The sequence below is a fragment of the Humulus lupulus genome, chromosome 4 (genome assembly GCF_963169125.1).
Source record: "Humulus lupulus chromosome 4, drHumLupu1.1, whole genome shotgun sequence".
Taxonomy (NCBI): Eukaryota; Viridiplantae; Streptophyta; class Magnoliopsida; order Rosales; family Cannabaceae; genus Humulus; species Humulus lupulus.
In genome coordinates, this window is record NC_084796.1 from 175369154 (window position 1) to 175440873 (window position 71720).

Here is a 71720-nt window from a genome sequence, read left to right on the forward strand (position 1 = left end):
GGACTAGTTCCCTCCCCGTATGCGCCTAGCATAGTGGAGAATGATCAGAGATTTACCTTGGTGTGCGGAGGATGATTCGATCCCCGCTTCCAGCTCCGCCTCAAGCTCCTCATCTTCTTTCACCTCCTCGATGACTTTGATGGCAAGAACACTCTCTGCACACTCCTCGTGAAGACGCTGCTAGTATTGCTAAAGTACCTTGGCCGCCATGAAGTCCGTGTGTATCTTTGCTTCTATCTGAGATCTCTTCGAGCCTCAAATTGGGGTAAGAAACACTGGATTTACACTAAGCCCTACCTACAGCATCCCACACTGTTGAAGACAGGCATCGGTGATGAGACGGGGTAGCTCTAGCTCTTTGTTGGGGAGGGAGACCATCGCCCAAAGCCTCTGATCGAAGGAGTCCATGAACGGGGTACGATGGTACAAACTTGTTTGGGAAAATATGTACGGATATCAGTTACGAACTAGGTGCCATCGGGCTAACTTACGAGGGTTCAATACTTACCGACGGTGGTGAAGTCCAGGAGTAAGGTGGGATTAGTCCTCGTTGGGAAGTCGTCCACCCAAAAGAACTGATCTTTGTAAGCCCAAGCATGGTTCTCGTTGCTGCACGGAGCTTTATAACTTTTTCCTAGAATTGTATGTTTCATCAAGGTGTAGTATCCCCCTTTCTTCCCTTTCGTTGAGCATTACCGAAAACTATAGATATACTGTATTTCGGCAGGGGAAGGAGTAGGCCAGTCCTTGGTTTTGTATAAGACTTAAAGTCTGGCTAATACCCCATAACACTTTGGAGATATTTGGAACGGGGCTATGCCGATGTATTTGAGGAGGTCGACAAAGTATTAGTGCAGCGACATGGCTGCACCCACCTGAAGATGCGAGGCGCTCCAAGGCCCGAGCCCGTGAATGCTTTCTTGCTCCCTCTCATCCTCCCGAGCTAGGCGCACTAGTATCTTAATGTCATCTACCCCGCTGTTGGCGAGTATTTTATTTAAGGCACCCCGATGCCAAAGTTTGGTCAGAAGGTCCTCTACTTCGAATCTGATGGCAGGATACGGGGTATCTAATAGCATCGGACTAGCATTGGCCTCTTCCTCTGAGAGGCCTCACCGCCATTGTCTCTGAATCCTCCTGAATGGTAAGAGCCTGGCTACTGCCAGCCACGTGTTTCCCCTTCTTGGAACGTTGTTCTACCTCCAAGGCCATCTGGAGGATTTCGTTGTCGAAGGCGTAGAATCCTTGTTGGTGGAGTTGATGAAGCTCCTCGGACATCTAAAAACAAACACCAAGCAGTTAGCGCCTTGATCCAAAGGAAGTTGGGCTAAAATGAGAGCCCCTAAGACAACTACTCAGTGATGAAAAAATTAGACTAATGGCTCTGGGGTGTCATCGGAGTCAAGTACTTGACACTGGAGACACCACCGGAAAAGATGAACACCATCAGAGATGATGAATATTAATGATGAACATCCAGATTCCAGCCGAGGACACAGACTAAGGAAAAACGCCCATAACACTACAAAGCAGTTAATGGGACATTTAGGCCATTTATGATCGCAAATAAGGCAAAAAAAACCTCATAAAGGCTAAAAAAACAACTCCTAAGCATGCATCCTAAACTCTTAAATACGCATGAAAACAGAAAATCACAATTTGGGGATACTTACTCGAAATGAAGCGTCAAATTGTGCTGAACCGAGTGCGAACTTTAAAGAAAAATTGGTCGTTCACCCAGAAGTACGAAGCCTCACGCCAGTCATCCAGAGTGGCAGAAGGAGCTGGAGAAGAGGCAATGCCGGAAAAGGGTCTAAGAGAAGTTAAGATAGTTTGACGAGTTTGAAGGCACAAAAAAATTGAAATGAGTTAAAGTAACGTTGAGAATTTGATTCTCGACCTTTTATAGACCCGGTGCTTGGAGGCAAAGTAAGTTCACCCCAACCATTGGATTATCTAGGACCTAGGTACTCAAGGACGATCCAAGGGCCTAAAATTGGAGCAGTGCGGATCATGATCATTAACATTGGAAAAGGGAAATCTCGAGTGTAAACTGAAAAGATGCCTAGGGTACGGAAAAGATGTTTCAGGCTATGGAATTGACCTTGCATTAATTGCAAGAATTGATGGGCCCAGCAATGGGATTACAGCACGTGACAGGAAATCTCGTAGTGACATCAGCGGAAGTCCAACCGTTTCCTATCCAAGGACCTTTTGAAGCCTTCATCAGTTTTAAGTCTCCACTGTCCGAGGACAAGTAGAGACTTGGGGGGCAAATGTTGTCTATGTTTTCACCCAAGGACACGTGATCACCTGAATAAGGCATGTGCCTCTTTGCTATGAGGCAGCGCCCAAAGGATATGTCCTCAAGAGGTCAGTCCCACATTTGGAGGTCATTCTCCTCGGATAGTGAGAGGGTGTCGACATCTCTCCTGGGCCATATCCCGAGAGCTATGAATGTCTTCCCAAGGTTATATCCCGAGGATGCTTGGTAGTCCACGATTTTTCTTGCCCTCAGTTATATTCCAGGCCGAGGACCTAGTCCTCGAGATCTTAAGGATAAGCCATGTGTGAGCCAATGCAGATTAGCTGCCTTAGAGGAAGACTTGACAACCTTTTTTGGGGTGATCCACCTACAATTTTTTCAATGGTACGACTCGACAACTCGCACTCCCACTACGTCGCCTGACACGGAAGTACATACAGCATGCCCTGACAGCCCTAGGGGTATGTTCCCCGTAAAGTGGTTACCTTTCTACAGTGGGCCCCACAAATCTCGCTTGGGTCGTGGTCTCTATACAATGCAACCCAATCATTAAAGTGTATTAATCCCCCAAGAATGGGAAGAATGTTTATTTATTACTTTTGATTAACATTAATGACCCCAACCTCTATAAATAGAGCTGAGAGTCTCATTGCAAAGGGTTCGATTTTCTAGAGAGAAAACTCCTTGTACTCAGAGCAATCTAAACGCTGCTTGAGAATACACCATTGGAGCTTGCAATCACAATCTTACAATCCTCTTAATACCAGAGACTCGTGGACTAGGGTTTTTTTATAACCTAAACCACGTAAAAATCCTTGTTGTTGAACATCGAATTGGTCAACGACACGAAGTCAGATAAATGATATAAAATGGAAGAAATCAAGATGGAAAAATAAATGACAAACAATTTATAGTGGTTTGGCCCCAATCAAATGGTAATGACCTACGTCTACTTAGTGTTCTTATTGATGTAGGATCCCAACACTGTGATCAATGAACTATGGGTTCTTGAGTTTCACAAGCTTCGGGATGATTACAATTTCGGTGAATAATAACACTATAATTTTCTCTCCAAATTCTCCTAGTCCAAAAGTCCCTTCTCTTGAGCCTTTTGATTCGTATTTATAGGCTCAAGAAGGTTACATGGGCCAATGGGCCTTAATTACAATTACAACTCGCGTATCTAGATAATAAGAGAAAATACAATTAATGCACAATTACAAAAATGCACATCTGAAGGAAATAAATGAATATATGCGACCAGGCTGGTCCCACATAAGTATGATGCTTGATAAACCAATAGTCTTTTGGTCGATGGCCGGGCAAGATACACTTACTTAAAAACAACCACATGCCTCCCACGTGTAGACCAATCCTGCCATGTCATCAGGTAGTCTGTTTTTGGGTAAACATTTGCCCCCCCTCCTCCCCCAAGTTTATTTTACTGCGACCAGCATAAAACAAACTTAAACAACAGACCTTCTGTATGTCCTGTCCAATCTGTCAAAGCCATTAATTCCTTCTCGAAAAAAGGCAACCAATCATGTCATTGTAGTTTCCCAAAAAGTAGTTTGACGGCTATCACAGTTTTCCATGCCTCGAAAAATCACCCCCATCATTACCTCAATAACTGTGCTTCGACCAATATAAACAACTCCTAAAATTCACTTTTCACTTTTTACTTTTTACTTTTCATTTCTCCTCAAGAAAATTGAAGAACATAGCCTAAGGAACCCAGAAAACTCAGACGATTTTGGCGATCCATGGAGTTTCTGTCCAGCTACTCGACTCAACGTCTCAGAAATTTTCACCAATTTTTATCCAAGTAAGTCTCTTGAACTTCTTTGTCATTGAGATGCCATGCATTTTTTAGTTTTCTGGTTTGTTTTGGATTTGAAGTTCCTGAATGTTCTTGAAAAAAACGATTTGGGGCAGTTGGGCATGTAGGTATGAACATGATAGAATAAGGGAAAAAAACACTACATGAGGCTTAGGAATCGGTTTGGGAGTTAGGATCATAGATTTAGGGCGTAAAATCGAAGTAAAAATTCGATTTTTAAGTACTTAGAAAAAAGTAGGTTTTTCCCGCCCTTTCTCAAAGTCGAAATTTTTTTCCACTATTGCTTTTTAATCTATTTTCCAAATTGATCGCGTACAATTTAGTGTTTACGTTAGAATGTTTTTGGTCATATAAAAGCTTAAATTTTATACACGATCAACGTTATTCCAACTTTTCCACTTTCTTGGTCTATTGGCCGTAGATTCTTATCTCCCCTTCTCTGTTCGCAAATCTTCATGCACGACCCGTGGGAAGGTGAGAGGCCGATTGACGATGACTTGCTCGTGTAGCTACTCGAAGATCAAGAACAGCCGTCGCTACTAATCTCATAAATTCCCTTTTCTTATAACCTTTCAAATATACCTTCGACCATCCCAGCTAACATGGGTCGCGTAAAATCCATCGCACAAAAAATAAAGAAAATAGCCAAGCCTTCTAATAATCAGCCTGCTCCTCCAAGCTGAAACTCCTTCGTCTAGCCCTCAACCTGAAAACACTTCCCAACCAGGAATCCAAACAAAAGCACGACTTCGAGACGTCCTTCGACTAGAAGTCAAATGGTACATAGCACCCCCTAGTAACATTACAGCTAGGATGGTAGGGAATTATCTCAAGAAGTACGAACTTCCTGGGATGACCCTAATCAAGCCTTCGATCGACTAGCGGGCAAACCTGCCTGGGGGCGCCTACAGCGCCTGGTCGAGGTATCACATTGAGGCAGGGGTAACTTTGCCTCTTCATCCATTTTTCCAGGGGGTGGCCAACTATTTCGAGGTCGCTCCCTTCCAAATCACCCCAAGCGGATATAAAGTGCTCTCTACTCTCTATATTCTATACTGCCACAAGAAGTGGCATGTTCCTATGCCACACAAGATTAATTATTTGTTCGATCTCAAGTCCAACCCCAATCACAATAACACGGGGTTCTTCCACTTCTACCACCAGGAATCTGCTCACACCTTCCTGAGTGACATTACCCATAAATCCAACGTGGGAAAGTACTTCCAGGAGTACTTCTTAACACCAGACCTAGTCGCCAACAATCTAGCCTTCACTGAAGGAGGTAAATTACTTATTCACTGGTCGTTCAATTTCCTTTAGCTTTTCTGCACATTCCTTAGAACCTTGGTGTCATTCAGGTCCATGGCATCGACCAACTCCCTCCCCAGATATGGAGATACGAGCAGCATCCTTGGCTAGCATGACAAATATTGAAAAAAGTGTCAAAGAGTTGGTCACGGAGACCAATCTCAGGCTGGTTGGCCTTCTGGAACCTCACCAGGATGTGAGGGAGTCAACTGCGGGAAGTGCTACTTGGGGAGAAATTCCCGAGCAGCATCAAGATGTGTCACAACCCCCGAGGAGGGTAACGGGAGTGACCATCAGGGAACCCTCCAGCACCCCATGAGTAGCTTCTGCTCCTGCTCAAAAAGGAACAGGCAACCAGAAGGTCTCTGAGCATCCCGAGCCTATTCTTGAGTCTTCGGATGAGAGCAGTACTGACTTCTCACTCTTAAACAGTTTGCCCATTCCCTGTCATTTATTTGACGGGGACAACAATTTTAAATACACACCTAATTTAAATTCAAACCTCTTCAAGGCAGAGAGTGAGTGTAGCAGTAGTACAATAAGTAATGTAGCGACCAATAGTTGTAGCTCGAGTATTTTACTTGTAATTTCTTTGATATTATTTCCTTTATTTAGTAGGTATCTCCATCTATATTGTCTGACTGTTCGCCTCTATATTGCAGTCATGCCGACTGAAGATCTATTCGACTTGTATAGTGAACCTAACCTTGTTGCTCCTGCGAGCAAGAAAAAGGAGAGCAGGCAACATCGTGGAGAAAGCAGCAGTAACCATCCAACAAAAAAGGCTTGAACCAGGGATCCTCCAGCACCAGTTCCTTCCAGGGAAACAACACCTCCTCTAGCTCCCATCGACCAGTCATCTCCTCCAGCCCCCGTCGACCAGAGACGTCCTCCAGCGCCTGTCAACCCAACTCCTCCACCTCCCGCTGACCAGACACCTCCTGATCAGCAAGAGAGGCTTTGACGAACATGGTTCTCAGTTCGGCAAAATATAGGCTGACAAAGCTATCGAAGCACCGACGCAGCCGAGAGGCCATCAACAATACTGACTCCATGGAAGTCGATCAGATCTTTAACCGTGCGTTGAATCAAGTGCTCAGCGTAAGTTTCCATTTTATGCTGAGCTTTATTTGTTTATCTTGTCACTTTATTCCCACTAACAGTTTTACCATTTTCCTGATCGCAAGGAGTTCTAACCATGAGCGCGGGCTAGCGCCGCTCGGGGGCCCTGACTGCTCAATACGAGAAGAGGCTTGGCGAGCAACTCAAAGCGTCAGAGGATAAACATGCTGAGGAGCTTAAGATGGCTGAGGCGAAATACACCGAGTGGCTCGAGGTAGCCGAGAAGAAAAGTGCTCAACTGCTCGAACAGAAGACCAAGCTGGCCAAAGAGCTGAAACAGCACCAGGCTGCCCTGACCAAAGCCATTGAAACTAAAGAGAAGTACAAGGAGGCTTCTTTGCTTAATTTCAAGGAAGCCTCTAAGCTTCAAGATGATCTGGTCATCAGCAAAAAGGAGACTAAGGGGTTAGAGGAACGCATCAAAGAGCTCGAGGAGACAAATGCCAAGAACCTAGAGAGATACAAGGGAGCCACTTTTAAATGCTTCTATATGTTCTAGAAGCATAACTACGGGGCAGACTTCAACTATCTATCATAGCGTATGAGGCAGTCTGAGATAAACAGGTGTCTAGCTCGCCTTGAAGAGGAGGAGAGAGGGAAAGTTCCAGCATCCCCCGAAATCTCTTTGGCTACGGGCATCGATGGCGTAGACGAGGAAATTGGGGCCTCCGTCGACCAGCAAATTCCTCAAGATCCTCCTGCTTCATAATTTTTTTTATTTAAATTTGTAACTTGGTACACATGGACCTCAGTTCGTAGTGTCAAGACAATATATTTTTTGCTACATGAGTAGCTTTTTCTTTTGAACAGAGAATTACATCCGAGCAGTAACTGCTCGCGATGTAAAATAATTTACTTTTAATATTTAGATATTATAATACTTGCAATATATTACAACATCTTGTTCGCATGACCAAACTTAGCATAGCACTTTGGTTTGATTTAACAAAATTTTGAAAAATACTCTAAGTATCGTAGCATGCTTTCACTTATTTTGCTCGTGTGTTTACATATACTTGTCGATATACTTTGCTTACTAGGTACCTTATATGCCCCCCAAGTGATTGAGGAGCTTTAGGTGCTCAGTCACTTGCCTTGACCAAGACTTGTTCAAACATTACTGCTCGTAATAAAGATTTATAAAAAATGATAATATAGAAAAACAACACATGTAATGAGAAAATACTTGTAATAAATACAATAATTGGCAAGATTGACTAGCTGAGCACAATCCTTTTTATTTCTCGTAATAAATGGACAATCGTGTCTGTACAAGTGATCAAAAATTTGATCTTACACTTATAAGCGATTAGCCATATGGCTGACTAACCCTTGTTCATAAACTTGTAAAAAGTGAAATTAATACAAGCCAATTCTATAAAAAGAACTGTTTATTTATAATACTTGCGCAAGTGTTCTCCATTCCAATAGCGAGGAATGAGATCTCCATTTAAGCGAGCAAGTTTGTAGGTGCCTGGTTGAAGGACTTCTTCGATTTGGTATGACCCTTCCCAGTTAGGTCCGAGCACTCCAGCAACTTGATCGCGGGTGTTGAGGAAAACTCTTCTAAGTACCAAATCTCCCACATTAAATTTTCTTTCAACCTTTCGGTATCCCAGAGTGGAAGTGGGAGGACATTACCATGGATTTTGTGGGAGGTCTACCCTGGACGGTAGGACTTCATGACTCGGTGTGGGTGATAGTGGACAGATACACAAAATCAGCTCATTTTCTGCCAGTGAAGTCAACGTACACAGTGGAACAGTATGTAGAGTTGTATGTGAGTGAGATAGTTCGTCTCCATGGGGTTCCTAAGTCCATTGTATCTGATCGAGACCCTATCTTTACCTCTAAGTGTTGGGGAGTTCTGCAGAAAGCCATGGGGACTCAGTTGAAGTTTAGCACAGCCTTTCATCCTCAGAATAATGGGCAGTTTGGAAGGACGATTCAGGTGTTGGAAGTTATGCTTAAGGCGTGTGTGATGGACATCGAGGGATCTTGGAGTAAGTATCTCCCATTGATTGAATTTTTGTATAGCAATAGTGTAATGCCCTAGATAGCCAAGACCGCTCACTGTGTGTTTATAAAGGTGCAAGACTTGCTAATCAAGTCATTTAATTTGAAATGTGTTACTGAAACTACAATTGAGCTAGGGTTAAAAGATTTTGGTCTCAAAAGCTTCATTACTTATAAACAAACATTTTTCCTTACATGGGATCCCAAAAGTAGTAAAGTTAAAAGACAGTCTACAAAAATTCGGGATTAAAATACAGTTATTAGCCACTCTAAGGAAAAACAGACAATTAAGCTTTTCTCGTCCCGATCCACTCCTCGGCCGTGGCGGCCGATCAGCTGATTATGTACATTCAGCCCCGCAGCTCTCCATCTCAGGATTGGTCCAACTTGCCCTTGCCTTTACCTGCACCACGTAGCACCCGTGAGCCAAGGCCCAGCAAGAAAACACAATAGCAGAGCATAATCATTAAGCAAACAACCAGATAACTCACACAGTATAAACATATACTCAACAGTTCAGACATTCATGTTGTTCAAGTATTCAGCATACCAAGTACGTCATCTCATATCATTAATCAATTCACATATTATAACTAGGGTTAGCGCCCTTAGGCCGCACCCTCTATATATCCCACTGACTCCGGCCCGCTTAAACTGAGCTCTGTGAATATTAAGCTATCCTCAGCTACCAGTGGCCGAGTCGCGTCCTGTGTGCAAGTATTATTTACGACACCCTTAGGTCGTTGATCACATGTCCCATGGCATAATACCATCTATGGCATCATACAGATATAGGGAGCTCTTAGTCCCATCACAAACACATAATCGGGTGCAGTTTTCTTACCTTTAGATTTCGCTAGCTTTGTTCAATTTGATCCTCAAGCACGATCCTATCTGAGCCCTAGCGTACACCTAGTCACAGCCATAGATCAGAATCATCACCAAACCTCAAATCCAAAACCTAGCCTCGGGACCAATCTCGAGCCCTCGGGAAGCCCTAATTCCACCAAACGGGGTGGTGGAATCAAACCCCAAACCCCTAGGCAAAAACCCTTAAAAATAACCCAAAAATCCCTTTCTGGAAACAGGGTAGTGCTACAACGCCCTAAGGAGAGTGCTATAGCACTACAAGCGGAGCCAAAAGGCTCTAGAACTTCAGAGCCTAGCGCTGTAGCACCCAGTGACTAGCATTACAGCGCTAGTCACAGCACAGCCCAACACAGATTTTCTCCTTCGAATTTTCCCGAGCCAAATCTTTCCAAACCTCAACCAAACTTCAAAAAAAGCCTCCCAACATCCTTAACTCATCCCATAAGTCCCAACCACAAGAAATTCAATCACATGCACCCCAAAACACAAAATTCACCATGGCTAATCCTAGAGCTCAAAACTCAACAGAAATTACAGAACTTGAACCAGAGTTTCTTACCTTTGATGGATGAGCTCAACCTAGGTTATCTTCCACACTTTCTTAGCCTTCACCTTCTCAAAGCTTCAGCCTCAATTCCCTAGAATTCCCAATAAAACACAGCTCAAAATCCATGTTTACATTAGAACCAGAAACTGAAAAGTAACCTTACACCTTACCTCAAGTGGATGGACTACTCTTGTTAATTCCTCAAACCAAACCAAGGAACCTAACCTCAAGCTCCTGCCTAGACTCTCCCTGAGTTTCAGCTCCAAATTCCTTCAAGAGATAAGGAAGAAACCTAAATCGAATGGGAGAAGAAATGACCCATGTTTTCCTTATTTCCTTTTCTTCTTCTTTTCTTTCAGCTTCCTTTAGATTCTAGACTTTCCACTAAGGCATAAAGCAACTTAACTCTTATCCCTTATAAGCCAAATGACCATAATACCCTCCCATTAAATTTTAAGCCCTTAATCCTTCTAAGGGCATTCTGGTCATTTATTCCCAATTCCCGCTAATTCCTCAAGTGTCTCTAATATTTACCGCTTACTTCCCAACACCTAACTAACCACCAACTATATTCCTCAATATCAAAATAAAATCCAATTTATTCCCTAAATTCCCAGAAATACCCTCAGGCTCGCCTCGAGCTTGGTATAATTTCCCCGCCGTAACTTTTTCGCTAAACCGCTCACTAAGATCACCTCGAGTCACAGATTACAAATATATCCACATAATAATGTGGTCTCAATAATTTATCACAAATATATACAGTTATGCCCTCAATGGGCCTAAATTACGAATATGTCCTTCTAACCTAGTCAGGGCCTACATGCATACTAGTACACATAGTGTAACACCCCAATTTGCTAATAAGGTTTATGACCTTGATTAGCGTGCCAAGAGGGCAATAAGTGAATTAACATGTTAATATATGAATTTGAATGAATATGTGATTAGAATGCATGTTTAGGTGGTATAAATATGCATGTGGGCCCCGTTTGTATGTTAGGGGTAAAATGGTAATTTTAGGCCACTGAGGGCATAAATGTGATAATTGTATTATATGATTAGTACCATGTGTGAGTGGTGATATTATTGCGATGCACGTGCCGAGACGGTCCTAGGGAGCTAATTAGTTTAAAAGTCACAACGGGATTAAATACCCGGCTCGGGAGGAGCCTAGGGGTATTTTGGGAATTTTGTACCTTGAGTTTGTGAGTTAATGGTTAATGGTAATTGAGTAACTTGAGTGACCATTGGTGACCATTAAGAGTAACAGATTTTAGATAAGAAAGATGGTAGATTTGTAAGAAAGGTGAATGGCAAGAATGCCCTTGAGGTTTAGTTAGGAAAGGATTTTGATGGAGGGATAAAATAGTCTATTAGCAAAGGTTTAGATAGCTTCAGCTGGGGAAAAGGGGATTCACGTTCAACACTTAGTCATATTATTGCTTTTGCTGGAAATTGGAAGAAGAAACTAGAAGGAAAGGAAAGGAAGAAGGGAGCTGAAATTTGAAAGACCTAGGAGGAGAGTTAAGTGGTTTAAGGCAATTAAAGTGGATCATAACCAAGATTGTTCAGAGGTAAGAGTTTAATCCCTGTTTTGTTTAAGTTTCAAGTTTGATTTTTAGAAAGTAAGCATGAAATTGAAAGAGAGTTGTGGCTGGATTTGTATGGGAATTCAGCTTGGTAATCAAGAGGAGTTGGTTTGAAGCTGGGTTTGGAGAGGGCTCAAAGTCGAATTCTTGATTGAGGTAAGGGTTCTAAGTATTTTTTAATTTTCGTTTCTGGTGTGGTTTAAGAATATTGAAGCATGGTTTAAGTTTTTCAAGCCTTGGTTTAAGTTTTTGGCTTACTGGTTTAAGTTTCTGAAATTTGAAACCAAAGGGTGGATTTTGGGTGTGATTGTATGTTTGACCTTGTTGCTGATGTTTATAGGTTGTTAGATGGTTCATTTGAGGTTTCAAAATGGTTTTGGGGTTTAGGTATGTGTTTGGGTTGGATTGGAGGTGCTTTGGCTTGGAGAAAATGTAGGGGAAAACTCAGAAATCTGGGTTCGCGAAGGGGCGCCGCGGCCCTGTTCTTTGGTGTCGCGGCGCAAGGCTGCATCAGGCAGTAGAGGAGTTTCTGGGCGCCGCAGCCCTCCTTGTTGGGCGCCGCGGCGCTAGGCCATTTCTAGGCAGGGGGATTTTGCAATTTTGGGCATTTGCCCCGGGGGCTCAGGGGATGTTTCCGTTGCATTGTTTAGGGAAATTGGAGGTCCCGAGAGTATGGGATTGGTCCCGGGAAGTGGTTTTGGATTGGTTAGTATTAAAGAGTGTTTTATATGTGTTGTGACTAGGTTTTCGGAGAGGCTCGGGATAGAGGACCGTGCTCGTGACTTTGGTGCATTGAGAAGCTCGGGACACAGGTAAGAAAACCGTAGTACCCGTAGAGCAGGGCATGGACCCATAGTATTGTTGCAGGGCACGACCCTAGATTGTATTACATGTTAGGGTGTAGCCTTGATTGAATTGTTATATGATTGAATGTTGTTTGAGTTAAGCTATATGTGGTTATAGTTGAATGAACGGCAAAGGAGCAGAGAACGGCAGTGGGGCTGAGAGTAACATTTGGCACGCGGAGTGCATACCACCAGGGTGAGACCCCAATGGATACATGGGATATCCTTACGGTGAGGACCGAGATCCCAGGCTTTGGTAATGCTTCTGGGACGGCATGGTCGTATATGTGTGTTAGTCTGATGGACTATCTGTTTATCTGTGAATTATCTGTTATAATGGTTATATAATATGCATATGTTGTGTGCTGTGTGAGTTTTCTTGCTGGGCTTCGGCTCACAGGTGCTCTGTGTTGCAGGTAAGGGCAAGGAAAAAGTCAACCAGCCATGAGTACGGAGAGCGTGGGGCGGCGCGTACATGTTTGGCCTGCCCGACTGCTTTGGTTGGGGGCATTTTGAGAAATGGCTGTATTAAATTGTGTTTTTGATAGTTAGTCATCTGTAAACCTATTTTGAGTTGTAAATATTTTATAAACCTTATTTTGGGATCCCAAATGTTAGACTCTTGGAATTTTCAATGAAATAGAGTACTTTTAAAGATTACAGCCTTGACTTTTTGTTTAATCACACTTTTGTTCTAAAAACCTCGTTTAGAGAGTTAATAGCACATTTTAAACTCACTTAGTAACGGCTCTAAGGTAGTAGGGCGTTACACATAGTCATGCATCATAGATGTTCAAATAATCATATAACATGCTTTTGATCACTTAATTCACATATAATCCAGTTATTCCCTCCTGACACACTAATCAAGGCCCTTAAGCCTTATTAGTGAATTTGTGTCGTTACAAACAGTTATCAGTCCACAATTGGAATGGCTCCTTATGAGTTGCTACATGGAAGGAAGTGTAGGTCGCCCATTCATTGGGACGAGATGGGTGAGAGAAAGTATTTGGAGCTAGACATGGTTCAGAAGACAAGTGAAGCTATTGAGAAGATCCGAGCCAGGATGCTTACTTCATAGAGTAGACAAAAAAACTATGCTGATCCTAAGCGTAGAGACGTGGAGTTTCAGGTTGAGGACCACGTGTTTCTGTGAGTTTCACCATTGTGAGGGGTAAGGAGATTTGGAGTAAAGGGCAAGCTGAGCCCTCGGTTTGTTGGACCATTTGAGATTTTAGAAAGGATTGGATAGGTGGCTTACAGGTTGGCCTTGCCACCGTCATTGTCAGGAGTTTACGATGTATTCCATGTCTCTATGTTGCGGAATTATGTCTCAGATTCGACGCATGTATTGAAGTATGAGGACTTAGAGTTACAGACAGATTTGTCCTATGAGGAGCGACCGGTTCAGATTTTGGACCGGAAGGATAAAGTTCTACGGAATAAGACGATTCCATTAGTTAAAGTGTTGTGGAGAAATAGCAAGGTCGAGGGAGTGACCTGGGAGCTTGAGACGGTGATGCGGGATCATTATCCCGAGCTATTCAGGTAAATTTCGAGGATGAAATTCTTAGTAGGAGGGGATAGTTGTAACGACTCAAAATCACTAATATGGCTTAAGAGCCTTGATTAGTGTGCCGGAAGTAGGGCTGTGCAAAAAATTTTACAACCCGAATAAACCGCCCAAACCAACCCGAAAAAACCGCCAAAAAACGCAACCCGAATAAACCGACCAAAATTTAAACCGCCCAATTGTTACATTGAGCGAGTTGAAAATAATTATCAACCCGCCCAATATAACCCAACCCGGCCAATTAAGAATTTATTATTTTTAATATATTCAAATAAATATATAAATTAATTAAGTTTTGTTTTAATTTTTTTACTATAAATTTAAAATATTGTTATAAGCTTAAAAATATAAACTTCACACTATTAGTACTAGTATTTAAAAGAAAAAAAATTACAAAAATGTTAAAAAAAAATACCACTTTTGTTTGGGCGGGTTGACCCGACCAACCCGCCCAACCCGACCAACCTGCCAAAAAAAAAATACCATTTCGGTTTGGGCGGGTTAACCCGACCAACCCGCCCAAATGATTGGTCGGGTTAAAATTTTTTTTTCTTAATTGGGCAAGTTACGGGTCACTTTTGCTAACCCGATTATGACATTGGACGGGTAAAAATGCCTTGTAACCCGACCAACCCGCCCAATGCTCAGCCCTAGCCGGGAGGGCATAATTGGTTTATGTGTGACCTTATTAACTTAATACATGATTACATGATAAGCATGATAGTGTGTTTATATGAATGTAAATGTGATTATATGCTATAATTGTGAGAACCACATTATTATGTGGGTAAATCTGCAGTATGCGACTTGAGACGATCCTAGGGAGCTAGTTAGCGGGAAAGTCACAACGGGGCTTAATACTTGACTTTGGGCAAGTCAAGGGGTATTTCAGGTATTGGAAGATTATTTAGGTTATCGGGTTATGGAAATAAATAATTGGAGATATATTTGAGGTTAGGAAGCTTAGGTGGGAATACTGGAGAATTTTTCCATCGAGGACGTTTTCGGCACCCCGAGCCTCGGAATTAACTTAATTGTCTAAGGATAGGCTAAAGAAACTCTAGAAAACAGTAGAACACAAGTTAAATCGACCCTTCCCTCTTTCTCCCTGTCTCTCCCAAAGAACACTACAAAAAACTTAAGGAAAACTCAGCTGGAATTTAGTAGATTGAGCTGGAGTCTTGGAGGATTAACTCATGGAAGCTAGGGACTCAAACTAGAGATTAAGGTAAGCTAAAATCTTTATGCATGGTGGTTAAATTCTGTGTTTATGGCTGAGTTTTGAGGTGTTATGGGTTTTGACATTGAAGAATTGAATTGAAGCATGGAACCTAGGAGTTAGCTTAGGAATCTTTTAGAGAACTGGTTCATCAAAGAAGGTAAGCTCGAATTTATGGTTTAATGGCTGAACTTTAATGTTTTCTTGATTGGTTTTGATGTTTTTAAGCTTTTAAGTTTCAGAGATTGAAGTGAGATTTTGGTGAGTTTCTAGGCTAAGTTTTTGGTGGGTTGTGTTGCCGGAATTGTGTTAAAAGCTTTGTGATAATTGAGTTGAGGAATTGGGATAGTTTTGGATGGTTTTGAGTGAGGTTTGAGAGTCAAAAATGGAGGTTTTTCTGGGTTCGAAGGGGTCGGGCCGCGACATAGTTCTTGGTGAGTCGCGACCCTCTGAAGCTGATGGATGTGGGAGATGGAGGGCGGGCCGCGACATGGTCTAGGTAGGGCCGCGGCCCGTGTCTGGTTTTGAGCCTAGATGGGCTCTATTTGGGGGCTATGCCGCGGCATGGGAGGCTTGAGCGCGCGTCCCTTAAGGGAATTTAGGATTTTGGCATTTTAAACATGGGAATTTAACCTAGGGTGCTCGGGATCGAATCTACTATCGTGCTTGGTGGATTTCGATGTTCCGGAGACTAGAACCTTATTTAGAAACCGTTTACAATTATTAATGGTATCCCTTATCTTGTTTGTGACTAGGTATAAGCTAGGGGCTTGGAAAACGGATCGTGCTCAAGAGGCATCTCGCGTAACCAGTAATTTTGGAAACTAAAGGTAAGAAAACTGCACCCGGTTGTGGATTTATAATGGGACTAAGGGTTCCCTATTTTGTATGCTTTGTGAAGGATGGTATTATGCCATGTAAATAGTAAACAAACGGCCTAAGAGTGCCGAAGTTTACACTAGCACACAGGGCGCGGCTCGGCCACTGGTAGCTAAGGACAACTTATTATGCACTGAGCTCGGTTTAAGCAGGCCGGAGTCAATGGGATAAACAGAGGGTGCGACCTAAGGTGTCGACCCTCATTACCATGTGATTTGATTGTTATTATTGATTGGTGGATTGTTATGTTGTATAGCTGGGTGTTGATTAGCTAAATCTTTGGTTGAATCTTCATGCTTTGTGATTATTGTGGTATGTTAAGTGTATAAACATGCTTAAGGGGTTATCCAAATGTTATTGTTGCTTGTTATATGATATGATATGTTTTCTTGCTGGGCCTTGGCTCACGGGTGCTTCGTGGTGCAGGTAAAGGCAAGGGCAAGCTTGATCAGCCCTGATTTGGAGAACTCTGAGAGCAGAATGTACATGATCAGCTACTCAGCCGCCACGGTTGAGAGGGAGACAAGAACAGGAGAACCAGAAACGTTTGTTTTGCCCTTAGAGTGGCTAATGGTTGTTTGAACTCTGGAAATTTTGTAAACTGACTTTTGAACGCTGTTCCTTTTTGAGATCCCATGTGTAAAAATGTTTAGTTATATGAAATGTACCCTTTTGAGACCAAAACTTTTTAACCCTAGTTCATTAGTTGTTTCTGTATCACATTTTTCACTAAATGACTTGATTAGCAAGTCATGTACCTTTATAAGTACACAATGTAGCGGACTTGACTATCTAGGACGTTACAATATAAAATATAAATCATGATTCTTTAAAATCTAAACCACGGATCCTTAAAATTTAAACCCCTAATCTTTAAAATTTAAACTACAAAGCTTAAAATTTAAACCATAAGACTTAAAATTTAAACCACGACTCTTTAAAATTTAAACCACGACTCTTTAAAATGTAAACCACAAGGCTTAAAAGTTCAACCACGCGATTAAAATCTAAACCGCGACCATATAAAATATAAACCATGATCCTTTAAAATCTAAACCACGACTTCTTAAAATTTAAATCACTAGTCTTTAAAATTTAAACTACAAGACTTAAAATTTAAACCACAAGATTTAAAATTTAAATCACGACCCTTTAAAATTTAAACCACAAGGCTTAAAATTTATACTACTAGGCTTAACAAAATAAAATGTATAGATTTTTAGCTATTAATTTAACTATGTATTTGTTGTGTTTATTTGTTATTAAATATTATTCAAAACTATTAGCTAATAATAAAATGAGTTGGATATAATGATTATATGGCTTCTTATACAATCTTAAGGGGCATGTGTTTGACTTTTGGCATCTACAATTGATTCAATTATTTTATAGCATGTCTCGACACCTATAATAGGAACATTCATTATAAATCTAGGTATAAAAGTAAGATGACTACTTAATGAGTAAAAATTAAAATGGTTATCTAAAAATGAGCACTAATCTAATTTCTTCTATTTTATAAATAGACAATTTCATTTGTTCCAAGAATGAGTACAACATAAGCTAGCTGGTATTTTTTAATTAAATTTTACAAAGTAAAAATTAATTGTAATGTATTGTTGACACATGACTTGGGTTGCTTAAAAAGTATTTTTCTTAGAATTATCTTCTAATTTTAGTTATTATTATAAAAAAAACAAAATAAGATATTGTTAATTTCTAATCCCAAAAAGCACAAAGATACGCAGTGGTCCCACATCATACTCACAGGTGGCAAAATACTATTGGCTGAGTCATATAATTACAGTGGTACGAGAAGTAGAGAATCGAGATTAGCAGAGAGACAGACAAGATCTTGTTGACCGGACCTTGTCATGGTTTCTGGTATGAGAAAAATAGTCCCTCTCTTCTTTTTGACATGAAATCTCCATTTTCTCTCAGTTCCATCCATTTCTTCCATTCCAGTTTTTTCTTCACACAAATTCACTGAGGTCCATATCAAGAATTGTGTCTCTTCATATCGTAGCTATGGAAAATTACACCATTTGAAGGTACAGACCTTGCTCGAGTGGGTCTCTCTCCATAGGGGTTGGAGTGTTAGGAGAGCTCAAATTCATAATACCCAGAAGCGAGAATTCTGAGAATGAAACAGTTACATAAGCAATCGAGCGTGAATCACAGACGGGATGAGGAGATCGCGACAACAGGGACGACATCTCCATACTCGCCCAAAACCCTAAAACACCCCAGATCGCTACCCAGATCGATCAATTACCTCTTCAAAGAACAGAGGCTGCTCTTTATCCTTGTGGGTATTTTGATTGGGTCCACATTCTTCATTCTCCAGCCGACCTTGTCTCGCATTGGACCCTCCGACTCCAATTCCGGGATAGCCCAATCTGTTCAGGGCGGTGTGGGAATGACCCATGATCAGGTTTCAGTTACATCGTTTTTCGGTAGCGGTCAAAGTGGGGGGCCGGGGAAGGTGGGTGGTCGGGTTCCGGTAGCACTCAGGCAACGGAGGTTGAGGATTGTGGTGACTGGTGGAGCTGGTTTCGTGGGGAGCCACCTTGTTGATAATCTCATTGATCGAGGAAATGATGTGATTGTGATCGATAATTTCTTTACCGGGAGGAAGCAGAATGTGGTGCACCATTTTGGGAATGCTCGGTTCGAGCTTATTCGTCATGATGTGGTTGAGCCTATACTCTTGGAGGTGGATCAGATCTATCATTTGGCTTGCCCAGCATCACCAGTCCATTATAAGTACAATCCTGTTAAGACAATCATATCCTTTCAGAGCCATTTTATTTGTTTAATAAGTATGATTTTTGTGATCGCTGATTTGTTTTAGTATATGTTTATCTTGATTCAGTATTGATTGAATTTGTCTTTGCGTCTTTTTAATATTTGTTTTCTGATTTACGATTTGGCATTTTGGGATTTTTTCTTTCTGATAATCCTTAATTTTGATTATTGATTACAAGACTAATGTGATGGGTACCCTAAACATGCTTGGTCTTGCAAAGAGGATTGGGGCCAGGTTTCTGCTCACAAGTACAAGTGAGGTTTATGGTGATCCACTTGAGCATCCACAGAAAGAGACTTATTGGGGAAATGTAAATCCAATAGGTAAGGTGTCAACTAAAGGATTATGTGTGATTGTAATACATTAATGTCGCAAAATGTGTCAATTGATTATCTATTTATGGACTTGAAAATGAATAGGTGAGAGAAGCTGCTATGATGAAGGAAAGCGGACTGCAGAAACCTTGGCAATGGATTACCATCGAGGTGCAGATGTTGAGGTACCAAATTTTGATGTTAAGCCTTGATGAGCTATTAGGAATTGGAAGCAATTAGAAATTATAAATGTTCTTATTAATAACACTGGGTCATTAAAACTCAGTTTTTTAAATTGTTTTTTTCACAGCTACAGTTTACGCATACTAATTTCTCCTTACAAGTTATGAACTTTGCATGTACATCAATAACATCTAAAGAATGAGATGGAGATAAAAGTTGGAACTTTTCATACTGTTATTGACATATGGTAACACAGGAAACTGAATGTTAGATAAAAGTGTAAGAGAATTTTTATAATTAGACTACACAAGTGAGGTAGCTCAAATGATCAGACACATGGTTGCTCCCACAAGGTCTGAGGTATACTTTATTGGTATTCTTGGTAAATTTTAGATCAGAAATATGTATTATAATGATGTAAATTAGATTGAGTTAGACTGTTAGAGAAGCTAACTCAATAATATGAAATGATAAAATGGTTTGGAACTACTTTTACACCCCAAACTATTTACACTAATGCTTTCAGAAGTTTCACAATGCTTCTGTCTTTTAGTAAGTACTTTAGAAGTTCATAAAATTAGCCAATTTTAATACTTTTCTTGACGACCTTCCCAATCTACTTGATTTGAAGGGTCTACCTTATGCAGAAGTTATAATTGACGTAGTTGAATGTAAGATAGGGTTGAGTTATGTATTAGATATCACATGAGACTTATTATGAGGCTTTCTGTTTACAGGTGCGCATTGCTCGCATCTTTAATACTTATGGGCCTCGTATGTGTTTAGATGATGGGCGAGTTGTGAGCAATTTTGTTGCGCAGGTTGGTTATGTTACACTACTCATTTTTCATGCGTTGGGAAGTTGACTAGATTTTATTTTTTAACATTGGCATATTTTGCTGATTATAGTAGCTTTCTTTTGCAGGCTATCCGCAAAGAACCATTGACTGTTTATGGGGATGGTAAACAAACACGAAGCTTCCAATATGTCTCCGACTTGGTATTGTAGAACATTTACCTTCTTTACTTTCTTAATGGCAGTATCTATTTCTTCAATACTTTACTGAACACTATCATTTCATAATGATTCTTTATCATGTAAGATTTTATATTTGTCATATGGCTAGTATGAGAGTTTTTTTTATCTCATATGAACCAATAAAAGTCTCTAGTTGAATACTTTGGCATGAATTTCTGAAGAGCGGTACTGAATGCTTCAGCAGATAGAATTTTAAGAATAATTAAAATGTTTGTTTATCTCTGTTGTGTGTCACAAATTGCTGAAGTAACTAGCTTTTTTATGAGATGATTACAAGTAGCTAGTCAATTTATTTTCAGATGGGATGGCTTATATGGAGTCTGTTGGACTCTAGTAATAATGACGCAGGCACTTATTTGGAACATGTTTTTTCCCATTCATTTCCTAACATAAGAAGCTGATAATTTGAACTGATTAAGGTGTTGTAGGGAAGGTCCTAAACATTTGTTTCCCTTTGGAGTGACAGGTTGATGGACTGGTTGCTTTAATGGAAGGCGAACATGTGGGTCCTTTCAACCTTGGTAATCCTGGGGAGTTCACTATGCTAGAACTTGCAGAGGTTTGTCTTTCTTTCCCAAAATATTACTTTAAATGGCTCAGAAAGAAGTTACTGTATAGAGATATAAGCATATACTGGTTTTGAATATTTCTCCTGGTTGGTTTAAATTAGCTTTGCTTTAAATTTCTTAGTTATGTGCTAGTTGGTATTCAATACACAAGGAAGTTAATATGTTATAGACTGTAGAGATGGAGGCTTATACTGGCTTCTCACTCTCTTCCCTGAATGTACAGGTTGTCAAAGAAACGATTGATTCAAGTGCAAATATAGAATTCAAGCCAAATACTGCAGATGATCCACATAAGAGAAAACCTGATATTAGCAAGGCAAAGGAGCTGCTGAACTGGGAGCCAAAGATTCCACTAAGGGAGGGTCTGCCTCTTATGGTGAATGATTTCAGAAACCGCATTTTGAATGAAGACGAAGGCAAAGGGCTCAAATAAGAGAAGGGAACGTATTACTTTATGTATAGTGTAGTAAGGGCATATCTGTATCTTATCCCATTCCTTCAATTTTCTCAGTTATCACTGGCCTCATTCCTTGAAAAATTCAATCAAACTGCCACTCTGGAAAGATATTTCTGGTGGCTATCTTCATTTTGTGCTTCATTAGCACTATAGCAGTGGTTTACATTTTGTTTTTTCTATCAAATTTTGGATGACATTATTTCACACTATTCTTCTGGCACTGAATCAGTGGTAAAGTCTATACTTGTATTCATTAGTTTGTTTGTTACAACACTTGGTTATCACAAGAGTTTCTTTGGAGAAAAATTATGGTAAAAGTCCCGCATGAAATGTATTTTTGGGCTGGACTAGTTAACCATAAACAGATTCTGATTAACTAAGTCTTGTTCAACATATTTAGCTGACCATCAAAACCAGACACTATTTAGATTGTTTTTGCTGTTTTATTTACTTATTTTTCTTACATTCAATATATGTAGGTTTTTAGTGTGGACATTTTGGGTGTTACTTTGTCGCATCGCATGTATAATTCTGAAAGTAAATTATTGGAATCCTTTTCTTTTTATATGTTGGTGTCAAGTGGGGACAGGACTAACTCAACAATTTTAGACTCTATATTGTTTGACATGCGGACTTTTAAAGTAGTCACACTCACACATGTATTATTATTTTTAATCTAATGAATATTATACTAGTGACTGTAATTATTATTAAATAATGGTTTTTACTTTTGTTTTCCTTGTCTTTTAATACTGCGACTAATTACAAAAGTCATTCTCTTAAAGAACAATTGCCAAAGTGAGAAAGGTGCAAGAACAAACAATTGGTAAAATCAATTAGCATAATATCTATAAAATAAAGGAAAAGAAAAAGCATAAAGATTATGAATTAACAGCGTGAGAATACCAAGAGATTGACATATAATTACCCTTCCAATCAAACATTAGGATCAAGGTGACCCGTAGATTGACAGAAGTTACAGATCTCTCTCTATAGATTGACATAAATTATAGATCTCTTTATATTTATATCTCTTCTATATAATAAGTGGGTAGATAACATAAATTTTTCTTTTTAACGGATTTTTATTTTTTTAAGTTTAATTTAACGAAATATTCTTATATTTAATAGTAGTTTGTAAACACTTAAACTTAAATAAAATAAAATAAACAATTAAAAAATTAAAATAGGATATTTTTGAGATATTTTACAATAAAAATTATTTAAAAATAATAAATAACTAAACAAATTAAAATATGATATTTTTGAGATATTTTACAATAGTAATTATTATATAAAAAGAATAAAATCATATATTTTATAACTTAAATAAAATTAAACTCACTTATTAAAATAATTAAATTTAAAATCCACTTATAATATTTAATATTACATTAAACATATAATATATAATCTGATGTTGTCACTACCAAATTTTAAAATTAGAACAAACATAAACTTAAACAAAAATAAATAAATAAATTATTTAATTAAAATATAATATTTATTTGAAATTTATATGACATTAATATAAATTTAATAAAAATAATTAATAAATTCTATAAATAAAACTAAACATTGTTTGTATCTAGTATATATATATATATATATATTTGAGTTATTTGGCAAAGATTATCTTATTTATAGTCATCTTATCCACAACAATCTCTTTTTGATAACTTATTGCAAAATAACCTTCTCTTTAACACACTTGATATTCTGTCATAAATATTCAACATTATGTCTCAAAGATCATTTTGTACTAATTCTATTCTGCAAAGTAAACTTAAAAGAAAAATGTTTATTTTCATCATTTACTCTATAAAAATGGATATATGGAATCGTTTTGGGTTGGAAGTGTGGATTGGGCAGGTATGGGGATGTAAAGGATGAAAAAGAAAGTGAAAAGGTGAAGGAAACAAAATGATGAGCATCTGATTCCATCCATCAAATATGTGAAGGAGAATTTTTATGAGTAGAGAAAGAAAGAAAGAAAAATTCCAAATGGTTTACTATCTATCTGGCTTTACAGTGACACAATTTGTTCCATTGGAATCTAAATAATGCATCATCATATCGTGGTGTACGCATCTTCTCTATAAAGGTCTTCTTGGTGGTACATATAAATATTCATATATTTATCTGTGTATATATATTATGGGGTTATGTTACTTTGTACTACTACTGATGTTTCTAGAGAAACTTAAGCAAATAAAATAAATATTTATTTATTTATTAATGGACTGTGTTCTGTTTGAGGACCACCTTTTAGATTGATAAACTGCAAGTGCAACCACCATCTGAATTGGTATTTAAGGTGAAAGAAAGACCTTTACTATTTACCATTGCATGCATGGGATTATTTTCACATTGACACCCGAGTAACTAATATTGCTTTACAATTGCAAATATATTATATATTTATATAAGTTTAATTCCTGCCATGCCAGCTTTTAAATTGACCACCCATTGTTGAAGCTTAAAGAAGGTTTCTTTTTTATGCATATTAGGCACATTAATTAGTCAAATTTTCTAGGAAATAATGTTGAAAGAAATGACTATGATATTGTCATTGTTTTTTTGGGTGTTTGAGCATAGCAAAGAGCTAAGATATGTTGATTTAACCGTTGGGTCTGTCTGACTCATCTGACCTATATGTTTCATTTCAAATATGAAAATTGGTGTTATTATTATTATTTTGTAGTACCTGCCATGCCCCATCAGACCAAGCATTAATTAACACTACCCCATATACAAATATGTTTTATTATATATATTTATATATATGGAATATGTCACGGGAGCTCAACTCAAATCCAAACAAAAATCTGCATGCATACATAAATTTATATATATATATATATCTATATATATATGTATAATTAACCCTTGTTTTTCCTTCTTCATTTTGAATGAAAAAATATGTATATAATATCCGCAGCTAGCATGTGAAGTGCATTGCTTCAAAATATTCTGTATTCTTCATTTTGGACATGAAATATATCTATATATCTATCCTCCTAAGCCTTAAATGATAACATTTTTTACAAATTAAACAAAATGATTCTATGTTCTGGTCTATGAAAACTTTCAAAAGATACCCTCAAATTTTTCTACATTAATATTATTATAAGTGATAGATAGTGATAGTGTTTTCTTCACAAATATCGGTATTATTGAGTCTTACAGACCAACTTGGAAGCTTAAAATAAATAGATTATGCATATCATTTTCATCCCATTGAAACAATTGAAAAGTTAGTTGCAGGTCATAAATAGTTTTCTTATTTTCATTGGTGGCTGCTGTACATTGTTGTAGTAGTAAAATATTAAACAGTGCAAACTGTCATTGGCATGATATTATAAAGGGGTTATTATAAGCCCATAAAGAGGCATATTATAAGTTTCATGCTAAAATACAAAAAACAATACTTCATTTATTTTTGCAATATTAATCGTTATTAAGAGTTGAGTGAGTGAGTTTGAAGCTTCAAAAGAAGAAGAATAAGAAACTTTGTAAAGAGGCTTTTTCTTTTCTCTTTACTACTACCCCACTTTACATATACACATTTATTCAGATTCTCCGAACACTTAATTGGCCTGGTAAGCTTTTTTTCTTTCTTTCTTTGTTATCATCATTATATCAAAACAAAGAGATGAAGGGCTTAGGCATAGATATATTCTGTGCATCCCAAGCTTCAACTGCTATATGTTTAAGCATGGATGAAGCTTCTTCTTCCTCCTCCACCATCCAACTAGGCGGCAAAGCCATTGACCGCCACAATCCTATCATCAGTGACACCAGAAGAGGTGGTGGTGGTAGAGTTCTCCCTAGTGTCCCTTGCTCTTATCACCCTCCTATAAATCCCAAATCTTATCATCAACTCCAAAAGACCAAGAAAAGCTCTTCTAATGCCTCAAAGACTAAATCAACTGCAAATGAACAAGCCAAGAAGAGCAGCCATTCCTCTAAACAAAATGATCATCAGAAGAGAAAGAGTACTAGTACTACTACTACTACTACTACTACTAATTCCCATGCCAAGCTTGTTGATTACATCAAAACCAGCTCTTTTACTCCATCTTCTTCGTCTATTCAAGGTGATGTAGCTAGGAAGAGCAGTGCTAAGGCAGCTGATTTGGTCACTCCTCCTGGCTCCACTAGATACCTTTTGAGCGATGCTGCTTTCCTAGATGGCTTAACTAACTATGATCCTGTTTTGGCATTGGTCCCACTTGGAAACAAGAAGACTCAGTTAACTACAGTGAAACAAGAAGAAGAATCCAGTTCTACTACCAAAGACTCTTCCTCTAACCACTCCAAACCAGCTTCTTCTGACCAGGTACTTTGAGCTAAAACCACCACTTTGTTATATGTAGAATCTTTAAGAGTTATTAGTTATTGTGTCACCATTCACAGCTCAAGAACAAGAAGAATCCAGTTTGAAAACTCGGTCTTGGTTTTTGTTTATATATGCATATAGTATAAAAAGCACCAAATTGTAGAAGATTGTAAAACCAGATGAGATGAGTTTTTGATTTGGTCCATTAATTGTTGAGGGTATTTTAATGGAGTTTGTTTTTTTTTTCTTTTTTATTTTTGCAGGTTGTGGTCCTGAGGGTGTCCTTGCATTGTAGAGGCTGTGAAGGAAAAGTCAGAAAACATCTATCTAGAATGGAAGGTAATAATCTCACAACTTTCTGTTATAGTTCCAAAAGTTAAGTTAAAAAGTCCATCTTTTTCATGCAAATCTTCTCTGTTTAGAAGACCCATGATTTTATTTTGTTTTTTAAATAAGGAGAATACTTGTTGGTTTCAATTTTACTAAAAAAGATAATAAAGTGTTTTTTGTGGTATTTTTGCAAATGTGGGAGTGCAGGAGTGACATCTTTCAACATAGACTTTGCAGCAAAGAAGGTGACAGTAGTGGGAGATGTGACCCCAGTGAGTGTATTGGCAAGCATATCAAAGGTAAAGAATGCTCAGTTTTGGACAGCATCATCGGTCTCATCTGTCACACCAGCAAATCCAAATCCAAATCCTACACTCAAGCAACAACACTAGATGATCAAAGGCTTTTCAAGGCTCATCAACTCATTTTATCTTTGTTGTAAATGCATAATATCTCTGTTAATTAGTAGAAAGTTCAAAGTAGAGTAGGAAAACTCCTATTGAGTTCTCTCATTTTCTAGTTATGCTTTTGAGTTTGGGACTCTGGTTTACTCTGATTAAAAAGAACATATATATAATAATAATATATTTGAGTGGAGTGTTTTAGGCAAATATAAAGTCATAATAACAAACTTAAAAACTATGCTGAGTTTTGGCCTATTGTATAGTTTGTCAATTCCCATAACTTTGTTGTAATAGGCTAGGCCTTTGTGCTTCCCAAACATGTTCTTCCATTTTACAAGTAGAGTTATTCTCAAGGGATAAGGCTTTGAAAATTGCAATTGTTCTGATTGGTGGCTCAAGGCCAAGATTCTTGATTCTTGGTCACCTTCAATTCATAAGAAGTAGATGAGAAACCACAAGTCATCTGGTGTATGCATTTTCTAGGTATCCCTCCTCTATTGGGTCAAGAGTTTGAAATCCTCCAAGCCCTCATTTCAAGTGAGAAAGAACCACAACCCATTTAGCATAGTGATAGGGATGTATTTTTTAAGCATCCCCTCTTTATTGGGTCAGGGGTTCAACATCCTCCAAAACTTCCCAACAAGTGAGATAAAACCAGTTCCACAAACCATTTGGTGTAGAGATAGGGACGCTTTTCTAGGTATCCTCTCTTTTTGGGTCAGGGGTTCGAAATCCCCCGAGTCTTCATTTCAAGTTAGAAAATGCCCCCCTCTAGCATTTGTAGTTGATGTATTGAATTATTCCTTGGGGACATTTCAGCGGAGATGAGAACTCATGATTCAATGCTTGAAAAAATCTACGCTATTTAGATTTGCTTGAAAAAACCCAAAGATACACAAATAAGATCAATACCAAGTGATCTCTCTCTCCCTTTTTTTTTAATTCTTTTTCTTCATAGCTACAGAAAATGCTCACTTGGATGAAATATACAAATTGGCCTTAAACTACAAGGCACATTTCTTTTAAATCAGAATAAGATGGCAAAGGAGAGGAGTAAAGTTGCTTGCTATCAAAAGGGTTTTGAGTGGTGTCTTTATTCTGTACTTATAAGCAAAAATAAAATGATTTTATTCTTAAGTTTGGTAACACTTAAAATTTTTTTTATTTAATTAATTAAAAATTTGACAATTAAACATAAAATGTGTTTGGTAATTCTATTTTCATTTATTATTTTTTTTAAATTTTAATTAAATTTTTTAAAATAGAATTTTTTCACTTTCAAAATTTTTTTAAACATTTTTCAAACACATCATATTGTTAAACAAAAAATAAAAATAAAAATTATCAAACGCATTTATTATTTTTTGTTTTTAAAAATAAAAAAACAAAAATAGTTACTAAATATATTTTTATTTTTTAAAAATAAAGAATCTTAGAATTAGTTATATATTCAGTTAGTTTAAGTTGTTAGTTAGACCGAGTAGTTAATTAGTTAGATCCCTAACTAACTTCAGCTCAAGATGCTTCTTCTTCTTTTTGCCTATATATATTGCCATGTATTGTGTTGTTAAGATTAAGCTGAACTGATTCTATTATTCAGAAATAAAACAATCTTCTCTTGCTCTGATATTGAATCTTCTTATATGGTATCAGAAAAAAAAATATTTCTATTTTTATATTTAAAAAATTCAAAAACAAAATTTTACCAACGGGTCCATAATGCGTGAAAAATATAAAATAAAATAAATGAGCATTTTGACCTTCTAAGAACCAAAATATCTATGAAAAATAAGGTCACTGGGACGGGCCATGGTAGGTGGGGACCAAAGTCAGCTTGCAATCCCATTAACCATAAAAGGACATATAGATAAGATACCGATTTCACAAACTTATGATAGGATTGTGACCAAATTTGGTAAATAATTGAAATTGTGTATTATTGCTTGCTTTGCTATCCTCTTCTTCTTCTTCTAGTTGACCTTTTATACCAATTTTAGAAATTTATTCCCCTCCCGAATTCAGCAGTTATTTGTTTTTCATTTAATTATTATTGTTGTAATTGTTTCCTTAAGCATAGACGACCAACAATTTCCCATAAAGATATTAAGCAATTTTCTTGCGTGTTTCTAATTATTATTTCATTTTAACTAGATATAAATAGAATTAATTCAAAATGGTTGAAAAAATTTAATATTCATAATAAATATAGGATTTGGCATTCGGGAATAAAACAATCGTTACAATCCCACGATTACGGGACTCCTAATTCAAATCAAATTATTCATTTTAACCCCCCAAAAAATAAAAAAACTAATTCATAAGGTAAGAGATTAACCACACTAAAAATAGAAGACAGAGTAACAACCCATTAAATTATCTCCTATTACGACAAATAAAATCGAAAATCCACCCCACTTATTGCTATAAATGGACACCATTCATTTTCTGGTAAAGACAGAGTATTTGTACTGCTAAACCCTAAAATTAGCATTTGTAATGATTATTTAAAGAACAGTTATTGTCTTCATTTTCAGGCCCTCATTCCTCCAAAAATTAAAAACAAAATGGGGATGGGGGTGGGTTATTGTGATGCGGTGAGGTTTGTGATAATGATAGCTTTCTTTCTCTTCTTCTTCTCCAAACCAACAATTGAGGCCAGAAAACTGATGGCAGTGAAGTCTAATACCCTGGTAATCAGTCCACCTGGGTACAGTCCTGGAAGCCAGTTATGGGCCGAGATGAAGCCCAAAGGAGTACCCATTCCTCCTTCTGGGCCCAGTACAAGACATTCTCCCAATCCTCCCTTACCTCTCCGAATGGTGCCCAAGACAATACCTGAGCCCAAACGAGTCCCAGTTCTCCCCCCTAAACCCTTATTTCAGCCCAAGGGAGTTTTTGTTCCTGATCAGCAATGGTCTGAAATGAAGCCTAAGGGAGCCCCTATTCCTCCATCTGGGCCCAGCAATAGACATTCTCCTGACACACCAGAGCCGAAGAACCGATGGTTTGAAATGAAGCCCAAGGGAGCCCCTATTCCTCCATCTGGGCCCAATAATAGACATTCTCCTGACCCACCAGAGCCAAAGCCCAATGGACTTCCCATTCCTGTATCTGAGAAGAAATGGTTTGAAATGAAGCCCAAGGGAGTTCCTATTCCTCCATCTGGGCCCAACAAAGGACATAACCCAATACCATGAAGCCCCTTGGAGTGAATCCATTTTTCTACATCTGGGCCCAATAAAGGCATTATCACCCCTCATCAAATCAATGGTTTAGTATGAAGCCCCAGAATTATGTTTCCTTGGAGAGACATTAGACTAGAAGTTTGGTGATTCAAGTTCATATATTTTCGATAACGCAATAATAGTAAAATAATGTTCTTAATTAATCACATATTTGTTTGTTTATTTATTTTAAATGAGAAGGAGCTTGGAATTTAAAACTTTAAATTTTGGATACTACCAAATTATGTCTATAATTAAAAGTTAAGGAAATTTCCATATAATATAATGGTTTTTCAATCATTTAATTTCTAATTCAATACCCACATTACCTTAAAAACTAAAACAATTAATGAAAACAAATTGGGAATTTTTATGTTATATGCATAATAACTTAGTGAAATTTTTTAATATTCCACCATAAGTTATTATTCCAAATATATGACAATTTCAATTTTTTAGACAAAAATACCCATTTTCTCTCTCAATCCAAACTTTCTCTCTCTAACATATCTTATTCTCTCACTCTCTCTAACATTCTAATTTTGTAGATCTCAAAAAAATACCAAAATTAAAAAAAAAAAATCTGAAACCGACATTTGAGTGGAAAAATATGAATCTCCAAAATTTTCGTTAAATTTCAATGCAGAGCATCGAAAAAGCATCGTTTTAGATCAAAATAAAGTTGTCATGATTGCATCGAAACATCATCGATGTACCATCGATGTTGCATCGAAATACCATCGATTTGGCATCGAAACACCATCGATTTTACATCGAAAAGTCATCGTTTTGGAAAAAAAAACAAGTTTTCAAGATTGCATCGCAATAGAATCGAAATATCATCGATTTTGCATCGAAACATATTTTGCATTGAAACACCATCGATTTTGCATCGAAATACCATCGATTTTTCATCGAAACACCATCGATGTATCATCGATTTTCCATCGAAACATCACCGATGTACCATCGATTTTGCATCGAAACATCATCGATGTATCATCGATTTTGCATCGAAACACCATCGATTTTGCATCGAAAAAGCATCGTTTTGGATAAAAATAAAGTTTTCATGATTGCATCGAAACATCATCGATGTACCATCAAATTTTCGATGCAAAATCGATGGTGTTTCGATATTCTTTCAATGCAATCATAAAAACTTGTTTTTTTGGCCAAAACGATGATTTTCTGATGCAAAATCGATGGTGTTTCGATGCAAAATCGATGGTACATCGATGATATTTCGATGCAAAATCGATGGTATTTCTGTAATACCCCGAATTCTCCGATGGGGTTTAATGGCGGGAATAGTAGGCCGGGAGGGCCATTGTAACGACCCGAATTCGCTAATCAGGCTTAGGGCCTTGACTAGTATGCCTGGAGGGCAATAAGTGGTTTAGATATGCTTATATGTGAATCTATGTGTATATATGATTATGATGCATGTTAATTGAGTTAAATGTGATAAATGAAATACATGTTGTATATGTGTGATATGTCTGTACAGCACGATCCGAGACAGTCCTGGGGAGCAGTGGGCCAGGGAGTCACAACGGGGTTGAGATTCGGACTCGGGGCGAGTCGAGGGGTAATTCTGGTATTAGTTGAGTTATGGGATTATCGGGACATAGAAATAAATATTTGGAGATATATTTGAGGATAGAATGTTTAGGCGGGAATATTTGGGGAATTTACCATTTTTGCCTCGGGGACGTTTTGGTACCCCGAGCCTTGAGGTAACCTTTAGACTTAAGTCATATAAAACAAATAAATAAAATAGAACTGTACAGAAACTGAGGGAAACCGACTCATATCTTCCTTGAGCTGAGAAATAGCTTTTGTCTCTCTCTCTCTCTTTCACTCTCTCTCTAAGGCTAAACTTGAAGGAACTTAAAGGAATTGCTTGGGAAATTGAAGGGGTTCAGCTGGGAAACTCTAGGGGCTTGAAGCTTTGGGATTGAGGATCATAATTCTGGGTTTAAGCTCAGCAAGGTAAGCTTTAAACACTAAGGTTTAGTCTTTAATTTTCTGTTGGTTTAGAGGTTTGCATGTAGTTAAGCTTGCTTGATCTTTGGGTGTTTTAGCTAAGTTTTGGAGCATGCTTTGATGAGGTTTTGATGTTGTTTCTGTGCTGGAGTAACTGTGTTGAATATATAGGAGTCTTAGCTTGGTTTTGGTGGTAATTGGCTTGAAGAAGGAATGAAAAGTTGATGGAAATTCTGGGTTTGCTGTTAGTGTCGCGGCCCTAGGAGGGGTGTGTCGCGGCCCGCATGCACGCACAGCCGTGGGAGGCTGAAGGAATTCGGGCGCGCCGCGGCCCGCGTGTTGGTCAGTGGAGAGCTAGCCTCTGTTTTGAGGCTAGCCGCGGCTCTAGGGGGAGGGGCCGCGACCCTTAGTGTCAGTGAGGAATTTAATGATATTTTTGACTTGGGAACTTTAAGGGGAAGGCTCGGGATGGATTTTATCACTCAGAGTGATAGAATTCAAGATCCCGGAGGTTAGGGTTACAGTTCAAGGTTATTTGTTGGGTTGGAATTTGATGGTCGAATATTGTTATGTGTTGTGACTAGGGTTCCGGCAAGGCTCACGTTGGCGGACTGTGCTCGGGGCATCGGTGCTCAGGTAGCTCAGAACTCAGGTAAGAAAACCCCTGTTTCCATAGAGCTTATGTGCAGGGTTGAGCCCAATATATTGAATGGAAATGACATGCAGGGCCGAGCCCTATATACTAGAGTTGAAGAGCATGGCTCTTTATTTGTTTATGCTTGAATTATGTGCCTGTTGCTATACTGTGCTGATATTATATGTGTGATCGGCAAGAGCCGGGAACGGCGTGGGGTCGGGAACGGCATCAGGCACGTTGAGTGCAAGGCCGAGAACGGCAGAGGGCCGGGAGCAGCGTTGAGCACGAGGGGTGCAAGTTGCCAGGGCGAGTCCCTAAAAGGATACCTGGGATATCCTCACGGCGTGGTCCACGAACCTAGGGCTTGGTAAATGCCTAGGCGGCTAGGCCGTATGTGTTTAGGCATTGGTGGCCTGTTTATATGTTCGACTTGTATTTTGCATATGTTATCTGTTTTGGGTTTTCTTGCTAGGCTTCGGCTCACAGATGCTCTGTGGTGCAGGTAAGGGTAAAGAGAAGATCAACCAACCATGAGCACAGATGGCGTGAGGCGGCGTGTACATGTCCGGCCAGCCTGGCTGCCACAGCTAGGGGATTTTGGGAGATGTTTGTAAAGGAACCTAGGATTTTTCGTCTAGTCGACTCTGATCAGTTTTGTGTTGTAAATATTTTCTAAACCTTGTTTTGGGATCCCAAGTGTAAACTTTTATGATTAGTTATGAAATCTACTTTCTCTAATGTTTTCTTTTAATTATGGTTTAGTTACACGTTTTTTTATTCAAAGTCTCGATTAGCGAGTTGAGGCACGATTTTAAACACACTTAGTAACGGCTCTAAGGGAGTAGGGCGTTACAGCCATACTTGCTTAATTATGCCATTAGTTGATAAATGCATGTTTATGTGAATTATATTATGATATGATGTTAAATGCATGCATGTGGGTTCACATTTTAATTACAGGGGTGTGATGGTAATCTGGCCCGTTGAGGGTATCATTGTATGCATGTCGGTGATATGTTGTTGAGACCACATTATAATGTGGGTTTGTTCGAGCTATTCGGCATGAGACGATCATGGATTATTGATTAGCGGTCTAGTCATAACAGGTTTAAGTTCGGGGCTCGGGATGAGTCTCGGGGAGATTTTAATGATTAGAGCGTTACCGGGAATTAAAGGGTAATGGGATATGAATTATTGGTGTTTGAGATTATCGAGAATAGCGGGAATTGGAGAGCGTTAATTATGATTAACGAGATAGGTGGAGAATACCAATTTTGCCCTTGAGAGCCTTTGGAAACCTTAAATTGACCTAGGGGTATAATGGTCATTTCACCCCTAGGATAGATATAAACTATTTTGGGCTGTGAAAGAAGAGGAAAAACAGAGTAACTTGAAGCTTTCCTGTATCTTCTTTCTTCAGTTTTTCTTTGGGATTTTTGAACCATTCTTGAGGATTCAAGCTTGGGAAGTAAGCCTTGGGAGTTTGGGAGAGTGTTCCTCCATTGAAGAGCATCATAAGCTGAGCTTTGGGTAAGTTTCTAACCATTGAAATCCCTGGTTTGCCCTGTTTTAGTTCTGTTTTACAGATGTGATTTCTAGGTTGAATACTTGGTTTTGTTGGGAGTTTTGGCCAGAGTTCTTACGGTTGTGATGTTTGGGGTATGTTAGGATGGTTTTTGGGTGCATTTGGCATCAAATATGGGATTTGGAAGCATTGGAATCAGGTTAGAATCAAAGGAGATGAAGAAGGAGGTTTCAAGGGGTTCCTGGTCTGGAGGTAGCGCTATAGCGCCCTACTCAGGGGGCATTTGGGCGTGTTGGGGGTTCTGAGTATAGCGCTGGGGCGCTAGGGGTCAGCACTGTAGCGCTACTCTGTTCCTTCAAAGTCCCGGGATCGAATCTACTCACCGTGTGGGCATGTTTCGAGGTCCCGAGAGTGGTGCTTAGGTTAAGACCCTATCCATGTTGATTTTCATTAATGGAGGTTATAATTGGTTGTGATTAGGTAACTGCTAAGGAATCAAAGGTCGATTGTTCTCAGGAGTCGTTCTTGTTATTATTTCTCGCTCGAACCAGAGGTAAGAAAACTGCACCCCATATGTGACATGCATGATTGTTCTTGAGGCATGTTGATTGTGTAAATGTGGACATGGATTGATGATTGAATGCTTTGAAAATCTTGCTCACTTGTGCATGGCACTGACTCATTAGTCAGAATTGGCATAGGTGTCAGTATCAACTGTGAAGCTGTGACTCATTAGTCAGGTTCGGCAGTGGTACTGGGCACTGGTCACACGGTGCTGACTCATAAGTCAGGACGGCCTTAGTGTGTTCAACGCAAGTCAATAAAGATTATATCTAATTGATATCTACATTGGATGACTCAAAGAGAATTAATGCCGGACCGACCTCAAGTTCGATGAATATTATAAGCGCTTGTGTGACTTATCTATCAGTCACTCATCTGTTAAGTTAGAGACTTACCTATCAGTCTCTCATCTGTTTAAGGCTAGTGGCTTACCTAGCAGCCACTCTTCTGTTTACATTAGTGACTTGCTTGTCAGTCACTCAGTATGGTTTTCTAGAACCTCAAGTGATATTCACTCATCTGTTTAAGAACTATAAGCTCTGTGTGATTATAATGATAATCATTTGATAATGTTTATATCCAATATTGTGTTTTCTTGCTGGGCTTTGGCTCATGGGTGCTATGTGGTGCAGGTAAAGGGAAAGAAAAGCTCACCCAGCCTTGAGTGGAGAGCTTAGGTGGTGATGTGTACATATGCGGCCGCTTGACCACCACGGCCAAGGAGTTCTCAGAGGAACTAGGGGGTTTACCCTATTCTTTTGCCGCTTAGGTCGGCAGGTTTGTAATTTTGAAACAGTAATGACCTTTTTGAGTTGTAAATAACTTGTAAATGTTCTTGTGGGCCCATGAACAGTTTTATGTACTTAATAAAATATAACATTTCCTTTTTGTTGTTTTTCACCTTAGCCTGTTAATAACACTTAGAACACGCTTTTAACCAAAGGACTCGGGTAGCGAGTCAAATTTCCGGTTCATCGTTCATCGTAACGGTTCTGGGGTAACCAAGGCGTTACAATTTCGATATTGTTGCGATGCAATCATGAAAACTTATTTTTTGGCCAAAATGATGACTTTTCGATGCAAAATCGATAGTGTTTCGATTCCAAATCGATGGCATTTTCGATGCAAAATCGATGGTACATTGATGATGTTTCGATGCAATCATGAAAAATTTATTTTTATCTAAAACGATGCTTTTTTGATGCAATTTCGATGCTCTGCACTGAAATTTGACAAAAAACTTTGGAGATTCATATTTTTTCACTAAAATGTTGGTTTCAGATGATTTTTTTTTTAAATTTTGGTATTTTTTCGAGATCTACAAGATTAGAATGTTAGAGAGAGTGAGAGAATAAGAGATGTTAGAGAGAGAAAGTTTGGATTGAGAAAGAAAATGAGTATTTGAATGTTAGGGGTATTTTTGTCTAAAAAATTAAAATTGTCATATATTTGAGATAGTAACTTATAGTGGCATATTAAAAAATTTCACTAAGTTATTATACATATAACATGAAATTTCCCAAACAAAATTGACTCAAAATAAACAATTTCAATTAAAAAAAAAACTTTCGAAGACAACAGTACATAATTTTCATTATCAAATAAATAAATTTATTTTTTCTAATACAAATAAGTGTTTATTTTCCAAGCTTTCCTAGAAATCTGTTGAGAAAAAAAATAAATTAAAGTCAATATAGTAATTTTTTGTAATACTAATCCAATATATATCTTATTCTTTTACCCCTAACTAATTCTTTTAATAAAAAATTCTCAAATTGACCGTGTTGTTAGGTGTGGTCGCCGGTGACCGGTCCTTGTCTATTTTTTAGAGATTTGAGGTGTGGCTATTGAGGTGGCTTGTATTCGTCATGGATCGTGATGAATGGGCGGCTTTGAATGATTCTTTGGACTATGATGACAGCGATAATGAGATCATCGAGGGTGATCTTGAGGCAGCTTTCGTCGATGTTGGACAAGATAGTGTTGCTTGAACCTTGGTGGGTAAGTTGATCTCCACCAAATTTGTCTCGGGAGAGCACATGACGCAATGTATTGAGGCTTTTTGGAAAATTAACGGGTCGGTGACGGTCAAGGCTGTGGGAAATAATGTATTTCTGTTTAGATTTTCAGATCTCAAAGATAAGCGGAAGGTCTTTGGCGGTGGACCTTGGTTGTTGGAACATCAACTATTGGCCTTGGAAGTCCCTACGGGAGTAGGTGATTATCTCTCTTTGGCCTTTGATAGAGTCAAGTTTTGGGTTCAAATTCATCTTGTCCCTATTTCTTGCATGAACGTGGATATGGGAAGGGAACTAGGGGGTCTTCTTGGCCCGGTCACGGATGTTGACGAGATTTCATCTACGGATTGTTTGGGAAAGTTCTTACGTGTCCGGGTCGGTATCGATATCACGAAGCCACTCCCTAAACTTATGAAAGTCAGTTTGATCAAGGGGGAGGAAAAGGCTAAGTTTCCTCTAAAGTATGAACGTCTCCCCGATATTTGTTTTTGTTGTGGTATTATCGGACACCCTTTGCGGGAATGTGCTTCGTTGCCGGCTTCAGTTCTGCGTGGCCATAAGTGGAAGTACGGTGATTTTATTCGTGCGATTCCAGTCCAGCGACTGCATGCTTCATCTAAGAGGTCTCGTTTGGATGCTGGGAAGTTTCCTCATGCGGTTGGAAAGGAGAAAGGCGGCCCGTCTGGTTTGATAAAAGGTTCTGTGAACCGGAGGGCGGCGAGCGGTGGTGTGGCTTCGATCAGGCCTGAAGTCAAGTCAAGCCCGACTTGGAAAGTTGCTGGTGTGAATCGGGGTGCCAGCCTTTCTCTTCCTTCTCCGTCTCCTGGGGCCGAGGGTGCTCAAAAGAGAAACAATTTGGCTGTGGTCAATGAAATTCCTAATTTGGTGGCTAATATTGATTCTCAAATAAATGAGAAGTTGCATATTTCTGGTGATGGGAAAAATGACAACTCCCCATTTATTACTGAAAAAGTTTCCCTTTCTAATTTGAGTCAGCCCTTGACTTTAGGTATTAATTTACCTATCCTTGGGGAGTTAAGCACACCTTGTGCATCAAAAAAGATTGGGGAAGTTTCTATGTCCATTTCGGGCAACAATAGTGCTAAAAATGGCATTTTTGGGAATGCTTGGTCTAATGTTATTGGGCCAGCTTCTGTTGGGCCATCTCTTCAATCTAAGAATTCAGAGGCTTCTGCTCACGTGCCTCTTTTTACCAGCCACGTGAAGGTGCATGGGACTGATATTGCTTCTCCTCCAGCCATGCATGCTTCGTCGTTGCAAGCTTTGCCATCTTCTTCTCTCAACGACGGCTTCAAGGCCAAGTGTGGCCTGCGGCCTCCGGTGCTGGGTGTCAAACGCCGCCTTCTGCCTGAATCTAAGGACCACGGGTTTGATCCTAAAGGGATACAAAGGACTAAGGGGAAGTCAAAGGAGTGCAGGGACTCAAGTCACACATCGAAGGGGAAGGGACGGAAAAAAATTCTGGGCGCTGTCAGGTTTGCTCCGTCTAGTTCTTCTTTCAAAATGGCAAAACGGAGGGCTCGTGGTGGTGTTGGGCTGGTGCAGGTTGCTGTTGACTCGGGTCTGGTTCCTCTGGTCGAAGTGATGGAGGGTGTTCATGGTGTTGTTTCGGAGGTTGTTGAGCCGAAAACTTGCGTTGGTTCTCTTGGGTCACCCGTCAAGATGAACAATGATGGCGGGGTGACTTCTCTTGACTTGGCGGTGCCTGTGAAGCAGGGCCGCCTCTCATTATGAATGTGTTGGCGTGGATCGTCCAAGGCGTGGGCAATGATAGGACGTTCCGAGCACTCCACGCCAATGTTCGGGAAGTCAATCCGAACATTTTATTTCTTTCTGAGACACTTGGCATTGTTGCTCAAATGGAGTTTTTACGAGTTCGTTTGGGTTTCGCTGGTAAACTAGTAGTTGAAAAAGTTGGGAGAAGTGGTGGACTTTGTCTCTTTTGGTTGGAGGATATTGATGTTACTCTTCTTTCTTTTTCAAGAGGACACATTGATGTCTTAGTTTCTATTTCAGGGGTCACTCCTTGGAGGTTTACTGGGATTTATGGGCAGCCTGATGCCTCTTTGCGACATGATTTTTGGACTTTATTGCGTCACATTGCTTACAATAATTCTTATCCTTGGGTTTGTGGTGGTGACTGGAATGAGATTTTGGTTCAAAATGATAAGGATGGGGGTCCCCCTCGGCCTCAATTCTTGATGAATAATTTTAGGACAGCTTTGGATGATTGTTTTCTGAGTGATATGGGGTTTGAGGGTCCTAAATACACTTGGGTTAATAAACATCGAGATTCTTCTTTTGTCCAAGAAAGGTTGGATCATTTTGTTTGCAACTCGGCTTGGATGAACTATTTCCCAGATTCGCATATTTCTCATCTTAATTTTCGGGGTTCGGACCATAGGCCTATTGCTTTGGCCACAAATCGTCATTTTGCGGACAGTAAGCTGCTCTTTCGTTCTAGATTTCATTATGAAAATGCTTGGGCTTCTGAGTCTGAGTGCGAAAACATCATTACTTCTGAATGGAAAGCTACCAGTGCGGATCCCCTGTTGAAAGTGGTTGAAAGTGTGGGTGCTGTAGGGAAAAAGCTACAAAAGTGGAATAAAGAAGTACATCAGCGCCATAAAAAAGCCATTGGTCAAATGTTGAAGCATACGGCGATTCTTGACGCTAACCTTGACCGTGTTTCTTGTGCGGAACTTCGGAAACTTGAAAAAGAACTGGATGTTCTTCATGAAAAGGAAGAAAAGTACTGGGCCTCTCGTGCTAAGGTGAGCTGGCTGAAGCTTGGCGATAAAAACACTTCCTATTTTCATAAATGTGCCTCGGGGAGGAAGAAGAAAAATGGGATTGCTTCGATCCTCAATAAAGATGGTGTTCTTGTTTCCTCTCCGGATGATTTGGGGGCAGTGTTTGTGGAGTATTTTTCTGATCTTTTTATTTCTACCAAGCCTTCTCGCGAGGCTCTTACTCGGGTCTTGAATGCGGTTCCACTTAAGATTTCGGCTACATTGAATAGTCAGCTCACCCGTCCTTTTGTTGGGGAAGATGTGAGGAAAGCCCTCTTCCAAATGGACCCTTCTAAAAGCCCAAGTAGTGATGGTATGACAGCTTGCTTCTATCAGAAGAACTGGGAAACTGTTGGCCCGGATGTGATTGCAGCTGCTCTCTCCTTTTTGAATGGTAATTCTACTCTAAAAGGAATTAACAAGACTCTCATTTGTCTTATTCCCAAGGTTGACTCTCCTAGTAAGCCTGCTGATTTTCGTCCTATTAGTCTTTGCAATGTCATTTATAAGATCATCACTAAAACAATGACTAATAGGATGCGTGAGGTCTTGTCTAGTGTGATTTCGGAAGAACAAAGTGCTTTTCTCTCTAGTCGTCTGATTACTGATAATGCTCTTATTGGATTTGAGTGCATCAATGCTTTGAAAAAAAAGAGAAAAGTTGGTGCTCCTGGGTATTGTGCCATTAAGTTGGATATGTCCAAAGCATATGATCGAGTGGAGTGGTCTTTCCTTGGAAAGATTATGGAGAAATTGGGGTTTCATGTTGATTGGATCAGGAAGGTTCTTGATTGTGTCTCTTCGGTGGAGTACTCTGTTCTTGTGAATGGTGGTGTGTTTGGTTCTTTTCGGCCTGAGAGGGGTCTCAGACAAGGTGACCCAATGTCTCCGTACCTTTTTCTATTGTGTGCAGAAGGCTTGACTGCTTTGGTTAAACAAGATTGTGTTAATAACTTACTCCACGGTTTTCCTTGTGGTATCTCGGGGCCGAAGATATCTCACTTGCTGTTTGCGGACGATTCTCTTTTCTTTATGCAAGCATCGGTTTTGGAGTGTGAGAGATTCAAGCTGCTTTTGTCTTGGTATGGTTCGGCTTCTGGACAAAGGGTCAATTTTGAAAAATCGGCTGTTTGTTTTAGTCCGAACATTGAAACCATTGACAAGAATAATATGATAGCGGCGTTGGGGGTAGTAGGTGTGGATTGTCATGAAAAATATCTGGGTCTTCCTTGCTTCGCGGGTCATACCAAATCGGGGATGTTTAATTCTGTGCGTGATCGTATTTGGAAAAAACTTAATGGTTGGAAGGCGAAATCTTTCTCTATGGCGGGTCGTGAGGTTCTCATTAAAGCTGTTATTCAGTCTATTCCCACTTATACGATGTCGCTTTTCAAACTTCCTATGTCTTTCGTGAATAGCATCCATGGTATGTGTGCCAGATTCTGGTGGGGTGGTGATGACACCAAACAAAAGATGCACTGGTGTACTTGGGAGCGACTTTGCTGGCATAAAGAAGATGGTGGTATGGGCTTTCGGGATCTACACCTTTTTAACCAAGCTATGCTAGCTAAACAAGCGTGGCGGCTCTATGATGACCCGAGTTCCCTAGCAGCTAAGGTTCTGAAAGGCTTGTATCACAGGAAAAAGCCCTTTGGTTCTATGGTTAAATCTAAGAATGGTTCTTTTGTCTAGAAAAACATTTTATGGGGAAAGGAGTTGTTTGATGCTGGATCTATTTGGAGAGTTGGAAACGGTAAGGATATCAGAGTGTATGAAGATGGGTGGGTTCCTATGCCGTCACACTTCTTGGTTCTGTCTCCTAACCTTTTAGGTGAAGGAAGCACGGTTTCTCAACTCAAATCTGACTCGGGGGATTGGGATTTAGAGCTCATTCGTGGTCTTTTTGCCCCTGATGAGGCTGCGGCAATCCTATCTATTCCTTGACCATCTTCTCCGACTCAGGATAGACTAATCTGGGGTTATGAAACTTCTGGTCTTTATTCTGTCAAAAGTGGTTACTGGCTTGCTATTCGCAACCTGGGCGCAGGTCGTGTATCTTCCTCAGTCGGGTTTTCGGGGTGGTGGAAAAAAATTTGGTCTCTCAATCTTCCTCCGAAGGTTAAGATGTTCGCTTGGCAGATCTCTTCTAATTGGATTCCTACCAAATGCAACCTCACTAAGCACGGTTTATTGACAGACGAGGTTTGTCCTATTTGTGATTCTCAGTTAGAAACTACTCATCATGCCTTATGGGGTTGCTCTTCTCTTGCTGACTGTCGTAATCTTAGTGATATCTCTTTGGGAGATCCTCTTGCTGTTTGTCCCGATTTCTATGATTTTATTCATCAGTTTCTGGACCCTTTGCCAATTGCTACCTTAGAGCTGATTTTGGTAATTATGTGGAGAATTTGGTTTAGGAGAAACAAAAAGGTGCATTATGATAAAATGATTGACTCAGACATTGTTGTTTCTTGGGGTCGTGACTTCCTTGCTAACTATCAGAGAGTAGATAAGCCTCTTGATAATTCTCTCACGTTGGGGAGCTCGTCATCCACGCTCATGGGCTCTTCTAGGTCGGCATGGGTGCCGCCCACTAGGGGGATTGTTAAGATCAATGTCGATGCTGCTCTTGATACCCCTAATGGAAGATGTGGGTTGGGTATGGTGGCTCGTGACTCCACCGGTGATGTAATAGTTTCTGCTGTTTGGCACATTATGGGTACTTTCACTCCTGAAATAGCGGAAGCTCTAGCATTAAAATATGCGGCCAACCAATGCCGCTTATTGGGTTTCCAAAATGTGTGGTTTGAATTTGATTGTTTGAATGTGGTTTTGAAGTTTAATAACCAGGTTCCTTTGGCTTCTTCTCTGGGGTTAGTCATAGCAGATTTTAGACTCAGTTTTTCAGTTTTCCACTCTGCTAGTCTTTCTTTCTGTGCTAGAGCCTTTAATACTGTTGCCCATTCCTTAGCTAAATATGCCTTGTCGGAAGTAATTAGTAAGGTTTGGTGGCCTGGCTACCCTTCTTGTATCCATGATCTCATTTTATATGAGAAGAATTAATTCAAGCAGTCTCCCCCTCACCTTCTCTTCAAGCTCTTTGCTTCGCTGGTGAGTCTTGGGGTTTTCTTCTAAAAAAAAAAAAAAATCCAATATATATCTTTTATATATTATAAATGTTAGTTTATAAGATATTAGTGTATTAGTGTTTTTTGTAATAGATTTAACACTTTCTTTTTATTATTTTCTAACCCCACTAGTTTTAAACTCATTTATATAAAGTAAATAAATTAAAAATAATAAAATCATTTAAATACGGTAAATAAATTGAAACAAATAATAAATGAGTCATAATAATTTCTTATCACTTTTAACATTTCATATTAAAGTATTTAAATTACTCTATTAATTATGTTTTCAAGACTATGTTGATGCTCATAATCTCATCAAGGGGAAATGCAAGGTAGTCACCTGGGCGTACTCCCCCCCCCCCCCCGATCCGCGAGACCGCCCCGTCTCGCGAAGATGCTCTTTCGCGAGGCCACCAAGTCGCCTCCCGCGAGGCCATCAAGTGGCGAGGCCCCCCCTGATCCGCGAGACCGCCCCGTCTCGCGAGAATGCCCTTCCGCGAGGCCACCAAGTCGCCTCCCGCGAGGCCATCAAGTGGCGAGGCCCCCCCTGATCTGCGAGACCGCCCCGTCTCGCGAGAATGCTCTTCCGCGAGGCCACCAAGTCGCCTCCCGCGAGGCCACCGAGTGGCGAGGCCCCCCGATCCGCGAGACCACCCCGTCTCGCGAGTGCCTTGTTCCGCGAGGCCATCGTAGGGGGTGAGGTACCTTATTTAGCGAGGCCACCCTAGGGGCGAGGTGCCTTGTTCCGCGAGGCCATCCTAGAGGGCGAGGTGCCTTATGTAGCGAGGCCATCGTAGGGGGCGAGATGCCTTGTTCCCCGAGGCCATCCTAGAGGGCGAGGTACCTTATTTAGCGAGGCCACCCTAGGGGCGAGGTGCCTTGTTCCGCGAGGCCATCCTAGAGGGCGAGGTGCCTTATGTAGCGAGGCCATCGTAGGGGGCGAGATGCCTTGTTCCGCGAGGCCATCCTAGAGGGCGAGGTGCCTTATGTAGCGAGGTCACCCTAGGGGCGAGATGCCTTGTTCCGCGAGGCCATCATAGGGCGAGGCGCCCTATTCAGCGAGGCCCTTGGGCCACTCCTACCATGCCCATGCGCGGGGCCGAGGGAGGCTGCGAGGCCGCTAATGGCGCCCCGTGCGCGAGGCCACGCAAGGTCCCGCGCGCGCGCCCCGGGAGGTCCACCAGTCCGCCATCTTCTCAAGAGGCCGACACACCGTGATTTGATGCGCATGGGCCCAAGACCCCTATTCAACGCCACGGCCAATACGGACACCAAAGATCCCCTTTTTCACAACCTCAAAGTCCCTATGCTTAGTAGATCCAGAACGAGTCGAATGAGACATATTTGTACGATCAGGTACTAGGTACGGATGCCAGTGCCAGCGAGGATCGTGGTCTGTACGTCTACGGCCATGGGTCAGAGCCGACACCACTACCTCCTGCGCCACCATGCCTGCTACCACGCCTGAAGAAGGAGTACAGACAAGTAGTGGAGACATCCCCCTGACACCTGCTCCTGTACGGGATGTACAACCACAACCCCTGAAACCACTCCCCTAGTACAGTACGTTTGTACCGTCTGGTCCCCTGGACCACTATGTACCTAAGGCCGTTAGAGCCTACTATAAATTGAATTCCAAGGCCACCTGTAGGGGGGTTGGAAATTTGACTGTAGCAGAGACATTAGTGTGAATGAGATACTGAATTCTCCATTGTTGTTATTCCATTGTTCTTGAGTCATAGTTCGAGTTTTCATAGCTTTCTAATTAGCGATTCCAATTTGATAATTTTTCCAACTTAACTTCGTTGACGAGTTCTCACCGTCAACAGTTTGGCGCCGTCTGTGGGAACGTTAGTTTCAAGCTACTGTTCCACCATTGTTTCCAACAAGAAGAAGATGCCAAGACGCTCGAAGCGACTGAGGGAGACGCGGCAGGTAGAGGTTCACTTGAGCGGAGTCCAACTGAAGGCCTCCATGAAGGACGCTCCTCCACCCAGGGACGTGGAGCCCCCGAAAGACCCTGAGGTTCACGGAGGAGACAGGGTGGCCTCATCGCCAGCCGCTCCACCTGGAGGGAGTCCTCCCAGAGCACCACCGGTGCACGCTGATGAGTTCCCTCCTCCAAAACCGCCGCGGGCACCGAACTCCGGCCGGCAAGACCCGGGCCCTTCTACCCATAGGCCGGACAAACACCCCCGGGTCCACTCCGTGAGCTCGAGTTCAAAGTCCCGATTTTACGAAGAGGAGATACGTGAGCTCCACCGTAAAAACCAAAGGTTAGAAACTACCTTGGAGAACATGCAAGAGGTCCTTAACGGCCTACTGCAGGGTAAATCCAGCATAACCTTGCCCAAGGGAAAGGAGAAAGGCAAGGGTAGGGTGGAGACCACTGTGCCAGTAGATGATGGAAGAACCCGACACTCAACTAGCAACACCCCCCGCACGAAGCAACGTGATCACCCCGAACCGCCTAAGCAGGCCCAAAGGCCAACGCCAAGAACCACTGCTGCCCCTCGACGCGAGGATGAGGTCACCTCCAAAAAAACGCCCCCAGACTTGCGGGAGGAGATCAACAGGAAAAGGGCAGGCAAAGGGACCACACCCCCTGAGGCGCCCCGAGAAGGCAAGGGAAAGGCAGATCTTAGCCCGTCCACTCTAAGAGACTCCCTCAGCAAAAGGAGGCAAGACTTAGACACAGAGATGCGGAGCTTGCGAAGCAAGATTGTCACCGCGTCGGGTGGCCAGGCCTTTGAGGAAGAATTCGACCATGAGTCACCCTTCGTGCGAGAAATTCAGGCAATCCGGCTCCCTGCCAATTTTAAGGAGCCCAACATGACCCCTTACGAAGGGAGCACGGATCCAAAGTACCACTTGGATGCGTTTAACGATCTCATGAAATTGAGGGGGATTGGAAGTGGTGCCAGGTGCCATTGCTTCGCTGTTACTCTGAAAGGACCCGCCTACAAATGGTTCAAAAGGCTAAGGCCGGGGTCCATCAGGTCCTGGCAGCAGTTCTCTGACGAGTTCCTCCAGCAGCACCATGCCGTGCGGGACTACACGATGCCAGGCACCAGCTTAGCCAACGTGAAGCAAGGGGAAAAGGAGAGCCTAAAAAGCTACATTCACCGGTTCAATATGGAGGCCGCAAAAGTGGGGAGCCTGACGCGCCGGGAGTTAAAAATGGCCATTACTGCTGGGGTACTCCCAGGGAGCAAGTTGTGGGACAACATGCTGAAGAGGGAAGTCACCGACTTGGACGACTTCTATGAAAGAGCACAGAAGTACATCCGTGTGGAGGATGGCCACGCAAACCTGAAGGCCGGAAAGGAGGAGTCCCACGCAAAGCCCCCAATTAACGACGGGCCGAGTATAGCTAAGAAGAAGAGGACGTATGAGGGGTCGAGAGATGACCAACAGAGGAAAACCAAGCGAGGGGGTGATCATAGGCCAGCGGCCTATACTTACTATACGAACCTCACTGACACCAGGGAGCATATTTACGTCACCAACGAAGATCGAGTGCCCTTCAAGAAGCCCCCACCAATGAGAAAGGATCGGTCCAAGAGGGACCCCAGTAAATACTGCCAATACCACAAAGACATTGGACACACCACGGCGGAGTGTATCCACTTGAAAGAGGAAATTGAGGAGCTCATCCACCGGGGGCACTTAGGCCGTTATGTCAAGAAAGAAAGGCAAAGGCCAGAAAACGAGCCCAGAGCGCCCCATGCACAGGAGCGAGCCCCAGAGATACAAGGGGAGGTCCGCACCATTTTTGGAGGCCCAGGATTTGGAGGAGATTCTCGGAACGGACGAGATAAATATGCAAGGGAGGCTCGACGAAGTCCGCCCCCCTGCGTCATGAGTTTAGAACAGCGACCCCCGAAGAGTTTCAAGGGGGAAAACGACTCAATAACGTTCACTGAGGAAGATGCACGGGGGGTACACTTCCCCCACAATGATCCGCTGGTGCTGACAGTCCAGCTGGCAAATATGCGTGTGCATCGAGTCCTGGTGGACAACGGGAGCTCAGTGGACATCCTATATCGCCCGGCTTTGGAAAAAATGGGACTGGGCATTCGTCACCTAAAGCCTTGCCAGTCGTCACTATACGGATTCACAGGGGATTCCGTGCAACCCCTTGGGATGATTGAATTGACACTTACCATGGGGGACCAGCCCCGCCAAACCACAATTATGTCTAACTTTGTTGTTGTAGATTGCGCATCAGCTTTCAACGCGGTATTAGGGAGGCCCTCCCTGAGAGAATTGAAAGCCATAACTTCAATATATCACTTAGTTGTCAAGTTCCCGACTCCAGGAGGGATTGCGAGTATGAAAGGAGAACAGAAAGAAGCAAGGGAGTGTTACAACACCTCACTCTGCACGCCTGCAAAGCCACGTGAGCCGATGGCCATGGTGGTACACGAGGCGATAAGCATGCCCACAGGGGGTCCGCAGGAGCTGGACCCTCGGGTCGTGGATGAGGCAAGAGCAGAACCGGTAGAAGAAGTAGAGGAGGCTACGGTGACGGAGGAGCCTTTAAGGAAATTGAAGATAGGGAGAAGCCTACAAGGTGGCGTGAAGGAAGAATTGATAAGATTTTTGAAGGATAATCTGGACGTGTTTGCATGGAGTCATGAGGACATGGTGGGCATAGACCCCAGCGTAATGTGCCACCACCTGAACATCTCCCCAGGAGCAAGGCCCGTCAGGCAGAAGAGGCGGGCGCTCGATCCAACAAGGTACGCAGCGTTAAAGGAAGAGGTTGACAAATTGAAGGCCAACGGGTTCATCCGTGAGTCTTTCTATCCTGTGTGGGTATCAAACCCAGTACTCGTGCCGAAGCCAAACGAGAAGTGGAGGACTTGCGTCGATTTCACGAATTTGAATAAAGCTTGTCCTAAGGACAGCTTCCCACTCCCCAGGATAGATCAGTTAGTAGACGCAACAGCGGGGCATGAGTTACTAAGTTTTATGGACGCCTACTCGGGATACAACCAAATCCCAATGAACCCTGCAGATGAGGAACACACGTCATTCATTACAGACAAAGGGCTCTACTGTTATAAGGTGATGCCCTTCGGGCTCAAAAACGCGGGAGCCACCTATCAAAGGCTGGTGAATAAAATGTTCGCAAATCAGATAGGGAGGAATATGGAAGTGTATGTAGATGACATGCTAGTGAAGACCAAAGTAGCTGCAGAACTCAACAAAGACCTTGGTGAGATGTTTGACACGCTCAGGAAATATCGGATGAAACTAAACCCAGCCAAATGCACTTTCGGGGTATCCTCGGGAAAATTCTTAGGCTTCATGGTCAACTCCAGAGGAATCGAGGCCAACCCCGACAAGATAAAGGCGCTCATAGAAATGAGCCCGCCGAAGAATAAGAAGGAGGTACAATGCCTAACAGGAAGGGTGGCGGCCCTTAACAGGTTCATCTCAAGGTCCACCGACAAGTGCCTCCCATTCTTTGACATCCTCAAAGGGAGCAAAAAGTTCGCTTGGGATGAAAGATGTGAGGAAGCCTTTGCCAGGTTGAAAGAGCACCTGGGGAAGCCGCCCCTGTTAGCAAAGCCAGAGAAGGGCGAGAAGCTGTACCTATACTTGGCGGTGTCGGAGCATGCCATCAGCGCAGCCTTAGTTAAGGGAGAGAAGAAGCAACAACAGCCCGTATACTATATCAGCAAGCGTCTGGTGGATGCGCTAGTAGTGGCGTCGAGGAAGTTGAAGCCTTACTTCCATGCGCATACGATTGACGTCTTAACGGATAGTCCTTTGAGACAAGTCTTACATAAGCCAGAGACCTCAGGGAGGCTAATGAAATGGTCGATTGAGCTAAGTCAGTTTGATATTGTCTACACCCCAAGGGCCTCCATCAATGGACAGGTGCTGGCAGATTTCATAGTAGAATTCACCCATCAGCCGAATGAAGGACAGAGTGAAGGAGGGGAGCAGCCTGTTGTGGAGGATGAACTGGGAAATGTAGAGAAGTGGAGTTTGCATGTTGATGGGGCGTCAAATGAAGGAGGATCAGGAGCGGGCATCATGATGACTGGGCCCGAGGGACACAGAATGTACTGCGCAATCCGGTTTGGGTTCGAGGCCTCCAATAATGAGGCAGAGTACGAGGCGCTCTTAGCTGGCCTGCGCCTAGCCCAGGAATTGAAAGTGACGCGCCTCCATATTTTCAGTGACTCGCAATTGGTAGTATGCCAAATAAAGGGGGAGTACCAGGCAAGGGGGCCCAAGATGGCAGCATATTTAGAGAAGGTGAAAGGCTACCTGGGGCGAATGGTGGCATATACTATAGAGCAAATCCCTAGAGAAAAGAACACCCATGCCGATGCACTTGCAAAGCTGGCATCCACCAAGGATGGTGACGTCTTGGAATCAATACCCGTGGAGTACTTGCCAAAGCCCAGCATCGAAGGCGTAGATGTGCACATGATTAGCGTCCCAAAGAAATCATGGACCGAGCCAATCAAGAAGTACCTGGAGGAAGGAGTCTTGCCTGCGGATAAAAACGAATCTCGGAGGTTGGTGTACAAGGCCGCGAGGTACGCCTTGGTAGATGGGGTCCTTTACAAAAGAGGATTCTCCATGCCTCTCCTGCGGTGTGTAGAAGGAGAGGAGGCGTTGAAGGTGTTACAAGAGATCCATGAGGGAGAGTGCGGCAACCACTAAAGTGGACCCTCCACGGCTAGGAAGGCCGTAAGACAAGGATACTACTGGCCTTCCATGGAGAAAGACGCGCAGGACTTTGCCACGAAATGTGACAAGTGCCAGAGGCACTCCAATTACCCTCGAAGACCCCCAAGCGAACTGACCAGCATGCCCAGCCCCTGGCCCTTCGCCATCTGGGGGATAGACCTAATCGGCGCTCTTCCTACGGGTAGAGGTGGAGCAAAGTACGCGGTGGTGGCAGTAGATTATTTCACCAAGTGGGTAAAAGCGGAACCCCTTGTGAAAATAACCGCTAAGCACATCACCTCTTTTGTCAACAAATTCATTGTGTGCCGGTATGGGGTACCCTACAAAATTATTTCCGACAATGGTACCCAATTTGAAGGAGGAGCCTTCGATGAATATTGTAAGAAAAGAGGTATAAGGAGGAGCTTCTCCGTAGTGGTACACCCCCAGGCCAATGGGCAAGTGGAGGCCATCAACAGGGTCCTAAAGAAGAACCTAAAGACAAAGCTGGAGAAGATGAAAGGAGCCTGGGCAGATGAGCTACCAAATGTGCTGTGGGCTTACAGAACCACCCCACGCACGACGACTGGGGAGTCCCCATTCTCCTTGGCCTATGGATGCGAGGCTGTGCTCCCAGTCGAAATGCGAGTCATATCCCACAGGGTGCAGGTGTATGAAGACGAAGCCAACCACACAGCCCTGGCCGAAAGCTTAGACCTCCTGGAGGAAAAGAGAGAAAAAGCCCAGATGAGGGTGGCAGTATACCAGCAACGCGCCGCAAGGTACTACAATTCGAGGGTGCGAGAGAGAACTTTCAGAGTCGGCGACCTGGTGCTGAGGAAAGTGCTCCCAAACACACGAGACCCAGGTGCAGGAGTGCTGGGGGCAAATTGGGAGGGACCTTACCAAGTCGCTCAGTGCATCCCCCCAAACACTTACATGCTAGCGCGCATGGACGACACCATCGTACCCCGGGCATGGAACGCGGAACACCTGAGGAAGTACTACCAGTAAGACGCCCGTGCCCACGGATAAAAGCACAAGTGTAGCACGCTGCCTTGATATGGTAGGAAGAAATCAAAGAGGTTACCTAGATAACCTCCTAAGTAGGCGTGAGCCATTTTATTTTGTTTTATGTGAAAATCACCTATGTACCGTTGCAACTACGTGTATGAAACCATTATGTTACGAATATAATGAATGAAACCACGTATTATAAGTAAAACTGTTAGCCTCTTCGTGTGTTATTTTTTCTTCAATACCAGGGCATCAGCCAAAGTGTCCGCCGAAATAAATTTCACCAAACACTTGGGGGGCAGGACAGGGGGCGATAACACAGCTAGCAAAGGAGGCCTGAAAAGGACCCTCTAACGGAGGGTCTTGGAAAGGGCCCCCTCGCCCTCCTAAAAAAGAGGCTCCTAAAAAAGACCCTCTGATAAAGGATCTTGAAAAGGGCCCTCAATTAGGAGTAGCCTAAAAACGACCCCCTATGCATCAAGAGGACCCGAGAAGGACCGTAGCCCTAAAAAGGACCGTTCAATGGGAGTTCCTAGAAGGACCCCTTATATCGGGGCCCTAGACGAAGTTCCTAAACATAGAAAGTAGTAAAAAGACCTTGCAAGGCCTCCCCTGGGTTTACGAGGATTAGCTACCCTCGTGAACATCAAGGAGGCCAAAAGGCCTTACGAAAGAAAAATATATATATAGTGACAACACTAATAAGTCTGGAGCGGCCACCAAGCCGCCTAGCCAAAAAGGATCCCAAAAGAGACCCTTGCCGAAATAGTACTATACAAAAGGACGAGAGGGACGCCTCTCGCAAAGAAATAACAAGCGCGCGCAAGAAAAACCCAAAAGGATAGCTAAGACCCAAGGGGTCAAAATATCCTTACAAAAACCGCCAAGAGGCACCAAAAGAGGTCCCAGTGAACCCTCTCACATGGGATCCAAAGGACCTCCAGCCTGACAAATAAAAGAAGGGAACCAACCAAACCGCGTTATACAGGCATAAAAGGACCTCAAATGCAGTAGAACAAGAAATAAACAACAACATCACATGTATTCATACATAAAAAAAGAAAGGAGTTCTCAAGACAATACAAGGGTTACTAACAGAAAAGTAGCACTAGTAATGACGTTACAAAATAAAAAATAAAAAACAAAAAAGGAGCGAAACTAGTTCAAGGCCTCTTGTAGTGGGCACTCCACCAGGCCGCTCGGGCAACAGCTTGCTCGCCAAAAGAGGAGAAGTCGAAGTTGGGATCCTGCCTCCACACATTGTAAAGAGCCCGGTCTATAGACTTGCGCTCTATTACAGCCTTCTCCGCCTCCAAGGAAGCGACTTTCTCCTGAGCAGACTGTAGTTCAGTCCTAAGGGCCTCAACTTCAGTCCCCTGTCGAACAACCGTCTCATGCGACCCGGATGCAGCGGCCTTGGCCTCCTTGAGCTCGCGCTCCAAACATTTAGCCTTGCCCTTCAGCACCTTGATCTTAGCTTTCAGCTGCTCATTCTTCGAGTCCGACTTGGTGTACTTAGTCCGGGCTTTTGACAATTGGACCTTGGTTGCGCTAAGCTCATTTTTGAGCTCCTGGACCTGGACTATGAGGCCGTCCCTCTCAGTGGTAGATGCGGAAAGGATGCCAGTTGAGTCAGCATGTCGAAGAGACACGATATAGACCTGCACAAGAAAACCAATGGCATCAGCAATAAGTAACAAAAAGAAGAACACAGGTGCATCTATGCATAATACTAATCGACGCAAAGTGAAAAGCCTCACCCAGGCCGCAGCACGCCTTAGCATCTCCCCAAGGTCTGATTGAGTCACGTTCCCTAGGCCCCTCCAGTCGGAGACAGGGAAACTCTCAGCTATTGGAACGAAATGCTGCCCATAAACTGAGGCCATCCTGGTCACCCAAGCCTCTGCCCCCACGCTAGGAGCATCTGGTTGGACTGGGACAGACGACCCACTCGCCGAGGCAGGAGGAGGCGCAGCAGAAGAGAAAAATTGAGACTCTGGTGCATCGGCAGGGAGCTCCGCGAGCCCGACGAAATCAGCAGCCGGTATGGCGAGATCATGATGAATCGGAGGGAAGGCATCGCCGCCACCGTGACCAGGAGAGGCGTAGCATCCTGCCGCGGCCTGCGGGCCTAGAGGGTGAAAGGCCGTGTCCTGGTCATGGGAGTCATGAGGAGGATGTCCCCTGGGGGACAGGGGGGCATCCTCCATCTCCACCTCAGCCTCATCTTCGCGCAGTGATGGCCCAGCCGGCGTAGCCACAACCTTCTTAGACCCGGTGATTGACCATAGGAACTTGGGGTTAGAGACCGGAGACAATTGGTGGCGATTGAGATTCGTCATGGTAAATAGGACTGCTGCCTTCTTCAGGGCGGGGTCTGCTGCAATGAGTTTGTTTATCGCCTCCGCCTCCGACCCGATGACCGAGGGATCAGCAAATTGCCCTGCAAGAACCGCACCAATATCAGTACAAGCGAGAGTGCAAAACGGTGAGTTCTAATAAGAAGAAGAAAAACACCTGGATACTTACTAGGTTCAGCGCGAAAGCCTTCACGAACTGAAAGAGGCCCCTGTACCCAGAAAAACTCTTGTTTCCAGGACCCTGGGTTAGACACTGAGCCATCTATCAAGGGAAGCTCACTATTGGCCTTCTGCAAGTAATAGAAGCCCTTGGAATTGTGCACCCCAATAAGGTTGTACAAGGAATGCACCTCTTGCGCCGTCGGGGCGCGTTGCTCATTATCCTTGAACCAAAGAAAGAGGCAACTCAAAGTCAACCAACTGTTGGGCGACAGTTGGAGGGGGGCCAAATCAAAATAGTTGTGAACCGCCACAAAGAACGGGTGTAGAGGAATGGTGCCACCCGCCTTCATAATCTGCTCACTCAAAGCCACAAAGCCCTTCTCAGGGCGGTCGGCCCGGCAGGTCTCCTGAGGAACATGCAGGGCGTACTCTGGAGGAGTTCGGTAGCGCTTCACGATGGTCTTCAGTTTGTTCGAAGACATATGGGACACTAGGCTGGACGCCAGTAGGGGGGCGTCGTCTTCTTCCTAGACGGACACCTGTCTGCGTACCTTCGACATATCTGCAAAATCAAAAGAAACATGTGAGGAAGAGGCAGAGCACTTAACCCTCCATTTTCTCTTCCTAGCAAGGGTTTTCCATCGAGGGAGCGATGGCGGAAGCGCTAAGCCAGGATCAACGGAGACTAGGGGCTGAGGAGAGGAGTTAATAGCCCCGTGATCTTCATCAGGCGAAGGGGGAGTGGGAGGTTCTGGCGGGATGTGTCCCTCCATAAACTCTAACTCCCACCGCAATTCAAAAAGAGCCGTCCTAAGACGCGCTATATGGTCACTAAGGCCCGGGGGTGAGGGTCCTCCATCTCCCCTCGACACCGAGTCGATTTCGCTCTCTACCACCCAAATTTTATGCCTAAGATCAGCCATGCACTCGAGGTGGCGAATGCGGGCCTGCCTCAAAGAATCATAGTCCTGGTAAGGGCTGCCCTCAGGGGACTCGGGATCTGAAGACAGGTCGATAAACTCAGCCCTCGAGGGTATGTCGGACGGGCCCTCACTGGCCATGAAACCGCATCCCGACAGCAAAAAGGGGGTCACGTTTAAACAAGGGGGATACTACAAAACACAAAGGAACAGGCTTAATACCCCTTGGTGCAAACGCCCTAAATGGACTACTACAAGGTATATGTATAACAAGAAAGAGGAGGGGCGCGCGTATGGTCAAAACAAGCTCGGGCTAACGTACCCCATCCCGAGTGTTGTTGGTGTGAATCTGATAAAATAAGTAAATAAACGGGAGAAGAAAAGAAAATATACCTCAAGAAATTGAAAGAACGAAGTCGGAGTCCAAGTAAGGTTGGAAGGCGAAAAGCACCAGAGCGTTGAAAATGCGCGTCTGCAAGAATTAATCAGAAGTGTGTGTTAGTCCAAAAATATACACACCAAGGAACTAGCTAAAAAAAAAAAAAAAATGATGACGATGAAAAAGTGGAAAAGTGATGAAATAATAGAGAAAGTGTGGTTGTGGGGGATTGAACCATTTACCTCTTGAAAGGAGCAAGGGTCTAACCACCGCTAAGCCAAGGAGGTAAGAAGTAAATATTAAGCCATGCATGAAGGCCTATTTATAGGAACCAAGATGAATAGTCTACAAGAGCACCTTAAGGCCCTCTCCTAGACTAGGGGGGCAAGTGTTGATGCTCATAATCTCATCAAGGGGAAATGCAAGGTAGTCACCTGGGCGTACTCCCCCCCCCCCCCCGATCCGCGAGACCGCCCCGTCTCGCGAAGATGCTCTTCCGCGAGGCCACCAAGTCGCCTCCCGCGAGGCCATCAAGTGGCGAGGCCCCCCCTGATCCGCGAGACCGCCCCGTCTCGCGAGAATGCCCTTCCGCGAGGCCACCAAGTCGCCTCCCGCGAGGCCATCAAGTGGCGAGGCCCCCCCTGATCCGCGAGACCGCCCCGTCTCGCGAGAATGCTCTTCCGCGAGGCCACCGAGTGGCGAGGCCCCCCGATCCGCGAGACCACCCCGTCTCGCGAGTGCCTTGTTCCGCGAGGCCATCGTAGGGGGCGAGGTACCTTATTTAGCGAGGCCACCCTAGGGGCGAGGTGCCTTGTTCCGCGAGGCCATCCTAGAGGGCGAGGTGCCTTATGTAGCGAGGCCATCGTAGGGGGCGAGATGCCTTGTTCCGCGAGGCCATCCTAGAGGGCGAGGTACCTTATTTAGCGAGGCCACCCTAGGGGCGAGGTGCCTTGTTCCGCGAAGCCATCCTAGAGGGCGAGGCGCCTTATGTAGCGAGGCCATCGTAGGGGGCGAGATGCCTTGTTCCGCGAGGCCATCCTAGAGGGCGAGGTGCCTTATGTAGCGAGGTCACCCTAGGGGCGAGATGCCTTGTTCCGCGAGGCCACCATAGGGCGAGGCGCCCTATTCAGCGAGGCCCTTGGGCCACTCCTACCATGCCCATGCGCGGGGCTGAGGGAGGCTGCGAGGCCGCTAATGGTGCCCCGTGCGCGAGGCCACGCAAGGTCCCGCGCGCGCGCCCCGGGAGGTCCACCAGCCCGCCATCTTCTCAAGAGGCCGACACACCGTGATTTGATGCGCATGGGCCCAAGACCCCTATTCAACGCCACGGCCAATACGGACACCAAAGATCCCCTTTTTCACAACCTCAAAGTCCCTATGCTTAGTAGATCCAGAACGAGTCGAATGAGACATATTTGTACGATCGGGTACTAGGTACGGATGCCAGTGCCAGCGAGGATCGTGGTCTGTACGTCTACGGCCATGGGTCAGAGCCGACACCACTACCTCCTGCGCCACCATGCCTGCTACCACGCCTCAAGAAGGAGTACAGACAAGTAGTGGAGACATCCCCCTGACACCTGCTCCTGTACGGGATGTACAACCACAACCCCTGAAACCACTCCCCTAGTACAGTACGTTTGTACCGTCTGGTCCCCTGGACCACTATGTACCTAAGGCCGTTAGAGCCTACTATAAATTGAATTCCAAGGCCACTTGTAGGGGGGTTGGAAATTTGACTGTAGCAGAGACATTAGTGTGAATGAGATACTGAATTCTCCATTGTTGTTATTCCATTGTTCTTGAGTCATAGTTCGAGTTTTCATAGCTTTCTAATTAGCGATTCCAATTTGATAATTTTTCCAACTTAACTTCGTTGACGAGTTCTCACCGTCAACAGACTATAACCGAAAAATAATTATGTGTGTAATTTTTTCTTTCTTTCTTTTATTAGTTATTTATTTTGTCATTTAACATATTTCGTATATCCAAACATATGTAATGGTAAAATAAGACATAAATATATATTTTCTTATTTTTTCTGTTTAGTTTTTTTAAATGAGAAATTACTTATTTTAATTGCTCTTAAGTAATATATATTTATATATAACTTTTTGTTGGCTTAAATTTTTTTTAAATCAAATAATTATGTTTGATCAAATAAACTTTTTGAATTCGTAGTTTTAATTTATAACTTTTTTAATATTTTATTATATTGAAATTTGTAGGTATTTTTCTAAATGAAAATTAGAAAAAAAAGTATTTAATTTGAAAACTAAAATGTACCTTATCTGTTTAATAGTTTTTTTTTTTAAACTATAGACAATGTTTTTATTTTTTTTAATATGTTTATGTCATTCTTTTATAATATATGATATTGCTTATTTGTTTAAAATTTATATGATGGTTAAGAAAACATAATAAAAATAAATGAATACATTTTCTAAATAAAACTAAGTAAATATGGATTACAAGTTGCTTTTACCTAGTACATAAATATATATTTATTTAGGTTCAATAGACACAATTTTTTACATCAATTTTTACACTACTTTTGCACTAAATAGAATTTTATACATATGAAAATAATTGGGTAGTGATTTTATTAAAGGAAAATCACAAAAATTACTACAAAAAATATTCTTATCCCACTTTTACAGCATTTTAAAATTTTTATAGTTTAAAGTACATTTATGTTTATATTTTTCAAAAAAAATTATTATAATTTTAAAAATATTAATATTTATATAATGTTGACTGCATTTTTTGCTATCAACTTAATCCGAAAAGATTAAAGGAAATACTAGGAAAGAACATAAGGATTTTATGTGGTTCATGCTATAAAAGAGCCATAGTCTACATGTCTCTATTATTTAGTGAGCATGAAGCTTGTTATAGCAAACTTCAGTGGTGGTTCTCAAGTAGTGTGTATAAACTGAACCCCTTACAAAAAGGTACCCCATCCCTATTTATAGAGGTTGGGGTCATTAATGTTAATCATCTGTCATTAATACAAAATCCCCCCATTATGGGGTGTTAATGCTGAATTAATACAAAAAGGACTGCACTAAATAGAGATTACGACCCAGACGGATTGCATGGGGCCATTGCACAAAGTCGCATACCAAATTTATGGGGAACATATCTTTGACTGTCAGGGTGCGACGCATGTTTGCCCATGTCAGACGATGTTGTGGGAAATGTCGATTGTTGAGTGTATGACTTCGACACCGCTAATCGAGGCCCACCAAAAGTTGTCAAATGATCTTTTGGTGGCCCACATCCACAGTGACTGACACTTGGTAGCTATCCCAGGTCTGAGGACCATAACCCTGGGCCTGGGAGATGAACGAGTGAAGAGAGCTCCTCGGGACATGGCCTTACTCAGAGACATCCTCGCCTCGCGGATAGACCTAAGGATGTGGCCTCACTCGGAGATATCCTCGCCTTGCGGTTAGACCTCGAGACATGGCCTCACTCAGAGACATCCACGACTTGTTCGACCTGGGCTTCCTAGAGGGGTTCATTCCGAGAACCTCATGACTTATCTTGTCACTTATCGTTCTTAAATTGCCATGTGTCGAGAGGTGAAAATACAGACAACATATAATATATTAATTACAAATTTAAAATAGTTCAAAATATAATTTTTTTTGTAGCCTTAATATATGAGGAAATTTATTATTGTGTATCCCACTTTTTACTCATTACCCATTTTTTTTATGGGTTTATATTTTTTTAGACCCTGTGTTTTGTCTTATTATCTGTTTGGACCCTATGTTTTGACAAATTACTTTTTGGACCCTATGTTTTATAAAATGATTAAAATAGAACCCTAAACTCAATTTTGATGAAGAAAAAATTAAATATAACAACACAGTTTTTAAGCAGAATAATTTTATTTTTGTTATGAATTATTAGTTTGGTAAATTATTTGTGATTTTAGTTGAAAAAACATTGACCAAAATCAGGTTTAGGGTTCTATTTTAACAATTTTACAAAACACAGGGGCCAAAAAGTAATTTGTCAAAACACAGGGTCCAAACAGGTAATAAGAAAAAACCCAGGGTCCAAAAAGGTATAAACCATTTTTTTTTCATTATTAATACCCTTTCATCTTCTCTCTCATTTTTTATGGTTTCATCTCAAAACCAAAAAACCATTCTTCTCCCCTCTCTAATTTTCATGGTACATTATCACGACTACTCTCTCAAAACAAGAACATGGTTCAAACTCGGAGCCTAATTTTAAGTTTTGATTAATGGTTATGATTGGGTTTTATACGTTTTGGTTTAATTTTTAAGGGTTTTAGTGCATTTGGGGTTTTGAGTTAACATCTTCACCGAGTTTTACATGATAAGGTTTATTTTGTGGCTTCAGTGTGAATACAACAAAAAATAAACCCAATAGAATATAATAGAAAAACATCTAATAATATCCAAACAACATATAATCACAATGAAGATTAGAAATAAACTACCACAAGGTTTATTTATTATTGTTCAAATACAAAAATAATACAAACCTTTAGATTAAGATCTAATAATTATAAAATAAAACACTATACATAGTGATTTATTTTGATCACTGTGTATAAATATATATATATATATATATTTATGTATATTATATAAAAATATATACATTCACACTCAAATTTATTCATAAATGCATCTCTTTTCTTTAATAAAATAAAATAAATATCATAATTAAGTTGATAAAATCATATATGCACGTTTTTGTTTTTAGTACTAACTTTTTAGCAGTTTTTAATAATAATAATAATAATTTAGTGTTATTTTTTATTTGTCTTTTTTATCTCTTCTCTTTTCTTTCTTTTTATTTATTTCTTTTAGTAAATAGTTGTACAATCTCTCACCTTTTATTTTTATTTTTTTTAATATGCAACTTTTATTAAGAAAAGAGTAAATAACAATTGGGGTCCTCAAACTTCACTGGTTGTATCATTTAGTTCCCCAACTTTTTTTTTTTGTCGCAATTAGATCATCAACCTTTACATTTTGGCTCACTTAGATCCCCAATATTATATTTTATAAAATAAACCCTAATTTATAAAGGTTGTTGACGCAGTTCTTCGCCAACAGGTAATTAAGAAAATAAGAGAAAGATTAGTGCTGAATAATGAACCGAAACAGATGAATGATCTTAAAATGGACTGATGACCCGAATACGTTTTTAGGTGGTTCAAAGGTTAAAATCCTTCTACTCCACCAGCCAATATTATTGCTATATTTCTGGTATTCTTTACAGGGTATTTCATTACACAATAGAATCCAACCCTTTGCAACTCCCAGGATCTCCATATTTATAGGAGAGGGCACCTGGGAGTTGGTAAGGGGGGTCATCCCGTGACCTTCTTACCCATCATGTCACCTCTGTGATAGTCATGATTAATTCCTAAAACCTGACAAATGAAGTGTGGTCTAATCAATAGGTACGGGGGATAATGGGCCGCACGACCCAACCTAGTCGTGGGTGCCTGAACATGCACGTTCATGCTGCGTGTCTGAGAATTCAGGGATATATCAGACATGTCTGATATATGCACGTTTACATTGCGTGGTTGACTTTATAAAGGGTCACAGCTTCCAACTCCAGCTCGTGCCTCGAGCTGGATGCCTTCTTGACCTGCGGTCTTCATATTCCTGACTCGGCCCTTGAATAATCTTGATAAACCTTTGGTTACCTCAAGCTAAAGAGGTAGGACCTGACAACAGCAGCTCCAGCCACCACGTGGCTGGTACAATTATGCCATATCTCAGCTCGCTAATAGCCCGTGGAAAATTAGGGCGTACATTTGCCCCCCAAGTCTTTGCTCGTGGCACACGACGTCATCTGGGGCCACAGTGGGGGCTTTTAGGCTTCTCCATGGACTCTCCATATTCCACCTATTACGCAGGCGCTGAATACGTGGAGCATCGTGGTTGGTGACGGTACGTCTTCCGAGAACCGCATTAAATGACCTAGCCTATACTCAGCCGTCGTTTCACCTTTCGAGTGGAGAGCCTTAGATCCCACATCAGGGCAATCCAACGGCCCTCCTCACATGGCCTTTCACGTATATAAAAGGGGTGGCCACCTTACGCATGGGCCACCCGTTTATCTGAAAATTTTCTAAATTTCCCATCTTCTTCTCTCTTCTCACCCTCAAAAAACCCTATTTTCTCCCGGATACCGTTCCCAGCATTCCAGAAGATCAGGTGCAAGGGCTCCTTTGAGGTTTTGGTACCAGTTATTCCGTCGAGGCCCCAACCCAGACGACCCCTTCATCCCCCCCACAGCAAAACACTTCGTAAGTTTTCTGACTGTGCATGCTTTAAATTTTCTTTTCAGTGTAGCCTAGGTAAATAGTTCCTGTAGTTGCATGCAATATTCTGTTGGTTTTTTGTGGGTATGAAGGGTGTAGGTTTTTATTTTAGGGCATCGATTGTAGAAGAAAACCATTTAGGAGCATGGCTCATAGGGTGCGCTTTCTGGGGAAATCTTCTGGGTAGGATTTTTTGGTATGCTTTTTTAAAATATCTAGCATTTTGGGTGCAAAATCGGGTAGCTTAGGGGACACGCTTCACAGGCGGTTTTGCACTTCTTACCTACTGAAACTTTCCTTCCAAGGCAAACTTTTATCCTGACCCTCCTGACACACGAATTCCGTGTAATCGAGGATCCGTTGGGAGCACAGGCGCGTGTTCATAGAACCGTGTGGTCTCACTCTCCATGGGCTGAGATTACCTCAGCCCGTGCAAAGGAAACACTTCTCTTCAGATTCTTTCTTATGTTTAGGTCGCCCTTTCTAAAATTTCTTCTTTTGTTCGCTAGGCGACCAGATGGGACCCAAGAAGAACGCCCCTAAAAAGACCGCAGGCAGCTCTTCCTCCCAACAATCCAAAGGAAAGGAGGTGATGACAGACTCCCCAATCCCCGTCTTCGGGCCGGCCATGGAGCAGGAGCTCGAGGTGGCGCCTGATGCTTTCTTCGAGGCCGAGAGGATCGTCTTGAAGATCATTGACCACGGGAAAGTGAATAAAATATTCCTTTCCCATAACATCGAGCTGGGGAGGGGCGCCCTGATCGCCCGACCTCCCGCAGAAGGTGAGCGGAGCTGCGTGCCGCTCAACGAGGAATATGCGGCTTGGAGTGATGAGCACTTCAAGGCTGGGGCCTTCTTCCCCCTGGACCAATACTTCGCCAACTTCCTCAACTACGTGAAGCTGGCTCCTTTCCAGCTCCCCCCCAACTCCTACCGTTTGTTGGCGGGGTTGAGAAAGAATGGGAGGTCCCCACTCCGGCGGATATCTTATATTTTTTCTGCCTCAAGGCCAGCCTGGAGCAGCGGGGGCGAGGCGACGGGTTCTACTACCTGACCCGCTTTCTAAACACGGCTGCGGTCATCGAGCTGCCCAGCCACCCCAATGACTTCAAAGACCAGTTCTTTATGTCCAAGGGGTTCGCAACTGCGAACTTCATTACTTCAACCGTCCTCGTAAGTACCTTTTACTCTTAGCTCATAAGTTAAGTATTAATTAGCTCCCCTTTATCAGTTTCTGACTTAGAACAATTCTGCAGCCATTTTCGCGAGGACAGACAAGTCTGTGATCCTCGGGAGTCAGTACGAGACATTGGCGGGTCTGCCCCCCAATGAAAAGGACTATCGCCAGCTCGTGATAGACAAGACGATGTTGGCATGCAAACTGATCTCTCCAGGCTAGACTTTGGCCTTGAGGAGACCCCGGGGGCTTCCCCCAGCTCGCGAGAAGAGGCCCATCCCCGAGGAGGAGGTCGCGGGGGAAGGAGAGGATGAGGATGAGGTGCCCCTCGTAAGGACGAGGAGGAAGCGGGCGCTGGAGGTCGCCCAAGGAACGGACGAGGAGAGGATCCGGTCCGGAGCAGCCGCAGGTCCCTCTGGGCAAGGTAATCCTTACATGTTCAGGGGCTTAGATAGGGCCACCGCCGATCCTCGATTAGCTAGGTTTAATCCCAACCAGCCCGTCCAACGCCATCGAAACGACCCAGACCTCGACGTAACCCTACTCCAGTGTGTCGACCGGCTCATGCTGGATTATGAGAGTAGCCGCCCTAGGGATACTGTAGTCGTAGATAACACCTTAGCCTATAGGTCGGCCTTCTTTGAGGAGTATGGGACTAATCTCCGTTCGTGGGCCTCTCTTCGGGAGGGTACTGTAGCTCCGGGTCTTAGGAAATATGTAGAAGAGTCTAGTCCCGAACCAGATTCGGACCCAGAACCTGTTACAGCTCGCGAAGTCATTGTCTTAGATTCCCCCGCAGAAGCTCCGGGGCCGATGGTCGTGACCATAGATTCCTCTTCTAGCTCGGGGGGTAGGATCCCTTTCAATATATATACTTGAGTTCCGCTTTTTCCCTCTTATTTTTTTTGTTCTTGCATAAATGCTTACTTGTATACTAATGTTGTCTTTGTTTTGCCAAAGGAGATGTCTCAGCCCGGGAACAAAGACCTGCGAGCTATGTTCACCGGAGGGAACTCTTCTGCTGGGGCCTCTGGGCCCAAAATGAAGAAGCTCCGGGTGGCGAAGAAAGCCGCTGGAACACCATCCAAGTCCCCTGCAAAGGGGAAAGACCAGACCCCAGCTGCCTAGGCCAAGGTACCTCCACCTCCTGCCGCAGTGGAGAAGATGCCCCCGCCCCCTCCACGAGCTCCTGCCTTTGTTCGGGATATGGAGGTGGAGCCCGGGATTTTGGCAACCGCAGTCCCCGAGGTGCGCATTCCGGTGGACCCCCAGGCCTTGGAGAAAATTCCTGACGTCTTTCGGGGGACGGTGTACGAGACGGCGACCTACACCGTCAACCACTACTACACCGCCACTGAAAGGGACCTGCGGGCGATCGAAACAAGGAGCCCGGAGAGCGTGATGGAGTCTTCACTGGGAATGGCTCTAACGGTAAGCTGGCTTTACATTTTGTACTCTTTGGTTATCATGCATCGCACGTTCTCTCTCTTTTTTTTCCTAAGGCAGTTGCCTCTTTGTTTTGTAGGGTACCTTGGCTCTTCACCGGAGCATATCCAGGTCCAAGGCTCGGCTCGAGGACATGAGGGGCGAGCATCAGGCTATTGATACAATCATTGCATACAACTTGACCCTCTAATAATGGTTCATAATTACTCGGGAATAAAATTACCGTTTTACCCTTTTAATTATCTCTTGTTTCCTTAAGTACCATTGACTTTACTAGTGAAGGTTAATTCATAACTAAATTATGAATTTGAGCTCAATAACCTTTCAGTCCCAAAAGTCAACCCTTAAGAGAACCATCATTCAATCTATTGTGAGAAGGCATAGATTCCATATCTGTACACTATGTCCCAGCCATCTACATTAATGAGTTCCCAAAACAAAAGTTTTCAGCCTGATCATTCTGACAGACCCTAACAAGTGAATCAAAGAACTCATATAACATAAACAGGAGTTCATAGTAACTTCAGGATTAAGATCTATTTGTATATGATCATCAGTTGATATATTTAATTAATACTTCGAAACGGTATTTAACTAAGTATTAATAAACATATCTAGTCCAGTTCTATATATTCTCTAATATATAAAGCACCTCCACTAAAGTGTCCTACCACACTAGTGATCCGAGTCTAGATCACATGTAATCATAATACTAGTGGACCGTACTTGCAGTAATTAATCTAAAGATTCCATAACTTTATTTTACTACGAACTATTCAAGTTAATTTATCTCAAACACAATCCTATGGTACCAATACGTGTTTGAGATCACATATATGAACCTAGGAATTTTCCTGATATTTATATAATATTATCACAGAATAATATAGTCCATAAAATATATGCATAACAAATTCAATTTATTTATTTATTTCATTAAAACAATGTCTACTACATATGCTTTCAGGGTACATTTCCAACAATCTCCCACTTGTCCTAAAACAAATGATGCATCTCTCTCATTCCCATGTTTCTTACATGCTCCTTAAAAGATTTTATAGATAAAGTCTTTGTGAAAGGATCTGCAAGATTATGCTCTGAAGCTATCTTCATAACTGCAACATCTCCTCGATGAACTATCTCTCTTAGATAGTGATACTTCCTCTCGATGTGCTTTCCCCTCTTGTGACTCTGTGGTTCCTTTGAGTTAGCTACTGCCCCATTGTTGTCACAGTATAGGACTAGTGGCTTATCCATATCTGGTAAAACTTCCAGATTGGAATAGAACTGTTATCCCCATTTCCTGCATGGGCTCGGGACCTTCGCCCGGGCCCATTGTCAGGGGCCGTGTAAGCGTGCGGGCCCGGCCCAAGGCCTCCTGGTACGGAGGGCGCCCAGAGGGAGGGGTACGGACCGGGGATGCAGGTCTGGGCCCATTAGAGAGGTCCGGCATGTTCCTCCGGGTCCGTCCTCCGGGACGACAGTCCGGGCGACGTATAGAGCATTCAGATCCCTCGCGGCCTACGCGTCTAGGTCCCGGACCCTGGTACGGTCCGGGCCTGTGGTAAAAGAAGCAGGACAAAGGTAAATGGACCCGGATCACCTCACCCCCGGTTGGAGGGGTCAAGCGTCCTGGACCCTGAAGCCGCCTCACTCCGCGTGGGCGTTGTCCCCACTTTTCACCTGCAGAAAAGGGCACCTCGGGATCGCACGCCGTTGTTTCAGGTCTGCGCTGTCAGGTACTCTGACTGGTCTTGTCTCTTGAATCTGCCTCGTAACTCGAAGTGTCTAGACCAAAAGCACCGTTTTGTCGGGCGAGATATAGCTCTGAGGTCAACCTGTTGGGCCTTAGCTGGTTTGGAATTTACGTATTTTGTACCTTTTGTACTGGGCCTCCACTAAAAAGGCCAGGGATTTTCCCATCTCTGATGGGCCCGGGTCATACCCGGCCTAGACCCAGTGCTCCCATGAGCCTATATATATAAGCTACAGAACACCGTAGAAGGGGCTCCCCCTCAAAAAAAAAAAAAGAAAATACAGTAACTCTGTAAAAATAAAGAGAAAACTCCATTGTAAAAGGTTCTTCGAGCTCTAATAATACAGACTCGTGGACTAAGGCTGGTTAATGCCCCAACCACGTAAAATCCCCGAGTTAATCTTCTGCTTTCATTATAATTATCAGTAAATATCAGTTATTAAGAGAGTTGCCGAAAATCTCGGTTAACAGTTTGGTGCTTTCATTGAGAGCTGAAGGAAGCTAGTGCTAACGTCAGGCCTTTACTACGATGGTGAACACATGACACACCACCTTCGACCCTACCAATCCAGAGCAGGGAAACGGAGACCCGCTGCCTTCGCAGCCTATCCCTCAGGATCTGCCCGAGAATGTGCCTCCTCAAACATCTCACCAAGACGAGTCAAATGACTACAAAGGTGGGACAGAATACGAAGAGGAAAACGAGGAGGAGTATTATGAAGAGGAAAATGAGGGGGAGTACCACGACGAAGCTGCGGATCCCAAGACCCCCCACGAAAATCAGCAAGACTTGGAGGTGACCAGACTAAGGCAACAAGTCCTAGATCAGGAAGCCAGGATCGCTGAGTAAGCGGAGGCGCATCGACGGATGCAAGAGTCTCTCCAAGCCTCGCAGGCACTCATGGCCGTGCAGGGTCCGACAGTCAACCCCGCAACTGGCCCACTTCCTGAAACGCGGCAACATGCCCCACGAGAGCAAGCCGGGGTTCCCATAGGTGCCAGCTCGGTCCCTCCCCCGGAGCCTTTTCCCGAGCTAGCTCCAGGATGCCCGGACAGGGAGCGACGGAAGACCCGGGAGAAGACCACTCCCGCCGCTGCCTCCGCCGCCGCCGCTGCTGCCGCTGCTGCTGCCGCCGCCGCCGCTGCTGCTGCCGCCGCCGCCGCTGCTGCTGCCGCCGCCGCTGCTGCCGCCGCCGCCGCTATCGCTACTACTACTACCACTACCACTACCACTACCACTACCACTACTCCCACTGCCACTGCCACTGCCACTGCCACTGCTACTGCTACTACTACTGCTACTGCTACTGCTACTAATGAATAGTATAATTTTAAAAATAAACTAAATTATGTAAATATATATTTATAAAAATTATGTATTTATTAAAACCTTTTAAAACTATATATTTTTTGTTTCTAAATTTTTCATATTATTAACTTTTGTATTTATAATAATTTTTATATCAAAATTTAAATTTATTATTCTTTAACATATTTATAAAACTTGTATTAGTTACAAAAGAATTGTTTTATTAATTGGAAAAATATTGTAAAAAAATTAATGAATAGTATAATTTTAAAAATAAACTAAATTATGTAAATATATATTTATAAAATTGATGTATTTATTAAAACTTTAAAAACTATATTTTTTTTGTTTCTAAATTTTTCATATTATTAACTTTTGTATTTATAATAATTTTTATATCAAAATTTAAATTTATTATTTTTTAACATATTTATAAAATTAACTATCATTATTATCATTATTTATTGAGGAATAAATAATAAGAACTCTTTCAATTTATAAATGAAATTTATTAAGAATTGAAAATTTTACATTTTAAATTGTGAGATTTAAAATAAAAAAAAATTGATCGCTCAATTATTATATTATTTATGAAAATAATATCAAAATATTTTTAATTTCAATAAAAATATAATTATATTAACTCATGGTGATAAATTGGTCTAAAATGCCATCTAATTATTTTTTTGGGATTTAAAAATGATTTAGATAAATATTTTTTGTAGCATATTTAGATAAAATATTTGTTTAACATAAATTTTTTTTAAGTAAATTAACAAAAAAGAGTAACTAATAAAATAATTGATAAATAAATAAAATAATATATTAAATATCAGATTTTATTTAATTAAATAAGAAAATGGAGTTAAAAATACTAAACCCCTAAAATTGTATCACTATCCTAAATGAATCCCTAGAATCCCCTTCTCTCTCCTCGTTCTTCTTCCCAGCCCGATACTCTTTCTTTTCTTCTCTAGCATTTCAGTCGGCCAGACCAGATGAGCCATCTCCGGCCACCACCCAATGACACGCACCCCACCACGAGCTTCCTTGGCCCCCGAAACCGCTAACCTGTGAAGCTCGCCTCCCCACTCGCTGGCCTCCGTCGCGACTGGCTCCTCGAAGTTCTGTCGCTGCTGTGAGTTTGGAGGATTTTTTCTGGCCTCCACCGTGGACGATGAAGGCTCCTGTTGGCAACGACGATGGTGAAGGCGACGGCGAAGCCTCCTGAGCTGGTGAAGTTCTCAGGCGTGGGTGGTGCTGCCATTCTCTTCATGGTAAATTTCTATTAATTGGCACTTATGATAATACCATCTTTTAATAATATTAAGCTTCATATGATTTGAACCATGAAAATTATTTGTTTTGATAGAATGAAATATGAATACGAGGTGTTTGACTTAATGATATTTGTTTTGTGAACAATTCCATTTGATCATCATTCATGGACTGATGGGTACTTCTCTGATATTGCTAAAATCATTGGGGAAGTTTGGTTGAGATGGTGGATCCAGGGGGCTGCAACAATGTCAAATATGAGGATGTTTGTCGCTGAAATGAGCAGTGACTCACTCTAACTTTTAGGAATGGCAGAAAGAGGGATGCTGCTTGACTATCCTTTGCAAACTTCTATTCATTACTAATTTAGTTTTTTGGTATTAATATTAGTATCTAATATGTGATATTAGATTTATATAGAATTTCATTATATATTTTCAAGACGTAATTACAACAGTAAGATAATTTTTTCATTATCCGTTCATAGTTATATTTTTGGTTAAGATGATAAGCTTTTTAAATTGACAATATTGCTTGGCATTTCTGTAATGTATATATTCATCATAATTGGATAGGATCAAGGAGGATGATAAGATGATTCAAGCTGAGGGAGTGGAGTCCCTTTCAGAAAAAGAGCTTATTTCAGCATGTGGAGAACGAGGCATACTTGGAACACTTTCAGTAGAGGAAATGCGAGAAGAGGTTTGAGCTTAATCTAGACTTCTTTAGTTTGTTCATTGATTGAAGATAAACTGAAACATGTCTATTAAATTTATCACTTATGGTTCATGAATACTATATTTTCATAGTGATTTCACCTCATTTGTTACTGTCAGGGATGTCAATAAGCCAATGCAAGCTTTGACTGGCTGCAACCTCTTCTAAATAACCCATAGTTATATCATCAGCTTACGTTTGTTTAAAGTATACTATAAAGAACAGTATACATCATATCTTATTATATAATGCTGATATGGATCTATTTTAGTTTTATCTTTTTTGAAACTCTAACTTCATGTAAAAGATCAATAGCTAATCAATTTCTAAACAGGGTTTTTTGAAAGCTTTTATGATTTATGTTTTACCATTTTGCATTTGGCTGTGTTCTGCCATTCTACAGGTTAGAAAACTTGATTTGAGATATGGTAGGGCACTTGTTGGACATGTAATTGAAATATGGAACATTAGTTATATTTATCATCACTCTAGCTACAACATATATAACACATAGATCATTTGGTTGTGATTCTTCTACATGCACATAAATATTATAAATATTATAAAGATTGTTGGTATAAATATATGTGTATATATATATTAGTTTTTTGTCAATAGTGTAATCCATCTTTGCATTTTGAAAATAGTATAAACTAAGTTATGATGTAGTTTTCTATGTATTTTAGGTGGACAATAGATTTGTATCAACTTTCAATTAGAAAAACAAAATGTATATAAACTTTTTACCATTTATACCTTAGTTATATTTTATTTTCTCCTCTTTGCATTATTATTTAATTATTTAATTCTGAGTTGACTTACTTTCATTATATATTATAACATTGTAAATGTGTGTATGTGCTGAGATAGACTTCAAAGAATTTTTTTTTGCTAACAGATTGCAAGAGGTATGCATCTAACTTTTATTTTAATACTATGCAAATGTTAGAGGACCACTACCACTACCACTACCACGACGACCACCGCCACTGCCGCTGCCGTCTTATTCGATCAAAGTTATGAAATCCAATTATTTCATACTTTATGCTAAACCCACGATTTCGATTATTATAGACTTAATTCTTAATAGTCACCATAGGGATGAGTCTACAAGAGGTACATCTATAACCATCTATCCTTAAGAAATTTAACCTTGTTATGGACTTGGTGAACACCATCCGTAGGAAGATAAAATCAAAGCATCTAAAGGCCTCACTAGATTTTAACTTTGTTAAATCAACAGTGGAGATCGAATATCTAATTAAAATCTCATTATTCATTCATTCTATTTGTATTTTAACTATGAAACTTATTAACCTATTTTTTGCCAAATTATTAAAATAATCAATAAACATTAGTCTATAAGTTTCCATTAATTCTAAATTACTTATTGAAAATATAATTTAAATAATTTAGAATTAATATATTTCTGATCAATTCTAAACAGGAACCTAATACGACTAAGTCCAATTAAGGTAAATGGGCCTTTACAATCAGACTTGTATAGTGGGAGGCTGGGATCAGTATGTCGTTCCCATTACAACAACATCCACATCGATACAAGGTGCAAAAGATAGGAATTTGAACCTTAGCCTTATTAATCATTATTAATTTATTAGACCCAATTTAATCATGCAAAGCAAATGAGTTTTTACAAGTGGAATTATCCACAAGAGAGGAAATTAAACTACTCTTTCAATGGGCCCAAATAATCTAATAAAACATTTACTTGGCTTTTAGGTATGATGACTGTTTTTGAAACAAGAGAAATGATGGATGTTATTGACCATGAACCTCCGACAGGCTATGAAGAACATAAGAAACTTAGTGATTGGATGAGGTCCAATCATCTAGCTCGTTACTGCATGTATTGCACCATTCATGACGAAATGAAGGAAAGTATTTGCATATTGAGACCGCATATGAGATGTGGAACTTGATAACGAGATTAATCAAATTCCTTTGTCCATTCATTTGCAAGAAATGAACGTAAATTTGATATATATATATATATACTTTTTGGTTGAATATTTGATTAATATAAGCTACTAACAATATTTTTGTTCATCCTTGTAGAGTGTAAATCTTTCTTAGAAGAGGCTGATTGCTTTGCAACTAGAATAGCAGGATAAAGATGAAGTTAAAAATTAGTTTAGACATTTATTCTTATTTTTAGAACAATTTTAAATTCATGTTTGTTTTAGAAATTTTAGCTTTATTTTTTCAAGTAAAAAGTAATGTTTATAAATTTTAGTTTATTATTAATAATATGATTATTAATTTTGGAGACTTAATTTCTATATTGGATAAAACAAATTATAATATTTCTTTTAACAATAATTTGACTGTTGTTTTTTAAATGTGGTATTAGTTGTTGTACAAAATCCAATAACTAAATATATGTTTAAACCAATTGAACAAATGTTAAATAATTCTGTGTTATTTAAAGTAGAAAATCCAAAAAGTAACAAAATATTAAAGGTTTCTTAAGAAAATGACACGTATCGTTGGCATCTAAGATTGAGTCATATTAATCTAGAAAGAATAAACCTGTTAACAAAAGATGGATCTTTGAGGGAACTAAAAGTTGAAACTCTTCCAATTTCTGAATCATGTCTTAAGGGTGAAATGACCAAGAAAAAACCTGTAACAACCCGAAATTCTAAACGGTTGGCCCACTAGGAAACGCACTGTTTACCAAGTGGTCAACTAAATCTTAAAAATCAACTTTCCTACACCAGGCCATTAAAACGTAAAAAAGACTTTCATAAACCATATGAAAGAGCTTACATCATAACTTGTGTTTAAAACATATAAATGAGTCTAAGATCTCAGTAGTTAAAAACTAAATGCAGTTAGTAATAAAGTACTTGGCAGAATGGCCTTCTTGACATGTTTGAAAAAGGAAACATACTTAATAAATACTTAAGACATAAAGTGGACAAATTTTGGAAACCCCACCAATCCTACAAGTCGATTGATCACAATACACAAACTAGGATGAGACTCCCTTCAGCCCACCAACACCGAGAACTTATGCCTTATTCTTACATGCACACACACCTAGTAAGGAAGCAAAATTGTCGTGCCTCAGAATTTTACTTAGTTAGATAGTATTATCTTATACTGTAGTATTTTAATTTTCGTGATATTGGTCCAAGCCAGGAATTATTTGGAAACTCATAGAGCAAGTTATGAATTTTATAAGTTTAGCCTATAGTTTAGAAATATTAATTTATTATAAGGTTTAATTATTGTAGTTGGTCTTAGGAATATTATTTATTATAGCCTAAGATTTAAATAGAATAATTAAGAATGTAACATTTGTCACATGTATATTTATTAATGATTTAATGATTTTAGATGAATAAAACAATCAAGGATAAGCCTAGGAAGTCTAGAACCTTCCCACAGATGCTAGGATCTCGTATTAATCAGTCAAAGTGGTTTAAAAAACTTTAAGTGTGCTTAAAACATGCAAAAATGTGGTTTATTACATAAGCGTAAGCCGATATGTCGCAGCTATAGGGGCGATATATCACCTATGCTAATATGGAAAAACATGTCGACTTTGCATGATCGAAACCACGGGACCTCGACAAATCATGACAGGTGATATATCGCCTATAGTGGGCGATATATCGGCTATGTGTGCCACTTTTGAATTTCCATGGAATCCGAAGCTAGAATTAATCCTCAACATCTTGGACTTGTTCTTAAACAATTTTGACCGAGTTCTAGGCATTTGTT

The 71720-nt window shown here is 41.5% G+C and overlaps 4 protein-coding genes and 1 long non-coding RNA gene across 9 annotated transcripts; all 5 read left to right on the forward strand.

Moving 5' to 3' along the window:
- The first annotated feature begins 17941 nt into the window (after positions 1-17941).
- Positions 17942-21701, forward strand: LOC133830985 (UDP-glucuronic acid decarboxylase 1). The gene is made up of 7 exons (XM_062261129.1): positions 17942-18870; positions 19067-19209; positions 19306-19385; positions 20121-20204; positions 20309-20383; positions 20889-20981; positions 21215-21701. The coding sequence occupies exons 1-7, from the start codon at positions 18221-18223 to the stop codon at positions 21422-21424; spliced, it is 1335 nt and encodes a 444-aa protein (XP_062117113.1). The 5' UTR covers positions 17942-18220; the 3' UTR covers positions 21425-21701.
- Positions 21702-24854: 3153 nt separating this feature from the next.
- LOC133830986 (protein SODIUM POTASSIUM ROOT DEFECTIVE 3-like) lies at positions 24855-26712 on the forward strand. 2 transcript variants are annotated; one of them, XM_062261132.1, is made up of 4 exons: positions 24855-25446; positions 25549-25790; positions 26054-26129; positions 26328-26712. In XM_062261132.1, exons 1-4 carry the CDS (start codon positions 25104-25106, stop codon positions 26510-26512), a joined length of 846 nt encoding a protein of 281 aa, XP_062117116.1. In that variant the 5' UTR covers positions 24855-25103; the 3' UTR covers positions 26513-26712. The 2 variants fall into 2 exon arrangements, with proteins under 2 accessions (XP_062117116.1, XP_062117114.1); XM_062261130.1 differs by having other exon boundaries at positions 24856-25790.
- A 2376-nt stretch (positions 26713-29088) lies between these two features.
- On the forward strand, positions 29089-29721 carry LOC133832690 (uncharacterized). Its single transcript, XM_062263000.1, has one exon. The coding sequence runs from the start codon at positions 29089-29091 to the stop codon at positions 29719-29721; it is 633 nt and encodes a 210-aa protein (XP_062118984.1).
- An 11697-nt stretch (positions 29722-41418) lies between these two features.
- LOC133832691 (uncharacterized) lies at positions 41419-42357 on the forward strand. The gene has a single exon (XM_062263002.1). It carries the CDS (start codon positions 41419-41421, stop codon positions 42355-42357), a length of 939 nt encoding a protein of 312 aa, XP_062118986.1.
- A 24511-nt stretch (positions 42358-66868) lies between these two features.
- On the forward strand, positions 66869-69943 carry LOC133830987 (uncharacterized). 4 transcript variants are annotated; one of them, XR_009892324.1, is made up of 4 exons: positions 66869-67252; positions 67829-67955; positions 68869-69534; positions 69711-69943. It is a non-coding gene; the product is annotated as an uncharacterized LOC133830987 (long non-coding RNA). The 4 variants fall into 4 exon arrangements; XR_009892325.1 differs by having other exon boundaries at positions 68920-69534; XR_009892323.1 differs by lacking the exons at positions 68869-69534; positions 69711-69943 and adding an exon at positions 68090-68316.
- The last annotated feature ends 1777 nt before the right edge of the window (positions 69944-71720 follow it).

Coding starts and splice junctions, on each gene's coding strand:
- LOC133830985 (XM_062261129.1), top strand. CDS start 18,221: ATGAAACAGTTACATAAGCAATCGAGCGTGAATCACAGACGGGATGAG. Junction 19,210..19,305: donor GGGAAATGTAAATCCAATAG/GTAAGGTGTCAA, acceptor GAAAATGAATAG/GTGAGAGAAGCTGCTATGAT. Junction 20,384..20,888: donor TCCAATATGTCTCCGACTTG/GTATTGTAGAAC, acceptor TTGGAGTGACAG/GTTGATGGACTGGTTGCTTT.
- LOC133830986 (XM_062261130.1), top strand. CDS start 25,104: ATGAAGGGCTTAGGCATAGATATATTCTGTGCATCCCAAGCTTCAACT. Junction 25,791..26,053: donor AACCAGCTTCTTCTGACCAG/GTACTTTGAGCT, acceptor TTATTTTTGCAG/GTTGTGGTCCTGAGGGTGTC. Junction 26,130..26,327: donor ACATCTATCTAGAATGGAAG/GTAATAATCTCA, acceptor GTGGGAGTGCAG/GAGTGACATCTTTCAACATA.
- LOC133832690 (XM_062263000.1), top strand. CDS start 29,089: ATGGGGATGGGGGTGGGTTATTGTGATGCGGTGAGGTTTGTGATAATG.
- LOC133832691 (XM_062263002.1), top strand. CDS start 41,419: ATGTTCGCTTGGCAGATCTCTTCTAATTGGATTCCTACCAAATGCAAC.